The sequence below is a fragment of the Strix aluco genome, chromosome 2 (genome assembly GCF_031877795.1).
Source record: "Strix aluco isolate bStrAlu1 chromosome 2, bStrAlu1.hap1, whole genome shotgun sequence".
NCBI classification, from domain to species: domain Eukaryota; kingdom Metazoa; phylum Chordata; class Aves; order Strigiformes; family Strigidae; genus Strix; species Strix aluco.
Genome location: NC_133932.1, coordinates 118,135,280 through 118,207,368, shown reverse-complemented (window position 1 = coordinate 118,207,368; position 72,089 = coordinate 118,135,280). Strand labels below are relative to the sequence as shown.

The 72,089-nt window shown below is 41.8% G+C and overlaps 1 protein-coding gene across 1 annotated transcript; it reads right to left on the bottom strand.

Annotated features, from left to right (window-relative positions):
- Positions 1 to 19,795: 19,795 nt before the first annotated feature.
- LATS2 (large tumor suppressor kinase 2) lies at positions 19,796 to 71,583 on the bottom strand. Its single transcript, XM_074816039.1, has 8 exons — positions 71,415 to 71,583; positions 66,529 to 67,108; positions 34,159 to 34,291; positions 28,724 to 30,261; positions 25,372 to 25,954; positions 24,558 to 24,740; positions 23,200 to 23,306; positions 19,796 to 22,445 (listed from the first exon to the last, which is right to left on the bottom strand). The coding sequence occupies exons 2-8, from the start codon at positions 66,865 to 66,867 to the stop codon at positions 21,951 to 21,953; spliced, it is 3,378 nt and encodes a 1,125-aa protein (XP_074672140.1). The 5' UTR covers positions 66,868 to 67,108; positions 71,415 to 71,583; the 3' UTR covers positions 19,796 to 21,950.
- Positions 71,584 to 72,089: the final 506 nt, after the last annotated feature.

The window sequence follows — 72,089 nt, the reverse complement described above, 5'->3', positions numbered from 1 at the left end:
GACACGCAGATGACTGAGTCACACTCAGGATTTATTAAACGAATATTCTGCCCAAGAGCTGGGGCACACACCTCTCACTTAACCTGGCTTTTCACAATCAAGGCATTACATTGGGGTAGATACAATTGACATGAGGGAGGCAAAATGTCAGTAGAACAAAAAAATGTAGACTAGGTGGACAATATTACTAGATCTAGCCTTCTGGCATCTTGTGACATCAAATTCCTGTATTTGAAGTTGTAATAATAAGAGCTTAAGCACTGTTTAAAACAAGTGAGTGAATTAATTGTTTGACAGGAAACCTGCTGTATTTGGTTTTGTATCTGCTTATGTTCCATTTCTTCCTGACTCTGCTTGTCTAGCAACCACCATGTCGGTTAGCACTCCAGTGTACCAAGAAAGGGAGAGCTGAACAGAACAGTCACTAAGTTTAGCTATTTTGACCTTCAAAGTTATCTTTAGGATTTATGACTGGTTGACCAGAACATGTAGCTTATGATTCACACTTGAAAGTTTATCAGCAATAACTGACACTAAGTATGTGGAAAACATGCGTGCTTTCCTTCACGCAGCCTCTGTGCTGCCTCTGCCATGATCTTCTGGGGTATTTGGGAACACTTTACTGGTACGCTAAATGGTAGGATGATAGCTTAAGCTAGCCTGTTTGATCTTGTCTGTAGCAAACACTTTAAAATCTTCATGCCGCAGATATCTATGTTCAAGCACACAAAATGTCAACTCAGATTGCCAGCTTACTGCCTCTTTCATCTCAAGACTGTTGTGAAGGCAAACTTGCCAACCCAAAAGGGATCAATGCAGCACCAGTGTATTTTAGGCTACTGTCTATAGACACTTGTTTCATATAAGTGTCATTCACTCAAGATTAAGTCATTCTTTTGATTTGCATAGGCTACAGTACTGATGCTTCAGTCTCTTCTCTGAAAGCATTCTGCTCTGACCCTGTCTAAAGATGCCTGCAAAGGGCTTCCCACTCCTAATAGTTTATTCCCAAGGCCATTTGCTTAGGAGGTGGTTTTTCCCTTCTCTCAGTAGCTTACAAGTTGCAGCCAACTAACTGATCCTGCATAAAAAGCAAGCACCTAAGTGGAAGTCCTCAGCAAGACCCTTAGGTAGGAATTGCCATTTTAGTGCTAGGAGGATTCATGGGCCGAATCTGGTTGTCTGACTCTCCCTGTGTGTTATATAGGTACAAAAGAGTGGGGTTTGGAGAAGCTGACAGGTGAAATATTCTGTGCTAGCTCACAGAAGAAGGTGCCAATGAAGGCTTTGCAGCTTAAAACATGCACTCATGCATGTGTGCACTTGTTTTACTTTAGTATTTGGGAACGCTGCTGTACTACTTTGGAGGTTTTCCCTTAAGCAGTTCTGACACAAGGTGAGAACTTTTGCCCAAAAGTTTTGTGCCTCGCTGCAGAAATACCGTGGAGTACTCGCAGGTTGGTTCATCATCTATCTATTTCCTATTTTGGAGGCAGTCGGGAAAGCAAGCTAATAACTCAGCTGACCTGTCCTCTATACAATTGCCACAGGCGTGTGCCATGTAAAGAAATCAATTGCAATAGACAAAGAAAGGTCCAGTAGCTAGTTGGACATAGGCTATCTAAAGGTGGTTAACTTCTGAAGTCACAGCAGAAATATGCAACAGGACTCATCATTTAGTCTCTCTGTATTCCTGTTCCATATACAGAAGAGGCAAGTAGCAGAAAGCAACTACCCTGCCAGTTTATTAGATTCTCTAATAGCTGAGGGTACACAGATAGAATGGTCATTACGTAGAACCAATCTGCTGCTGCAGCTTGGGTCTATAGCCTGCACAAGCTCCCTGAAAGCCAAATGACAGACTGCAGTGCTTGTCCAAGCTTTTCCTAAGGAGGAGGAGATTTTTCAGCTTCAGCAGTTCTGGAATAAACTAGGATTTTCAAAGGATTTCTTTCTCCCCTTCCTTGAGTTTTATGGATGGAGCACAGCAGTGTGCCTTAGAAGGAGGTTCCTGGGTGATGGGTTAGTATGAACTGTGAGCATCACTCTTACCTGCTGTTTTCCAGAGTGGATAACCACTATCACCGTGGTTTTGTACCGGTTAGTCTTGCCTTTGTTTTGCACCTCTCTGCTGTCTTCTGTAACACACTGCAACACTGCACTGTTAGAAATGGACTCTTCTTGTTAGTCTGAGGTGGATTTGGCTGTTTTATTGAAAAAAAAGTTTTAGTTTTCCTGGTGGGTTGAGACAGCAGCTCCAGTTACACCAGATAGTCCAAACATTTGCTAGCCTTATCAGAGATTAGTATTGTCCATCTGAATGGTTGGCATGACCAGATCTATGACAGCCTAATGAAGTCAACCAGGAAAAAAAAAGTTGTATATCATCTATGAGAGGAACATGATAAATCAGAAGCACCTTACAGTTCTAAGTTTAAGCCCCTCACCTTGCAGTCATGTGCAGCCATGCATAAGCTAATAGTGTCTAAGGTAAGTTTCTTGTCCTCACATCTCTTACTGAACTGCTATTCCAGAGTTTAACTTTTCAGAGTTGTAAATCCTTCTGACTTCCAGCTAATTTACTTTCACTTTATTTGCTGCTAGCTTGCTGGCACAGGAATAGATATTGTTCTCTATCCCAATTAGATTTTCTTCCTTCCCATGTTTATTCTAGGTATATTTAGAAAGTTATGTTGCCCTTATTCTTCATTTGTGAGTTCATCTAGAATTAGAAGAGTTTTCTTTCCATAAATTAGTTACTTCTCATAAATAGTGCTTCTCCTGTTCTAACACGAGTTGATCTATCTCAAAAAATGGCCACCAGAATGCTGACACTCCAGACGACGTTTCACAAGGGCATTGCTTTTTCTGTAACTCTGTTGGAAATGCATAGACCAAGGTTGTAAAATTGCCTCCACTAGTTTCACAGTCTGCATCATCTTCATGGCTTAGTCATCCCAAAATCACCTGATACACATACATACATTACAGCAGGAATTTTAGGGTGTTAATCCCTAAAGTCTTACAGTAAAAAACTTCATGCCATTTCTATTATTCCATGCATCAAAGTAATTTAGTTTTTCCTTTTACAGTACTTTTAATAATCTTTTACAGAGTGTGCCTGAATTCTATTTGCAGATTTCATTAACGTGCTCTACTTTTTGTTCTCAAGCCATTTGTAAAAGTATTAAAATTGAGTCTATTTATAGGCTTTCCACCCCTCGACATGCCCCTTCGCAATGTAGTCTATGTGGCAGAAATACCATCTCTATTTTTCATCATCAGCCCCTCAGGGAACCCACTGCAGACTTAGTGCTAGAATCAGCTCTGTGTAGGGCAATTCATATAAACAACTATAGAGAAGTTCCTAATTCTTCTAATAATTTTGGAACAGAAATTCCATTTTTCTCCATCTTGCAGGAGGGCCTTAGAAATCTCAAGAATCAGTATAAAAAATTTTAGATTAACCACTCTTTCCAAATTTATACCCCCATCCATTTACGTTCCCAACTTCCATTTATTTACCCAGCCCTTCCCAGTGGGAGCTCTCTGAGACCCCCCCAGCTGGCCCCTCCATCAGCAGTTGAGAGCTCTGATCTTGCTTTGCTTTCTGTGGTTTGAGGTCTGGCAGGCTAGCAGGTGGGCACCTTCATGGCCAACTCTGTGACTTTAGCTGAAGAAACTGGTCAGCAAATCCTTATACTGCCACTCTACCTTCTATCCTTGCACATAGTTAATCCTTTTGTGTTTCTTAAATTTTTGTCCTCAGAGACTTGCTTAGAATTGTGCTATGTTATACTCTGTGTGCAAATAAGTTTCCTGTTATTAGTGCAGCGTGTAGACTCCCTCAAAAGTGCCCCCTCTCGTTTTGCTCACCTCCATCAAAAATGAAAAACTTGAGAGGATATGGAACTGGATGAAAGGTGCCATGTGGAGATACTCCACAGACTTGCTTAATAGTATTATATATTCCCTGACAATAACATTTTTACATGCTTTCATAGCTGTGCGGCATGTTTACCAGAGGTACTCAATAAGCTGCCTATGTTCATGCACAGGTGCTTTTCTTGAGCTGATGAAATTAATTTAGACTCGTTGAAGGTGTATGGATAGTTTATATTTTTGTCTCCAGTGTTTAATATATTGTATTTGTCACTGTTGAATTTTCATTTGATATGATGTTGTCCATTCATATATTCTTATTAAATCTCCTTTAAGTACCATGGCCTGCACCTGTTTTTTTTAAAAATAATTAATTTACTTGTACAATCTGCAGATTTTTTATCTAATATTTCCCCTTCCAGATGGTAATATCTTAAACAATAATGGAATTAATACACAACCTTGAAGCACCTGTTCTTAATTTTTATCAGTTAGAGCATAAATCTCTTTTAGGTTTTTGTATTTTTAAGCAGTTCCTTTTTATTATATTATTAGAATTCTCATTTCGGGGCCACTTAATTACTTAAACAGTCTCCTGTAAGAGATTGCTGGAATATGATTGTCTGGTACAGAAAGCATGCTAGTTAAACATTAGCATAGCATCTCGTGATTTTCTAGGCATTTTTGCATTCTCTCTTTAAGTATCATTTTAACAAATTTGTCAGATACTTATAAAAATTTTATTGATCTATGCTTTTCAAGATCCAACCTGGAGTTATTTTACAAAGCAGGTACAATCATGGCCAACCACTTAACCCTTTAGTGCTACAGCTGATTTAGGAGATACAGTCACATAAAGGCTGGGGTTAAAGATGAGTACTTCGAGCAGTATGGATGTGAAGATTTTATGAGCCAATGCACCATCAGAATGTGCTCTACCTCCTTGAGGCCATCACAGCTTTCTCGTGTCATGACTTCCCTGTCTTTTTTCCCAGTTAGCAGAGTATTAAAGGAATGCATATTGGAGAGTATTTCAACATGATTTTTGTTATTAGTTGTCCATGTATAATGTTGTCAGTAAAGCTACATTCACAGGATTATTCAGATAAATTCAGATTAAGTAAGTTGCATTCATTTGTTTCTTCAGATAAAGGTTTTGATTTATTTAATCACAGAGTAGTTTTATTTTGTGATTACATTTGTATTGACCAGAAAAGCAAATATGTAATAATTCGGTTAGCCAGTCAGAAATTGAAATACTGTATTATGATATAAGGCATCATATCTCTTAGATAAACAGCCTTGAGTATTTACTTCTGAAAGGACTATTTGTAGTAAACAGCTGAAATTTGCTACTAATATGGCCTCCCAAACCAGGTCTGTTAAAGTTGCGATTTGCTTGCAAACATTTTGTGAATAAAGAAAAGCATAATGCTTAATTTGTGAAACAATCTTTCTTCTTGGTGAGCAGCTGGTCTCATATGTGCAAAACCTCAGGACCTATTCTAGGAGTAATTCCCATGGAAGCCTGTGGACAGGATAGGATCAAAAGTGAAAGCTGATGACCTGAAATCAGTGTGTGATCCTTTCTAAAAGAAAAACAGTAACATGGGGAATGATGACTCATGACATGCCAGACTGTACTCATGAATTTTCCTGCAGTGACAGAGCTAGTCTCATTACGGTTACATGGACATTTTTCAGCAAAGAGGGACACTTCAAGCAGTCCCCACCCTGCCTGTCCTACTCTGGCCTTCCAGCCCCCCCTGTTCCCTGTGCTCCTTCACCATGCCGCCACGACTGGCCATGTCACCATGCGCTGAAGTGGTTCAGAAAATCAACCCAGCTAAAATTAGCGGCCACTGTTTTACTGGGTTATTTTTTGGCCTAAGCTCTCTGCTCTAAGTTTGCTGCCCAGTTGCACAACTACACCAGCACAGCTGAGGGGGTATTGAAGGGGCGGCAGGGAGCAGCAGCACTGTCAACTCAGCTTCAGTGGCCTTGCCATTGGCTGTGCAATCCTCACTTACACAAATCCAACAAGCAATGTTTTGATCCTGTAGTTGCCTCCTCTCCACTGCCTCCTGCGCTGTTCCGACACAAGCATTTGTGAGGCTGTGCAGTGATATGCTGGGCAGCTTTCCTAACTGAAAAAAATAATCTAGCATTTCTCCTGGTTTATTTTTCAGCAAGATTAATTCCCTGATCCAGAAGGTCCCATGGTCACACAAACACCTGTCCTGGGAATAGGCTGACATGGGGCTGAAAAGTCAACGCAGTGAAGAAAGAGAGCGAGCACCTAGCATGTTCTCAGAGAGTACAGTTGCTGAATGTCACATCACAGCTTTGGTAGCCCAGCAGCCTAATTAGTAGCCTAGTCTGCCTCCCCAAATGATACCCATTGAGGAAAGAACAATAACAATCTTATAATGGCAATACATTTTGTATGTTACACATTTTTAAAATTTGCTTCCCAAATACCATGGGATTGACAGAATTGCTCTTACTCTTGGGGGGCATTACCCTTAGAAGCATTCTTGATTATGAATTTACTATATGAATTTAATATATGAAAAAATTACAAGTTTAAAGTGAGCTTAACTCTTAGTAAAAAAAACTTGTGAGCAAACAACCAATGTCAAATTTAAATATTGAGAGTAATTGTCCTATACAATCAAAAATAGGTAAGGGTTCTGCTTTGGGGAAATGAAGGCAGCAATCCTTATTTATAATCAGTCTCTACACATCATTTGTAAATGCTCTGACAGTTTATTTTAAAACTTTTAATTTAAAAGAAAATTGATAATTTATTGATAATTTGCAATCAGGAAAATATTCCCATTTAAGATTTTAACTTAAGAAAACAAGATTATTTGTTGGATTGCTCCTTTTTCATAAGCAGTTTTCCCTGTGCAAATCACCTGACTGCTTCACATTATTCTTAGCTGTAGCATCTGCCAGAACATTTTTCAGTAATTCTACATAATGTGTTATTTGAGAGTGAGCATCAGAGTAAACAGTCTGCCTAAATGACTAGAATTATTGAGATAAACAGTTTTGTTTGCCTCAAAGACAGTATTATTGCTGATTTACTCAGAGGATGGTTTTCCTCAGATTCCATTGCTCGAGGCCAGAGGGGTCAAGTTTTCAGGGTGGCACAGTAAAATACAGTGGAGCCAGACATTTCTAAGGTTTGGAAGTGCCATTTTCTGCACAGAAATACTGGCTAAAAATTGTCCTTTACCTTGTTTTAGAGAGAGAAAATGGTACCATCCAAATGTGACTTTTGGTATGGATAAAGAGGGAGAAATACCACATGTGTAACAAGAAGGTATTATGCTGAGTTAGGTTTGGTTTGTTTCTATTGGGCATTCAAAGGACTTATGCATTGAACAAAATGCTGAAGGAGGTTTTCTGTCGGGACTGTAAGTGTGACAGGAGTCAAGTTGTGATTGTGCTTTGTTCTCTTGCTGCTGTTTTGACTCCCTCAATTCTTCAAAGCTGTTAGTACATAACTTGTTTTATTTGCTACCATAGGTATAACTTATTGTCAGCAGCTGCATTTAGGAATAACTCATCCAGAGTAATCTAAGTAAAATGTGTATTGATGTTAATATGCTGAAAAACAGGAATAAACACAACATGAGAGACAATAGCAGGTCTGGAGGATCCAACACAGGAACATTTCAACAGTTCAAGCAACGCCAGTAGCAGTAGCCCTTTTGCTGAGATCCAGCAATGCAATGTCCTCTGTCCTGTTCCTTTGCTAGCTGTAGTTCTGACATCAGGATGTGTCTGGAAAAAAAAAAAAGAAATGCAGCAGCATTGTTTTGGACTGGATGAACTCTGAAGCGGAAGGCCAAGGTGATTAAGGCAAATAAACTCTGAGACTGTGTTTATTAGCCAGGAAGTGGTTATTACCAAATTGGCAGGAAATGCGCTGGAGTCCGATGTACCAACTCCAACATAGCTATATGCATCAGTCATGTTTTCTCAGTGTTGCTGAAATCTTGGAATAATGATGGCAACTGCATTAACTTTTGTTTGAGAACAGGCAATTTCATTTTTTTTCAGCCACTCCTGCAACTAAATCCACCTTTATTTAGAGGGAGTGCATCTATTTTCCCTGCTCCAAATATGCTGGTGAAGATAGTGCTCATGAAACAGGACTGGCCACCGCTGTCACAGAGGGCGTTTGAAGACATGGCAGCTGCACTGTATGATGCTGTGAAATGGCAAGAGCAAGCAGGGAGAGGCAGGATGGAGCACGAGGAACACTGGAGGGATCCCTTCAACAGCTGTCATTGCTGGAGGCAGCTTCTCATGAAACGCCATGACACTGTTCAGAGAGAGGTGGGATCCCAGGGGCAGAATGGGATCCCACCCTGGGATCCACCTTCTCTCTATTCGTGAAGCAGTTTTGGCACAGTGCTCACTCCCATGCTGGTAGCAGCCATGCAAGCTTCCCAGCTGGTCAATGGCATCCTCAACTGGAGGAATCTCTTCTAGAAACCACAGCACAGTTCAGCCTCCACGACCTGTTTAACTCAGGACTGTATCCAGACACTGCTAGTAAACTTGTCTGTGGACTACCTGAAGCTGCCTAAGAGAACACCGGCTGCCTGTGTTTGAATTCCATTCTTTTCCTCATGTTTTCTTTCCATGTAAGGCCTTACTCCAGGGGTGCTATATATTTGCAATGGTGGAGGGAGGCAGAACAGCCGCTCTAGCACAACTAAAGGCAAAAGGAAGATTGTCTCCTCCTGTCTGAGCGGAGCAATGCTCTTATGCACACTCCTCCTCACCTGATGCAGGTGAGGTGCTCCCCAACACCAGTCTGTGCTGTTACATGACCACAGATGGGAAGGAGTTGGCTGGGGACAATCACCCCTGAACTGGGGTCCAAACTGGGAAAGAGCAGGGTAAGGCTGACCCATCAAGCAACAGCAGTCCCCAGAGTAATGCAGTGATTCATCCAGTTTCTCTGGCATGAAGATAAGATGCCCTTCCCAGGTGTCTTTTTCCTTCTTTTTTTTTGTACCGAAACTATTCTTCAAATATTTTGCTGTCACCAGTTATTTGAAGCAGAGGATTACCTTAGAGTCAACTCTGTCAATGTCTGCTTTTCTGAAAACTGAGTATTGAAAAAACAGGTAAGTAAGTGCCACTTGTTAGATATCGATATTAATTAAGCTGTAAGTAATGATCCAGCCTACAATGAGAACAATATGTGAGTAATACATAATGTAGTTCAATTTGAAGGCTTTATTAGCAAAAATCAAGAAATTAAAGCAAAAAAGAACTCCTCACTGTTTTTTAATATTTGGAAAATTCCAGAAGACAAACATTTTACTGTTGTTTACAACATGGTGTAACTTTGTTTTAAGCACCTATCGAGGTGACAGTTATCTTTGCTCTGCTTCGAAGGAAGACAAGCTGCATGTGTCCTTGCGCTTTGGCCAAAAATACAGCAGCGGAGTATCGCCATCACAGTTTCAAAGGTTATTCAGATCTGACACTACTATTTTCACTTCCTTGACTGGGCATACAACAGCTGCCGTACAACAGCCTGCGATGCTGTTCCAGTGTGAAGATGATGACCCCGATTGCAGTAGCCTGTACTTAGCAGATTTGTTATAGTCTTGTTTTAGCTTTCCATGGAGTTGTCATAACTATGGTGTTTATTTTAAAAAGTATTCTTGGACACCATTTTTAAAGCTGCCAGGCAATTAAATTTAAAACCTGAGAAGTTTCTAAAATCTACCTGAAAAAAATAAAATTCATTTTTCTTTGCAGTCCAGCTTAGCCTGTTTCTGGGGCCCGACTGTTACTTGGCCATGTTTGCAGACCCTTGCCCAGTCTGCGTTTATTGGAAACACAGTCATCTTCATTTCTGGATTCCTAACACAGAAAGGTTGGGGGAGCTGAACTTATTCTTTTTTAACCTAATGGCATCTCCTTATGGACTGTTTTAAAATGACTGTACAATCGTCTTACCACAAGATGGCCCTTACCAACCGCAGCTCACGTGTAGCTGACCACTGCGTGGCAGCCTATGGAAGTGTGGACCATTGGCTTCTCTTCCTACAGGGTCTGGGAATTATTATCATTATGTTTTACTCTACAAAACACTTTCCCAGTGTATCAAGCCTATGGGATGTGATTACCCTTGTCTCCACAGTGACTAAATGCCGAGTCCTCTCTACCCAGTTCCTGAGGTGATAAACATGGCAAACATAAATTCTTCACAGAGTTAACTTGATTGTAGTTATGTGAAGACTGCACAATGTCTAAAGTGATCAGATTTAGGATGAGATTTTAGCACTGTATCAGCAGGTCCCTCAAAGGCAGTGGCTGAGGCATTTTGTGAGGAGACAGTCCAGCGAGAGGGACAAGGCCCACACAGGATGCTCGTCCTGAGAGATTAAATTAGATTTCCAGAGCATTTTTCCTCTCCTTGGCTGCTGGAGTGGGAATGTCTTGATCAGCAGTTACTAAGGTTAGTGCTTAATCTAATGAGGTCACGGGGTGCTCTCAGCTCTCATTAGCATCAGTGGTTGCTGAGGACACCCAGACCTCAACCTTAAAGATCACTGAGAGTACACCAACAAAAGGGACATCAGTGCCTGAACTTGTGGTGTCACTTATTATCTATAGCCTTAAATTACATAGCCATGTCCCATAAATAATTCTTAGAAGCTTATAATAAATACTGTCCTTTGTTGAGGGAGCCACCTGAAACAGCCAAGTCTGATATAGAGAAAAAAAACCAACACTTATGTCACCCATTTGGTACCTCTGTCCAGAGATCTGCATCTGTTCATGGGCAGTAGACACCCAAAGTCCAGCTTTCTTACCTGGAAACAAATAGGAAGCTGCTTTCACTTGAACGTAGTCAGCAGCCTCAGGGGTGGACGTGGGAGAGGGGCTCATGTTGGACCCCTGCCTCTCCTGGAGCCAGAAGTTTCTCTTATCCCCCTTGTGACAGTCCACCTCATCAGACCACTGGCTGTCATATCATGGAAGCTCTCTTGATTTCACATGTTAAAGATGTTTTATTTTGTATAAATAGCAATATTAAGCTAGAGAGGGACCAACTCTATTTCCAGTTAATAAGACACTCCTTTAAAAGATGAATACATGCCCTTACCAAAAAAATCTCTTGCAAAAAACCCGTATGAATTTTAACAGGTTATACAGTAGCATCTGCCTTCAGATATGGAAGAAAGAACTGAAAAATCGTGCTCTGAAGCAGAAACTTCACTTTACACCCCACTCCAGTACACTAATGAGTAACACACAATTAGCCACCCTTTGCCTTAGAGATACCCAGAACATGTCTAACAAAACTGACTCTGACACTCAGGTAAGCAGTCCCTTGTCTAGCTTTTGTGCCAACCTGGCATCAGCTTGAAGAAGGACCCTCGACAGCTTGTAAGGAGTGCAGCAAGGTTTGGCATTTGAACATCTTTGTCCCATGAATTCAGGGACCCCATGAGATTTGGACTTAGGGGGGCCTTTTGTGGCAGATGTGCAGCAACCTGAGAGTTGCCAGAGCTGTCTATATGAGGCAAGAGGCAACTGTAAGCACCTTTTAGGAACTGGGTTTCAGCTCCTTTCAAAGATATGACACGAGTCATCCATCTTTCAATCCACTGCTCAAAAGTCTGTTAGCGAGAGCTGTGATGGGGAAGGGAAAATAATCCTAGAGACAAGCCTTTGGGTCTCCTCTGCTTAACCTCAGTGATAAAAGTGATGCCAAAGGCAAAGGCAGACTGAACGGATCACTTGACAACACACTTTCTGAACCTGCATCTCCTCTCCTTTGACTTTTTGTCCATTGACAGCAAGCACGAAAGAGGAAGGAAAGCGTGCTGCCCAGGAACAGGCATTTTCCAAAAAAATCTCCACTGATTGCATACTGGCCACCTTGTGCTCCTTCTCAAGGGAGCCGATCAGCTACAGTTGCCCTGTGCAGGGACTCAAAGGGAAATGTTTCACCTTTGGCTATATCACAGGATTCAAAAATAAACTAGAAGCTGATTTGCAAAGGCACAGGTGTTCTTTAATGTCTTTTCACTGGGCTTTAAACATCCTTCTCTGCCTTTACATTTCTACTGCTTTTGTCTTGGGACATTTACCAGTATCTGCTCTGACAGATTCTGGTATCCCCCTTGTGAGCACTTAACTGCTGTTATTTGCTTTAAAAATAAATACAGACACTAGAGGAAAGAGTCTTAATAGAAGCACAATATGTTCATGTTAATATAAGTACATATTAACTCTGGGCTTCCCAGAGCAACAGAAAGCCATCTGAAAATCAGGCTACAGAGACTGAATAAACCTATGCTATTCTCCCTGGTGTTCTGTAAGCAATTAAAACTCATGCCGACAATATGACTTTGTGATCCACAGTGTCCTGCAGCATGGAGTGGTTCGGTGCCCACAGGAACTGTAGAAGAAGAACAGTGGGACACAGAAACTATCACTGACTGTGGAAGTCCTTCATAGGCAAGCCACTGTTAATTGTAAAGGAAGGTACAAACAGCATGTGGAATTTGGGGTATTAAAGTATATTTTGCTGTGTACAAAACCATTCCATCACTGTGCTCCCAATGCTGAGATAATTCAGTATCTGTTGGTGGTAGAGTATCTTGCCAGAGCAGAGCAGTAATTATCCTACCCAAAAGAGGGCAGCAGTTAAACTTCTATAGCCTATTCCATGTTATATTAAAAAATGGTTTTTAGCAATGACAAACGTTGTTTCAACTACCTCAATAACTGGGAACTGTGCCAGAGCCTGACAGGAGAAGCTGTTATTTTATTGATATTTCTCAAAAGGAAGTCAAGCCTGATTATGCATGTTGACACTCAGAAAATGCAAAGTAACATTTAAATTCATAATAAAGGGATGAAGAAGCTTTATGTAAGAGTCAGGATGTTAATAATTTAAATTGTCGGTCATTTAGCTGCAAAGTGAATTTGAATGTATTAGAAAAGAGGGGGAAAAACCAGAGATCTGCAATCTGTTTTAGAACATTTCTTCCCTGTCCCTTGAACTCCAGCTGCTGTCGCTGGGGTTGTCCTTTCTGTACTGCACTACAGCTCTTCTTTAGCAGGGAACCACAAAGTTACTTCAAGGCTCACTAAACATCACTGTTTTCTTCTTCTCGCTGGGTACAGCCGTGCTTCATTTTTCCTGCTGGTTCTCAGCTGCTAGAAAAGAGGATTTTTCCTTCCAGATGATAAACCATTTTCCATGTTATTTACTGATCCTTTTTTCTGCTGCTGAGACTTCCACCCTCTGGACAGGGGAGCCTCCAGCAGGTCCTGGCCATCCTTGGCCCAGAGCCACAGACTCCTCCAGGTTGGAAGGGGCCCCGCAGGTCTTTAGTCCACCTCCCATCCTGAATTCAGACCGGGCTGCTTAGGGCAGCTTAAGGTCACCTCAAGGTGTCTTACCGCTGAGGTGAAACAGGAACCAAAGCAGGAATGTGCTGGAAGCAATTTACTCTGCTTTGACAAAACCACTTATTAAATCAGCTGATTCCCAAATCAGCTGTTAAAAATTCCTCCAAGCAATCTCCACACTGAACAATTATAATTTTGCAGCTTGTCACTAAGTTTCTCACCCTATGTAGGAGGTTTTGAAGTAGGCTCAATTTAATAGAGACCAAACACAAGAGTAAAGCACTGTAGACACAGAGGCACTGCAATCACGGCTGCTCAGCAGATTGTCTCTAGTAGGTCTCCTCCAACTTGCTTGATGTTCTTCATTTTACTGTGACTTTGAGTAATTGGGCTTCAAGGTCGTTAACTCTATTAATTACCAGGGCCGAGCGCAAGACTGTTAGGAACATGGAATTGGCTTTGGCTAGGGAGCTACATGTGGCAGGGATTGCTCTTGATTGCTGTGACTATGTGGGCTTTGTTTTCAGTCAAGGAACACCAGGAGGCCCCTCTGTCAAACAGCAACAGTCTGTGGGGGTAGGAAAGATGGTGGTGCCCCAGAAAGCTGCTTCCTGTGGGCATCACATGCTGTGCTCAGCCTGACATCTGCCAGGCACTCCATGTGCCATGCTCATCTGTGAGAGGGGAGATGAATGGCTACATGTCCCCCTTACTGTGTCTTTCTGTAACAGCGAGATGACAGATCTCCTGGGCTGTGACCATCCACTGCTTAGCTACTCACTGGCCCTATGTTAGGCTGTCCCAGCTAGTGGGGACAGAAAAACATCCCTGGAGATGGGAGGCTAGTCCCAGCCCGTGTGGACACAAGCCCATTGGGTACCACTCGGCTTCAGGAGCAGTGATCGGTCCCAGGTTCACTACTGTCAGAACAGGTATAGCCCACACCGAAGTCATGCCCTTGCAACATGCTCACTCCTTCCTCTCTGCTTATGGCCTTAGGTCAGTATGCTTTAAATTTACCAACCCTGAAATGCTTTCACATCACTATGTCTTGTCACCTGTATTACTTTTTACCTTCCATTGGGAAAGCTGCAAAGCAAATCTGGGCAACAGTTCATTTTGAAAACAACAATAATAAAACATTCCTGCATTGCTGCAAACACACAGCCACTCAGGACACTGATTCCAGTGACCACCATTACCCTGAGCTGAATCATAATAGAAAAAAACCACTTACAAATCAGCAGACAACAGCATTTCAGTAAACTAAAGTCAACTGTGTGCACAGTAGTGTCAATCCCTCAGCTATGAGCTTGGGAAAATAAGCTCTTGCCTGTCTCATGTTGGCCCTTTACAAAGCGATGCTTCCCAGCAATTGGCTCGACCACGGGTATCAGCTGCTGTGGTGCAAGTCCGGCTGCTTGGCTTAACCCCCCCATCGGGCAGGGTGCTGTGACTGTGCTGCTGTGTGTGCATGTGGACTGGCCCCCTGGCATGTGACACCCTCTGCTGAAGGATGGTGTGGACACCGGCCCAGCACATCACAACCTCGGTACCGTTTCTGCCGTGACCCCCAATCCTAGCCCTGGCTGGGTTATGGTTTATGTTTAAAAAGAGGGCAAGAAGACTGATGGCATCAGAGTTACATGCGAGATGAGGTTGTCAATTAATTTCATTTTAATTTCAGATATTACTTAGATTTGTTTGACCTCTTTTGTTATTTTTAGAGCTAGTTTAAATTGGCAGGTTCTGTTATGTGGGAAATTGAATGTTAAAAAAAAAGTCCTTTAGGACTAAATTGGAACGCACAGTTGGAAATTTCCAAGAAATTATATTTCCAAAATCTGTTCTGGAAACATCAAAATGACCTAGTCACAGCAGTTCATTTTTATTCTTATAATTTTGAATATAATGTATTATATACAATAGAAGACCTTGGTCTTTTTATTACATTTTTTGCTTTGTTTTTTTTGGAAACAAAATATTTTTATCATTTTTTGGAAGCATGATTGTAAACGCACCAGTAGGTTCCCCCCAAAATATTTCCATTTTGTCAAAACAATATTTTCCTATGAGAAGCGTTTTCTTTGGGAAAAAAACATACTATGGATTTGAAGTTGCCTCTTTCTGCCCAGTGAGTTGGTCTTCAGTGACACAAATAGAGTTCCCTGAGGGAAACGGCCTGTCCCCACCCGATCCCTGGGAACGGAAAGACAACTTTCTTCTGGGAGATACTTTTATTTAGATAATTCCTCCAGTATTAAGCATTTGGGGGGCAGAGCACTGACTTGTGTCAGTGTTACAGTCCTTCTGCGCAGCCCGGACAAGGCATACGTTGAGAAGATGAATATAGAAAAGGCATCACTCTCCCTGGTGACGTGCCACGGGTGTCCCGCAAGGCTTGCAGCAGATCATCGTCATGCCTACCAGTGCTCTGCCATTCCTCTGGCACTTCCATCTGTGAAATGGTGTCCAGTGGCTGGCAGTCACCCCATTTACCTACAGCTATGTGGGTGCACATTTTATGAAAAGGATCCCTTTTAGGTGAGACTGGTGTTCTGGCTGTGCATGGCTCTGCTTAGTGGTGGGCAAAGTCTGGGGACGTAGGCAGGATGATGTGTGCACCAGCATCTCAACAGCTTTGTAATCGTTCATGCACCCCTTTAGCTGTGCTTTCTTTCCAGATCTGTTTGCTGGACGTTGCCTCTCCATACATTCCTCCATCTACAGTACAATGCTCAACGGCGATACGAGGCTTTTGTGCAGTGCCACAATGCCAAGAACACCACGACTGCCAGGCTTCTCTGAAGGGCTTGGAGAGCAACAGATCTGGCTGATGACAGCTATCTCCTCCTCCGCTCAGCCTCAGCCCCTTGTGCTGGGGGAGGATGTGCCATCCCCAATGGCTTTCGCTGGCTAAAGCGCTGGCTGGCCAGACCCAGCACTGGCTGTGGGCCCACAGTGAGTAGGAGGTCGGACTGTGGATCTCCAGAGGTCCCTGCCAACCAGCACTTCTGTGGTCCTATTGTTTATTCACCCCTGGCCCCATGCAAAGCAAATGCAGCTGTGAAGCCCGCCTTGATACCCACTGCTGCTTCTGTCACTCCCTGTTCGGTTTGGGTATCTGCAGTCTCCCCAGTTTCCACCCAAATTAGTTCCTTCTTCATGTTGGAGTTTCATCATAACATCAGGTTAAACTACACTCTATGCAGATGCTTTTGAAGCTGTTATCCTGTAAATCAGTCCTGAATTTTGACCTTTCTTATCTGTTAGATTTCATGTCTAGAAAACCAAACCAAATCAAAAAAACTTACCAATCCCCCAATGTTGAGCTAAACCCTAACACTATAACAGCTGGTGGACATACCTGTAAGGTATTGGACAACTGAGCCTTTCATAAGAATGTGCTGATCAATGTTTGCCCTTGTGATGAGGTCCCAGTAGCAAAGCTAGACACATAGAAAGTAAACGTGTGTTCCTTTCTTTCCTTTTTGATGGCTGTATTATTCAGCACAATCAGGTATCTTTTTAGTGAAATTAACTACTCTGAAATTGTCATCAGACCAACGAAAACCCCAGGCAGTTACTGACCCGAGCTCACTGTTGCTTTTAAGGCCAAGAATGACCAATGCTATGGAAAGCAATTATCAAAAAGACAAGAACTCATCAGACCGTGAGACTACTGCAACGAGAGGCTGAGATATTGCCCTCAGGAGCAGTGATTTAATTTTCAGACTTTGCATTACTAAAGGGATCCTATCAGACTTGTCATGTTACTGAGTGACCTGCAGATCCTTCTCCTCTCTAGCCCAACTTCCCTTCTGGCCACAGAAAGTTATCGCTGCTCCCTTTGGAAAGGAGCAGAGTTGTGCAGCCAACTGTTGTGCTGAAAAAGAAAAAAAACCCCAACACCCATAGCTACCCAACAGCACAGAAGTAGGAAAAAAAGAAAAGCTATTACTTATAACAAGCATATTTATGGGACAGTTGACGCAGCCTTCAGAAGCACAGTCAGGAGTTTAGGGGAAAAACTTACCATCTGTGGTAAGCACTTCATGGCAGATGGCGAGCTCGTTTGGGGCACGCGGCTGGGTGAACCAGCAGCATGGTAGTGAGCTATGGCTCTGCTCTCCTTGCAAGCAGCCCAGGGGTGGAAGCTGTGTGGGAGCTGGGTGGCAATGCAGCCGCTTTCTTCCCCGTACAGCGTGACCCAAAGCTGTGGGTCTGGTTCGCTACGTGACCGTGTGCGCAGGCTCCCTCCTGCCCCGCAGGACGCTCTGAGGAGGGCGGTGTGTGCTGTTGTGTGCTCCCAAAAAGCCTAAGACGAACAGGAGGTGCCGACATAAATGTTCCCCTCAACACACGCGCCCCCGTGGGACAACCGCTGCACGCTGCAGCAAGGCTGGACCATCTTTAAAGTCTTCTTCCTGGCTGCCACTTGTGATCTAACACCATCAGCTGTTTCCCCTCGCCCATGTGTACCCCTCACATGCAATTCCCCCTTTTCTTACAACAGCCAAGGGGGCCAAGTGCCTGGGCTTTCCTGGGTCATGGAGATCCCGGGACCAAGACCAGGAGATGAGATAGCCTTACACCCTGCTATTTTTTGAGACGCACTGAAGTTTAAGAAATACTTAAGATCACAAAGGCCTCCTTCATGAAGCCGCATTTTCTCCACATTTCTAAAAATTAACAGATGCTGGCACAGGTATTTTTCATCTCACAGAACTTCCAGACCACGAGAGCTGACAAGTCAGTGCATCCATCAGTCCATTTAAATGTCAATTGTCCGTGTCACCAGGCTCCAGTTTCTTCTGCAGGGCTTGGAACTACTGTTGCATTTGCAGAAGGTGACCACAGCTTTATGGATCAGATCCTCAGTTTATTTTCATAAGAATGAGCCCAGGACTCCATTTTTACCGAGTGCTGCTCACTGCTCATTCACTGCTCAGAACAGAAACCAGAGGAAGGCACAATTTCCATGTTCGTGCTGCAGCAGATTTCTTTGCCAGGAAAAACATTTTTACACTTTTTTTTGGTGTGTTTTAACGGTTGCTATTTCTACATAATCTATTCCTGAGATTATTTCCTGTGGGAAAGATTTAATATTTTTAATTCCAATAATAATTTTAGTAACAGTTGCCATTTTCTGCCAATGTTTCTGCATTTTGGGATAGAACCAAATTATATGTTCTAAATTCACTTCTCATTACAGTTTCTCTAGGAAAGCTTTTAAGGCAGTTATTTCATACCTCAAAAATTACAGGGAGAACAGATTTTTTTTATGAGACTGAGTTTCCATCAAGTTCCAGGCTATCGCCTGCTTCCTGCATAGTTAACCTCATTCTTCTATTTCCATTTAAAAGTCAAATGCTTCTCTTCCTCACTTAGCTTTCATGTTATTCAAGCGAGGTACCTGGTTATAACTTCTACTGCTAGTTCTTCTGCATCCAACTAGGAATAATTTCCTTATCAAGAATTGTTGCTGCTGCTTGGCAAGTCTGGCCACACTGAGGAGTACAGGTGTGACAGGCTGCAGAGGCCCTTTCTGTTCCTGTGCCACTGGCACCCTTGCATTATAGTTTCCATACTGGAAACAGCAATTACTTACATTTTTTGAGGTGATTATGTACACTTTTGTACACAGAGTAAGTGTGTACGCACATGTGTCTTTGCTGAAACCCAGGAATGAAATTCCTGTCTTTCTGAGATCGGTAGCAGGTTCAACCTTGACTTAGTAAAGTTAGGGTTACATCTCAAAAGCCACCTGTGGCCTTAACCAAGAACATCACTTCAGAATTAATAAACTCCTTACTTTCAGTCTGGAATCTGCGGGGCTTTTTGTTGTTTGTTTTTTTAAAAGGAAAAGACTTTTAAAATACAAACATTGAATCGATATAACTTCTTAAAAGTAGATATTAGATGCTTTTTGCAGAAGTTCAGCAGAACCGAAAATGCTTAGAGCCAGTCCCAATATATGGCATATTGTTTACTTGTCCAAATTTCATAAAATTTACTCCAAGTTTCTGTTTACCCCTGAAATGTCTGCAAAGGATGTGAACCTTCTAGAGACGGTGCCTGATAAGCTTGAAAGATTTGTTTTTCAAATCAGTTCTTCAGGTGAAAAGGGAGTTGGCTTCTGTTCCCTGCAGCATAGATTTTAAATGAGTAATATACTCATTGTGGAAGCACCTGTTTCCTTCTGGGCTAGTTTCCCTTGTTTTGCTTAGTTGCAAAGATTCTGTATTTGCAGGTGAATTATTTACATTTTAAAAATACATCAGAGGCAACAGCCAGAGGGGCAAGCACACGGGTTGTGGTTGCCCTGGCAGAGCCACCACTGCAGAGGAAGTGACTGTGCTGAATTTTATGCTGCAGGAGAGGTGAGATTCGGATCTCATGTTTGTAGCTCAAACCCATCACTAACATTACAAAACCAAACCCATTAAAAATTCTGCCTTAAAATAGGCAGAAAGCATCCTTTCCAAGAACACATAACACATTTTAGATTTCGATTCCGATTTTTAATAAATTGTGCCAGTAGAAGCTTTCAAAGGCAATGATATATCAATAAATAACAGTTAAATTGAGTTCCTGAGAAAGGACCTACCACATGAAAGAATGTCAGATAGATGTAAATAACAAAAAATGGCATTACTATATAAAAAAGCAGTAATACTGAATCTTACATGAACTGTCACAACACAAGCACTGCATACCTCAGAACATTCCTTTCATACAAATGTAAACAAATACACAATCATTTTTGTTTAGTTTAGGCTGATGAATTTATATGTTGTTGCTTAGATATCTAAACAATGGATAGGATATGCTAAAACATTAAGGAATAATATGTGGAATAATATATGGAAAAAATAATGAAGCTCCAGATTTAAAAATAAAATAAAGCAAAAACACATTAAAGGAGTGTTTTCCTCAAATGTTATTACGTCAATCACTTTAAATAGGACTGTTACACTAATCTGAATTAAGGATTTTTGTGTGTGTTTACTTATTTAGTTATATATAATATATATGCAAATATGTATGGCTTAATTATCTTTAGTATTCTGATATCACCTTGAATAATTCTCACTTATACATATAAGAAAAATGCCTATTTTAACATAGTTAAGAATTGATATTTCAAAGTATGCCTATAATTTGACAGAAATGAAGGACTATTGTGCTCCATCACAGCAACATTTTTACCTACAGACAACAGGACAGAATGAGCTATGAACAATGTTAACATTTTCATATGTCAGTGCCTAAAACATTGGGATCCTAAACAGATACAGCCAGTCACACGTAGGGATCTGATGTCTGGAAAAGCCACGTACCTCCAGGTCCCGCAGACGTCCGCGGAGCTGCATGCACTCAACATCCACCTCATCACACTCAGGATCTCGATGTGCTACAGAGGCACAGCATTCCACATTCTGTTTTGAAGATGTTGAGCTACATCTGTTAGTACTGGTGCTCTGCATTACTGCTAGTATTCAACAATGGACACTGTGCTGCATGCTACGTGAATAAGCCCGACCTAGACTGTTGCCACAAATCAGCTTTGTAATAATGGTCTTGCTATTGATCATTTGTGGGGATACGTGTGTGCCGATGATACATGTTACTAAAATGATCTATTACATCAGACCACAAAGTCGCTATTCAGTTATAACCTTTGCAATCTGTTTTACAAAATTAATATTGGATACAATCATAAAGAGGAAACCATCCACACAATACATTATCAACACACGGTTTAAAATGGTCTAATTTTAGACCCTCAGTAAAAATGGATCCACAGGACCTGCCTGTGAATGGCAAGAAAAGGCCATTTCAAATAGAAAAACACTGCTCATGCAACATTCTTCACACACTAGACAATGAAATCACACCCAAATTGTCACTTGCTCACACTTTCTATTACACTCCAATAAGCAGAAGGAAGTAAAGCAGCTTTAAGGTTATGTCACAATTTTGAAATGTGGAAAATACATACAATAAACAAAAATCACGGTGCGAATACAATGGCATCAGTAAATTTAGAAAATTAGAGAGCAGTTTTCTTTTTTTCATTTTTCTTCTTTTTTTTTTTTCTTTCTTTCTTACATTATTGCACAGAAACCTTTCATCACATGTTCTTCAGCTTTATGCATCTTCCTAAATGTGAAATAAGTGCTATGGATAAAATAAAAATGTAGAAAGGAAGAACAGCAGCATGATTTGTCAAAGTTAATCCCTATAATTTAGTAGGAAAAAAACCCCTGCTATAAACAAAATATAAGTGCTCTTTATTTATTTAAAAAATAACGCTGACAGTTGCAGAAGTCTGTAAATGTTAATCTGAGTAGGGGGATGCTGACCTCAAATAAAAATAGGCCTAGAAATGATAGACTGCTGGCCTTGCAGATTTTGGTGAAGACCAGGATTTCAAGTGTAATTATCAACAAAGTATTTACAGTAAAACTGACCTGAACTTTCAAGAGTGCCATTTTCAGGACCTGGCCCTGCAAGCTTCTGACTCCCCAGGATGCCTCCAGCCTCAGCTGAAGTTACACCTAACAAGCGCTGCAGGATCAACTCCTAAAGGATCAGTTAAAGGCCCTACTGGATCTGAGATTAGTCTTATCTGGAGTACTCTATACAATAATTTACACATATACAGGCTGACAAGCTCCAGTCTGATCCACCACACCTTTGTCTTCTACATCAGATTTCTCAGACTGGCCAACTTCCATTCCAGAAGGTTTGGGATACCTGAACGGATACCCATTGTCATCAAAGAACCTTCGGAAAGTAAACTCGTAGAAAGCATGTTCTGTGTGTTTGCTATTGGAAGAGGCTAGTGGATCCCACGTCCTGGTGCTGTCACCGCTAGCATCGTTCCAAGGACTTTCTTCTTCAACTGGATCAAAATTTGAAGTGTCCATTGGATGGCTGATCTTTGGAACATAGGGAGCTGGCTGCCTACGGATATCGGTAGAGAAGTCCATAGAGTGGAAGAAAGAATGGGCCTTAATATCATCTGCTCCATTTCTTCCAAGCCTGTCCTCAGCAGCACAGCAGAGCTTTGTGATGAGATCAGTTGCCTCAGGGCTTAGCTTGATCTGTGAGGGAATGTGCAGTGTGCTTTCCCAATTTATCACCTGGATGTAAGAAAGGTATTAAACAACTTCTAATCCTCCAATCAGCATTCTTCCAATTGCCAACATTAACTGTACAGAAGTATACACGTAACTAGTCAACTCACAGTCTGTGTATTTATTTTAGAGGTTCAAGAACCCAATGATTAGATTGCATTAGCTGTTAATAATTAATGAATCAAGAAATACTGACAGATAGCAGATAAAAGGAGCAATTCCATTTTTAAAGAGGCAGATTCCTTCCTGAATGCTCCCAGAGTCAGATTTGAGAACATATTCAGTTTACACATGACTTAATGGAATGACTTCAAGGAATTACTTCATTTTGTCTCCAAAACGTAAACTCGGAAAAGTAGTTGAGATACATCCTTTCTAACAAAAAACTACTCACTACTTGACTTCGAAACACATTACCAACTGCAATTATCACTGGCACATCAGCTTACTTAAATCTGATAGGCACTCTAGGGAATTTAGATGGATGAACTTGTGCTTAAGAAATCAGAATTGTGCTGAGAAGACTCATAAAACTAGTAACTATCTATGCAGTTGGACAAGTCAGTTCTAGTCTGATATTCAGTACCTTCATTGATTGGGAAAGGAGTTGTGCCTGCATAGAGCTATTTAAAATCAGGCTTTTGTAGTCACTACTCCCTTCTCTAGTAAAACAAAAGGAGATAGGTCTGTGCATGGAGGAGAAGGGAAGGGAAAAGGTTAACATTTTGCTAGCACAGATTGGAATTTTGATTCAACTTACCTTCAGTTGGGTTTCAGTGGGTGTAGGAGCCAGAAAAGGAGGCTGTCCCACTAACATCTCAAAGAGGATCACACCAACACTCCACCAGTCGCAGAGCTGAGTGTATCCTGAAAGGCAAGTCAAAAGGTTGTTCTCCACCAGCCAAGGAGAATGTGTATAGAGCTACTTGCAATTAAGTATCAAAACATACAGCACAGATATCCACCTTCATCATAAAGCTGCTTCTGCTTGTTGACCTCAATTCTACTGCTGTAAGTAAAGATCTAATCCTGTTGTCTGGAAATCTGTCTGAATAAATTTAGTTCTCAACAAAAGTGAGTGGTGAAATCGTATAACTAGAAACAATGAAGTTTTTTTTTCATGCCCTGTCCCACAACTACATCACTACACAGCACAAACTGGACCTCAAAGAATAACAAAAAAGGTTTAGTGACTGATGTCCCCCCTAGGTTCAGTGGAAGTGACACCATGAGTTTGAAAACTTGCTGAAAGACACAACCTGGCTCTAGAGACGGAAGAAAGCAACAGATGACATTTTGAGCAGGTTCCAAGCAGAGGAACAATTTCAGTCACTTAATTGCTGTGACAAGAGAAGTAATCTGTATGTTTGAGATCTCTGAAAAGGAATGGAGGATTTAAACACTGATTTCAATGGAGATTTGTGTCATTGGATGATGTAGGGTCCAACATGAAATCTCTCAACTTGAGAAAGATCAGGCTTAGGATCTGGCTTGCAGACAACTGAACATCTAATCTCCTTACTACAGTGACCACGTCTGTTCTGCATGGATAGCCATCAAGTACTGTCTAAATTCCTCAGGATGAGCTTTTCCATGGAGGGTGTCCATTGTAAATTGTGGAAGACTTTTTGTTGGGTTTCCTCAAGATTCTGGCTGGGCATCTGGAGGACATGTTTCCACAAGTTTACATCATCCATATTTAAGTGGCCTGTCTGAATCAGCGATTCAGAACCATCAGCTGGCTACTCACCAGCCTATGTAAACTTGCTAGCAGTCATAGTCATACTCCATGAGTTCAGATAATCTGCTTCACACTTGAAAAATATTACTGCCAATATCATCTGACACATTTACTGGCAGTCTCTTCCAAAGGCCTCAGAGTGTAGATATACACAGACACAGAGTATGACCACCATCAGTGTCAGTGATGTGATGTTAAACAGTGGAGCGTGTAGAAAAATCTCTTCTCCTTAATCTGACCTAAGTGTTTGTGGCCTTTAGAACGACAATCTTCCACAGCAACAAGCTTATTTAAGGGGAAAAAAAAAAAAAAAAAAAGTAGTAGTATTTCAAAGCAACGACGTTCATGTAAACAGGAGAAAAATACAGGTGATCTACCTTTACGAAGCAGGACTTCGGGAGCAATATAATTAGGGGTTCCAACTAATGAGTGGGCTAGACATCTCTGATGTTGCTTCTTAGCTCTTTGTTCCAATGTCTTCAGCCTATCTCCACATCTACAATTGGACACATCATCCCATAGATCACTGGGCTCCATGCTGTCTTGTCTGATATGGCTCCCTTTCAAATGGGAGAGAAAGTTTACATTAACAGTCATAAAACACAACACACGAAGAGAAAAATATTTATCTAGGTCTAGCTGTGCCATCTTCTACTCTCACTGAAGAACATAATTTAAACTTTAAACCCAAGGCATTTCCTTTTGACCTTGCCTTCACAATTGGTTTCCCATAACCAGCAAAATGTCTCTGTCTCAGCTCAAGGAAGCATGCTCCCATATGGGAGGTACAGAACAATGGAGTATATTTGAGTTAGCTATACCAATTGTTTATGACCTTTTTGCCAATAGACGCCAATACTCCTCAATGGCACAAACAGGACTACTTTAAATCTGTGATTAAATTATTTCACCATCAAAAGAGACCCTCCAAACAAGTATAAACTGAAAAATTGCTGCTACTGCAGTGGTCAACCACATTACTGATAGGGATTTGAACAGTATTGGAAACAAAGGGCTGGAAACAAACTGACTGAATGAGTCAGAGAGAGACAGACATAGCATGTTGTCATTGACTGTTTGTCAATGTACACACCACCTCTGCTTTTTGAGCTGGCATTTCTGCCAAGAGATTCACGTTTGTTTCAAAATAAGTAACACAATGCCATCACAAATAAAGTCTAACAACACTACCTTTCTGATAGTATTTTGAATTGTGAGTCCACCTGAATCCAGTACACAGTCCAAAGTCAGTCAGTTTGATGTGCCCATCGAGGTCTATCAGAATGTTGTCAGGCTTTATGTCTCGATGAATAAACCCCATTTTGTGCACACTCTCTATAGCCAAAGTGAGCTCTGCAATATAAAATCTAGCCAGACGCTCTGGAAAGACCTCCATCCGAATCAGTAGACTCATCATATCCCCACCAGGGATGTAGTCCATCACAAAGTACAAGTTCTCTTTATCTTGGAAGGAATAATAGAGTTTAACCACCCATTCATTGTCTGCCTCAGCAAGTATGTCCCTCTCCGCTTTGACATGAGCCACCTGGTTCCGGTTTAGCACATCTTTCTTTCGCAGAGTCTTCATGGCATACAGGGCATGGGTATCCACTTTGCAGGCCAGGCATACTTCTCCAAATGCACCGATACCCAGAGTCTTGATTTTCACAAACATAGATTTGTCCATTTTGGCCCTTTTAAGTCTGTTGTAGTTGGACTCCTTCTGGTAGAGAATTTTCCTCATTTGCTCCTGTTCTGCTTCACAAAGGCCAGCCTTTACAAAGGAAAGCAAACCACAAGAGCTAGTACTGTTACATTCATAGCAACAGAACAATAAACAAGCGTTCCCAAAACACATTTCTCAGCAAAATTAACCAAGAACCTTCTAGACAAATTCATGAGAGACATATTCTCTTGTCTGTCTGTTGAGGTATTTCTGAAATACTGGCAAATTCACTGTGCCCTAACTCACCTGCATTTGCTGTATCTGAGATTGGTCTGCATTTCTCTTTTGACGGAACGAAGAGGCATGGGGCAATACTGTCAGAGAGGACAATATAACATACCAAACCTGATCACAGGATTTGGTTTACAACTTTCAAATGTGTACTTTGTCACTGCACTCCACTATATGTAGACACACAGGGGTACAGCTTAACTTAAACTGAAACTTAAACCTAGACGCAGCAGTCCACTTTGTTCATAAATGGTTCTCCAGGGCAACTCACATGAATAGTTCCTACCTCAAGTGCTGTTTAACTGTTGGTTTCTGTGTTGTAATTAAGAAGCTGGTTTTGACCTACATGTTCCCAAGTTCCTTGGGAACCTTATTCTTTAGAAACTTTTTTTTCCTCTGCCGTAATACAGCCTCCACTCTCAAGGTTTGCAGATCTCCTGACCATCTGTTCTATAAACTTCTCCCTTTTCCCTCCCAAAATACGTGTGTATAACCCTCAGGTCTGGCCTCTCCCCAGACACTGCAGTCCAGACCCTGATGCTATTTCCCCCCTAAATGTATTATTTCCCCTCTGCATCTAAGATGTAAAAAAGCTGCTTATTTACCTCCTGTCCCCAGAGAACCTCCAAATAACTGCAAGTAACATTTCACATGGCTGTGGGAAGAGACCTCCTGAAAAGGGGAGAAGCAGCAGTATCCAACCAGACCTTCCCCACCCTTCAAGACAGAGCCTGCATACTGCTAACTCTGCCAACTTCGGTGCCTGTCCCTCTCCTGAGAACCACTGGTGGTCTCCACCAGCAGAAGCCCCTGGGCTGATCCCCAGTATCCTCTGACAACTCATCCTCTGTAGCATGCCCTTTTCTTTCTGCATACCCCATTTCCAAAATCCTGAATTAAATGTCACCAATTCAACCACTCTGAGAGGAAGATTAGTGCCTGGTGAGAAGGGGCAATGGGGAGGAGGGCAGAGGGAGTTGAAGTTGACTGATTAGCGGGCTAGAAACCCACGCATAGGCCCACAGGGCTGCTGCTGAGATTGATTTAATTTCACATCTGTAGTCTAGCTCTTTAAAGGTGAATGTGGGCAGTTAGACTATGCACTGAGATCCCCATGGTATAAAAATGAAATCTCTATAAGGATGGAGGAGGTTTGCAGAAACTTGCAGAACAGGTAGTATGAATTTTCATACTCAACAGAACAGCCATATCAAAGCAAGTAATAACTGTTTTTAAAATGCAAGGCAAGTACATCAATCCATAATAAATGAAGTGTTTATTATTTTAAGGCAAAATAATTAGTGTGTTGTGTTCTTGGTTAATTCTACAATAATGTGATATTCAGATAGCCAGAATCTCCAGAGTTTATTATTCCAGCCAGTGATGAGGTTGCTAGGGGAAGGAGTTGTTTTTGTTTATAGCTGAATTATCTCTGAGTTACGGAGTGAGGGAAAGCTGAAGAGTCAGAAGAGAAACTAATGCAATTAGCTGCTGCTTTACTTCTCTAGAGATCATTCCCTATCTCAATCTCAGGAAAATATTCACTAAATCCAAGCAATGCAACACACTCTGTACTTGCAGTGAGGACAAACTGTTAACTGTCACTAAAATGCCGACCTTTCAAGAGATTTTAGAAGCGTATTTGTTTAATTTTAACCTCAACAAACAAATGGCTGAGTTTTCTGGAGCAATGTGAGCATCAAATTAATTGACTCTGGAAATTGACTGTGCTAGGGAAGATTGGGTAGTTAATTATTATCCATTATGCATTAATAATAGCTTTCTTTATAGAGTTTATCCTTAAATACAAAAGTAGACTAGTCATATTCTAGTCATGCCTGGGAAAAAAACCTCTTCCACATTTAAAAATTAAAAACAAAACTGCCAGAGCAACCATCAGAACTTGTCAGGTTTGTTTTAAGCAGTCCTGTCAGTGAATCAGCTTAGGTCTGAGAGCTACAATTAGGCATGAAAGAAGCTCTCTCACTGAAGTACACCTCCCTGAGATCTGCTTCTGCAACAAGTTCCAGCAAGGGTCCCCAGACCAGTTCAAGCTGGCCAAGATATGATTACTTGCATGATCTTATTACTTACATGAGTTCAACAGACAACCTCCAGTCAAGTATTACATATTCATCTAAAAATATGGCACAGTGAATATACTGCCAAGTTGAACCATGGCTTTGGTGAATGAGTGGCTATCATGGAACAGGGAGGAAGAATTGGAGGCAAAAGGAAAACATTTTTCAGTGTTTTGAAAGAGCTGCCAAAGTATTGCCAGAGTTACCTCAGTCTCAAACCTGGCTGCTGAGTTCTTGCCTAAGCAAACCTAATGCTTTCCTACTATGGGGGATTTTGCTTCATTTTACTTTTCTGGTATGAAGATACATTATTTCCCATTTCAGGTTTTTCAAACAGCCTCCCAGACCTGCATCCATGCTTCTAAGTGAGTATAGTCTGGCATAGGGAGGTGTTGGATACCTACTGCTTCTGGAGTCTACCTTTATACATTTCTTGACTGATTAAAAATAGTAATAATCAATTTGACCCCATTATCTTTTATTATAACAAAACAAGGATAATTACTTTAGCCATTTCTTGCTCCAATTGTAGTCTTCTGTTAATTTTCTGCTGGTAGGTCTTTATGACATTTTCTACATGTTGCTCCATGTAGAACTTGAAGGCAAAAGGTGAGTAGCTCTTTATTCGGGATTCTCGCTTTTCCTCATCTTTGCCATTTTTTCGTACAGGCACTGGAGACGTCTGAATCTGCTTTTTATCCTTGCTTGGTTTTTCAGCTTTAGTGTTCTTGCTGCTTTTATCATTTCGCTCACTGTTCTCCTCAGCCTTATTGCACGTTGAACTGGGGACTACACGGAGGGTCTGCTCTACACCCATGCACAAGCAGTTGATATCAAACTGCTCAGAGCTACCGGGAAGTAACAAATGCTTGGGATATGGCGGTGGTGGACACCGCAGTTCCTGGTTACCGTAATCCACATCTAGTTGATAGGCATTAGTGGCTCCAACAGGTGGCACATGCTGCTCAATGATCTCCAAGCCATCCACAGCCGGTGCCTGTGCAGGTAACCAACCAGGATGGGAAGGTCCCACCGCAGTCTGAGGCTCAGGTCTCATCACTCGCATGCTCTTCACTGGCTGGAGAATATGAGCAGATGTGACTGCTGTGATTGTATTTGGAGATGTAATTGAAGGATCAGGTTTTCCTGGAGGAACCTGTCTTATAGACACTGTCACTTGTGGCTGTTGCTGGTGGTTGTTAAAGGAGTTTGTTCGGCTCGGCACTGTGGCATCAGGTCTGAAGGATACATGTTGCCGTGGAGATGTTTCTATTCCTGGATTTTGTAAAGAATCTCGGCGCGATGGCGTTGCTGCCTGCCACTGCTGAACTTGAGGATTATTCATGTCATAGAGGTCCATGTTTAGGCTATTTCTAGACGGAGTTAATAGATTTTGTGGTGGACTGTCTGAAAAATCATTAGCAAAGGCTGAACCTCTGGATATCACATGCATCTGATGAGAAGAAGGACTTGTCTGTTTGTGATGAGAATGTGATATATACAGACTTGACGTTGCCTGCTGAAATGCATGACCAGAATTATTCTGAACAACTGCCCCTTTATTTGGGAGATTGGTGTATCCTCCCTCCTGCTGCATCTTGTTTTGGAAGGACGGGCTCCGTTGAACACCATACCCCATAGGTTCCCCCTGCACCATCATGTGCTGCCTACTGTAATGCTGGCTGTTGGAACCATGGGATGCCTGCAGCTGCAAGGCTTGACTGCTGTGATTAGCCACTGGATAATTAATCACAGAAGACTCAATATTTGCAGGGTATGTTTTCTGCTGATGGCTTGTTGGTGTGCTGTGAGTGACTACTCCAGAGGGTCGCTGTACCGGAGCATTCATAGCTGTAGACTGTGAAGTAGAGATTAAATAGTCCATGTATGGCCTTGGAACTTCTGTAAGCATATTTGCACCTTCTGCTCCAAAGCCTGTCCCTTCATAGGCTGCATTACTGATTTGGTGGTAGGACGGAAAAGATTCGTTTGATCCTTCAAAGCTTGGCCTGCGGGTTACATTATTTGGCACAATACCCTTTCCTTCATAAAAAGAACACAGAAGAATGTTAGGAAACAATACAGGTGAATCAATTACTTTGCATTACTCATCCATCTATACGTACAGACATACACACACACATGCACACACGCTGTGTAGGGAGTATGTGTTATAAAAACACCTTCCAAAATCTAAATTAAGCACTCTGAACATTTAAAGTTATAGGTGCCAAGTATTACTACTGATAACGAGCTACTGGCTCACAACACTGCGCGTGCCAGGAATCATCAGGGAGTCCTATCAAATAATGAAAATAGAAGCACAAAGTCCTTAACTGTTAAATCATCAGATTACACTACAGCCTGGTTTTTAAAGCTGGACCAGTATTACCAATCATTACTCACAGACAGGAGGAAGCTACAGACCAGGGGGTTAAGTACAGCACCAACGGGAGGAAAAAAGCTCCTGGAAGGACTGTCACTACAACTTAAAGTCAACATTACTATAAGCTACTAGGTCATCACATAGTCCACATCTGTACACTGAGCTCACTGCTCACACTGGGGATCTGTTTACATCTCTCTGTTCCATCGTTCTCCTCAAAAATCCTTGTTTCCCTCTCCTTCATTTACAACAAAGGCATCATCCAGTTTGTCCTGTATTCTTTCTAATGTGTTGGACACAACAGTATCCCCTCATATTACTTATCTTCCATCTGTTTGGAAGGCAAATCTTTCAGGGTGTCAACATGTTAACCTTAGCTTGAAGAATGTGGAGAGACAAGATAGCATTCCTACAGTGGAAGTGTTAACAGCACTTTTCATCAATTCTTTGATCTGAGGACAAATTGCAGGTGTATAAAGCACTGGCTGTGCTAAAAAGACAAGGGGAAACTCTGTGCTGTCACTGTTTTTTTGTTCCCCTTCTGGTTCTTTAGTTTTCACAAATCACAGGACTATGCCTAAACAATTTCCTTTTAAAATCTTGACTTCACAAGATCTGCAACAACAGTCGTAATGAGCTAAGAGGCTTGAACAGTGGATTGAAAGCTTTTCCAATTATCTGCTTTACAGCACGTTCCAGTCAGGCCAGATACAGCACACCTGAGCATAGCTGTGGACTCCTCACCTTGACACACAAGCCCTGTTATATACAGACACACAAAGATGTACATGTTATTAAGGCAGGTCTATGCACCATCTCTGCACACTGAAGAGGCTGCCCCCACACTAAACGACACTTTCATAAACAACGTTTTGAAATGTAATTGAGTTGGACAAATAATCAGTGTTCTTTAAAGTGAAATCTATAATCAGCAGCTCTTTTTCCCATGATAGCACAAGGCCATTCTTAGTGAGATTGTACTTATAACAGCACTCCCTTGATAGCTCATCTATTGGGACACAGTGAGATGCAGTGATGAGGCTGTGGCAATCCAGAGCATCCTAAGAAGTGGCTACTCTGGTCTGGAGGTGGGAGGCAGCCATAAGTTCCATTTGTCATCTGCCAGTAGGATTCATGTTGAGCCTCTGGGGCAAACCAACTTTGTTTTTCCCTATCTGAGGCCATGAAGAAAAGTAGCAGCAATATTTGTCCTCCTTTGGGACACATACTTAAACTGTGTAAGGAAACTTGCTGATGTAAGGAGATACAATGTCCACTTCCTAGATCTGTATAGCAGTAAGTCTGTTCTGGTCTGATGGAGGAGTATTTGGATTTGTGAAGATACCAAATGTGGCAGTTGCAGATGATTCTTTTTTCCACACATTCCTATCCAACACGGTAACTGTTATGACTATCTCTTGCCTGTGAAGATTTTAGATCAGAGTGTATTCTCAAGATTAATCAACTATACTCATGGGATCATCTATTTTTATACGTAACTCTCTGTGGCACAGTAATATCTGGTAAGTTTTCAGTCTTGTCAGTATGCTGAAACTCCTGTTAGCTTTACTAGTTAAGTTAAAGCAGGACAAAAATTTGAAAAATCTACTTCCATACACCAATATATGGAATTCAAAAACAGAAGATTTAAATTCTCAAACTGCAAATGAAAAGTTCCCAAGTAGCATTACATGCTTCCTAATGAACTAGAGGAGACCTATGCTATCCTAGCACAAACAATACCAGACCAAACAAATCAGTATGATTTCGTGGCACCTCAGGCAGGCAAACATCAATCACATGATATTTAAGTTTTGCATCCTGCGTACCCTAAAAGCAAAGGTGGATCTTCGACTCAAAAGGTTAAGTATTCAAAACAGCTGCATACATTGGAACATTAAGAAAGCAAAACCAAATGCAAATGAAAGACAACTGAGTAATAGAAATGTTAGCCTAGAAAGATTTTACAACCCTTTCAGAGGAAATGTATGCTCTTTAGAACTGAGTGTGTTTTTTCACTTTCAGGAATAAAGCCTTTATAATATAAAGCAAAATACAGTTCAGTAATTTTGTCAGTTATTTTAAATTCTCCTTAAGGCCCAGTTGAGGCCACGTTTGTGCATGTATTGGGACTGAGCGTACCCTGTGGGGTAACACACTCGGAAATGTTTTCTTACGGTTTTCCAGAATTTCCCCAAATAATAGAACAGGGAGTCTCAAGACTGATAGAAGGGGCAGCTGAGCTGCTCCTTACACAGAACCACCACCCTTTCCCACCACATCTGAAGCTCCATTCCTGAGAGTGACCACCTGGAAAATAAGTTTCTTCCCCGTTCCTGTCTTCCCTAAATGTGGATAACCTCAGAGTCTACCAGGAAAAGAAGTGGCTTTACTGAAGACCTCCTTTCTGTCCAGGGATTTCTCTTTGTAGACTGAATGGGCTTTCTCTTCCTCAGCTTTCCTCATCTCTGGACATGCCTCTCTATCAACTACACCAAATTTAACACCCTTCCCAACAAAGATCTTCGGTTTGATCAAGAGGCAAGAAGGCAGGTGCTGCTGAGGTGGCCAAGAAGAGAACTCTGTCATGGGGAAATCACTTGCACTCAGTAAACTCAATTTATGACCACTCTTAGAGATACATTCAAACAATCTGATTACAGTAGTATGGATTTGTTAGTTTCAACAAGCCCAACACAGACAAGACCTTTAAGTCTAGATGTTGCCACTGATACAAGAGGAGTTCCTTGTCCAATGAAACAGGCCCCTGACAACAGCTCTCCAATTCGTTCAACCCTTTGTCCACTAACCCCTTGAGCAGCATGTAACATGTGATTACATTACCATGTGATTACACAGGTTCAGCCCATCAGAGGACAGCTATTTGTCTGCTTGGCCCATTTTTGAAACTGAAAGAAGATAAAGGTAACAAACTGTATGCAAACCAGAGTGTATCCTGATCGCAGATCAAAAGCATTCTGCAGTGCTGTAAGTGCTAATATCTGAATGGAAACAACTCATGAAAGGCCTTTTTTCAGCTGTGGTCTGATGTTTGCTGATGAGGCATACACAGGGCCCAAATCCTCCAATTTGCTAATTTACATGAAACAGAGCTGAAGCAGACTAGCAGGGATGAGTGGAAAAGCTTCTGCTATCTTGGCCCAAGCTATTTTTGCAGTGTACTTACAAGGCTGTTAACATGAATGAATTCCTACGAAGTGAGCTATCTCACAAATCCACAGCAATTACCTATGCACAACCTTTTACTTCATGGTAAACTTGAGATGATTGAGCTGACTTGCACCAAATGATAAAAAGCTTTCTCTTTAAGAAGATGGACTAAGAACGTGCACATGGACAACTCCTGTGAAGCAGGTGAGTTGTATTCAGCTCCCAGCCCAGCCCACCTTGCCAGGCCATGTTCACTTCACTGTCTTCTGCAAGGCTACTACTGAATACTGCCAATCCACTACTCACCAGCAATGATTCTACTTTAAAAACTATCTTATTGCAAGAAAGAACACAATTTTTTTTTAAAAGAAGTTCATGCTTACCTGGTGAGGTCTGCTTAATTACACGTACTATCTGTTCATTCCTAGGATCCAAGTAGCTCATCTTACTGATATACTCCAAAGCTGCCTCAATACTTCTGCTACCCGTCTGCTTCAGTGCTCGGACAGCCATCTCCTGTATAAAGCAAACAAGAACTGCATCACATTGAGACAAAACCCAAGCACTGTACTGCAGGCTAGAAAGCAGTAAGTGTTCTTACATTTATAGAAACATTTTATAATTCACACCAGATCACAGCTGCCTCAAGCCAAATAGACTCATATTTTGAAAACATTTGCACGCGTTATACAACACAAAAATTAAAATAAGAAAATAACAGAAAACACAAGCTACCCAAACTCCAGCAGTTAAATAAGCATCAATGAAACGTGTTCTTTAAGATTCCTTAAAATAAACTTTGAATCAGGTCTGGAAAAGGCAGCATAGTTTGACATAGGATGAAATAGAATGAAATATTTAGCTTTTGGTATTTGAAAGCATGTCTCTCAGCCACACCCAAACACAATAAAGCTTTACCCTTTCACAGATGCCACAAGAAGCTAATTAGGCAGGGGTTGATTTCTGCTGACTAGAATCAATGCGGAAGAAAGACTGCTGTTTTCAGTACAGCTGGGACATCATTCACTATCTCTTTGCAAAATGACAAGGCACACCAAACTGCATGTGGCATTGTTAGTCTTTTTAGTTGTATTTTACTGGGCACACATCCATCACTGAGAAGTTAATATGGGTCCCAGACATACAATCTGAAAACTAAAACTGGGGCAAATATGGATGTTCTAGTTAAACTAACACAACCATAGTTAGCATCCCCTGCTCTACAGCCCGCAAGTCACACTCTCCTGCAGTTTGTTTATACTTTTAACTATAGCTCAGGTATACAGAATACCTTTCAACAATGACTCTAGCCTCTGGTCACAAAGCAAAATTCACAAACCCTCACAAGGCTGCATGGTCTTTTCTGAAATGATGGAGAAACTGAAATCCAGAGCTTTAATGTTGAATTCAACTCACTGAACTTCACCCATTAAGAAGTTAGATACCTTGTCAAAAGTAGTTGCTGAGAACCTTTCTATAATCACCTCCAAAAGGCAATTCATAAAATAGGTATAACAGGAGATACACTGACCTTTGGTGACAGAAGATTAGTGATTTGAACCAAACTCCTAGCTCTTAGAAGACTAAAGTTGGATGAAATGAACATCACCATCAAGGACTTGCCTGAAAATATCAGTATCCTATTATCTTGCCACTTCACAGCCATTTTTGGGGGAATTCTGTCATTGCAACCTGTCCACTGAGCACTGAATCAGATGGAGTTTGTGCCTTCCTGGCTTGGCTTACCAGCTGCAGATGTGACAGCCAGGTTGGCACAAGTGCGCTGCTCTCCCACGGGTCAGTTCTGCACACTAGCTAACAGTCATGTAGCCCCAACATATATGTCCCTTTCAGTATCATCTGCAGAAAAGAGCAACTTTGCTTGACTGAACTGCAAGTACATGTAACATACTCTAATTGTTTACTTAGCAAGGGAGGATCATCTCAGATGACACTAATTCACACTTAGCACAGAGCCACATGCTGGCACTTGGCATTTTGATTTGCTTAGCTCAGTCCCCTCCTACTCCCCCCCAAATGGCAGCATTTTCTCCATTACTCAGAGGTTCTGCTTAGGGAATAGCTATAGCAAGTTTGAATATTTTTCATACAATTTATGACTCATAATTCATAGAAAGGCAGTAGTTGGTTTCACATTTCCTATAGCTGAAATATTTCACTGGCATCAACACATTACTAAGGGCAATTTTAAATCAACAGAAAACTATTATGTATGAAGGAAGGAATTTCCCACAATGGTTTTTTCCTCTCTTTCTTTCTTTTTTCTTCTTCTGGATGCATTTCTAAAGTATTAGCAAATTTGCATCCTCGCACTCAGCATTCTCATCATCCAGGGACTCTGGGCTTTACAGCCCAGTTCCACAGGGCTGCTAACATACTCTGCCCATTTACACCAGCCTCAGATCACAAGTCCTAAAATTTCCTAAACCAAATGTGCTCCATACACACATTTGGGCTGGCTTGGATATTTTTTTGGGTTTTGTCAGCAATGGAGTACCAAGAGAATAAATGCTCATACAATCCATTTCTCTCTCTTAGCTGTGTTGGCTATATACAATTTGAAGGGGCTAAAATAGGTTAGTTTTTTTTATCACCAACATAGTGGTATAATCTCTGAAAACAATCCTTTCCCCCCTGCTATACTGTGGCACTCCTTTCTCCTCTTTTGCCATTGCCTGTCAGAAAAGCAGAGTAAAAATGACACTGGTCTATTTGAAGCCACATGTTCTACCTTCAGCAGATATGTTAGGGGTTTCATATTTAAACTTCAGTTGGAATAATGGGAGGAGAAAAGCCCAACACATTTCACTGTGGACTGTATAATAACCTAAGAGGGCCAGCAAGAACTTGGGACCAGCAGATGTGTCACTGGCAATCTCACCCCCGCAAGCCCTGTGCTCCAGTTCACTGCCTCTCATCTTTCATTAGGTCAGCTCCCACTCTCCAAAGTTTCCTCATTACATACCCTGTTTCCTTAGTATTTACATTACTGCTGGAAAAAATGAAGTAATTTTTTTTGTGGTTCAAAAGAACACCTGTGATTCTCCTGTACACCATCCCATAGCTTTGGCACTTTCCCCCGTAGCTATCATGAGACACAAATAGCCCTAGTTTCTGATGCTGGTTCACAAAAGCCTCGCATCATCTCCAAGCAAATGGAGAGTGACCAACAAAAAATACACATTCCGCATAAAAAAGGAAAGGGATCTTCTCAGAGGCAGATCACATAATCATAATTCTCCACCCAGGAGACAAATCCCTCTGGGGGTATGAGATACTCCAGGAGAATGGAGGGCAACAAGAAGCTCCAGCACGGTTACAGCTGGCCTTTTGCCTCCTCTGCACTGTTTTTCCCACTGCCATCCTCCATGCCCACAGCTCTCTCCTCTCTGGCAGCCACCTGAAAAGCACTCCACTCATTCCAGCAGCTTTTCATGAGGGAGCGGGGACAAGCTGAGGCATGGCTGAGGCTTGTGGAGGGTGTGCTCTGTGCCCAAGGTGGCTGCTGGCTAATGGGGCATGGTGACCCTCTCCTTCCTACATGCAATGTAGCGATGAGCTCTGCTGAGTGAGGGAGCGTGGCTGGGACAGGCAGTGACGGGCTGGACTCCAGGAGCCTGGTGAAGGGAAGCTGGCTCCCTGCTGTGGCAGGGGCCAGAGCCTGGGCTGCATTTGCTGGAAATCGATACAAGGACTGTTTTGAATGATGGGAAGAAGGGCAGAAGATCAATTAGGCAGTATCAGTAATTATAATTGATGGAGAGAAGAGGCTTAAGTGAAATGGAGGGTGTTTGTGAGAAGCAGTAGAATGGCTCCAGAAGGAGGAGAGAAATCAATGCCAAAATCTTGCAAACTAATATTGTAGACAGTAGACAGCTGAGGAAATAAGAGGGCAAGGACAAAAGTGCACAGCTACACTGACACAGAGAGAGCTGTCTTGATTTTACACCACTCTAAGGTAAGTACATTTTAGAAAGAGAAGGGTAAAAAGACCAGAAATGAGACATGGAAAAAAAAAAAATTCTGCTCGGAGCCATATCCACGCCAAAACATTCAAGTAGGCACAGGATCAAATCCAGCTCCCACTGAGGTCAACAAAGATTTCCATTAACTGCAAGGTACACTGCATCAGGCCCTCCGCTTCAGATTGTTTCCTTTTCACCAGGCCAAATGCTGTCAGCCGCAGTATGGTTTGAGAAACCTGGCCGCTAGCTGCATTCTGCTAACCCCACAGCCAGCTGTCAGGCTGCAAGGAGAAACACAAGCCACTGGCAGCGCGTACATAAACCACAAGGGAACAGACCGGTCCCGGCCCCAACTCATTCTTTGCATTCTGTCTACTCCCTTCCGAGGATTCAAACAACTCCCCATGCAGGCTTTTATGCACCTTTTAGCTTTCAGACATCACTAGCTATTGGTGAAAAAAGAAACCAGAAAAAGGTGAAAAGCTACAAGGGAAAAATATCTTTTTACAATTAACTCTAATAATTTTGTAATTAATGTTACAGCTGCAATATTAAAATGAGGTTTCAGTGGTCAGCTGCGGTTCTGGACAGATGTAATGGAAAACCAGTCAGGCCATGAACCATGAAACAGACTGAGGCAACTCTGCAAATTTGTGTGTTCATAGAGAAAAATGGGGAGCGGGTGTTTCCCAGCTAGTTCCTACAGTGTGCTACCCAAACCAGACAGCTGCAGGGTCAACATGCTCTCCGTTACTTCCCCAGTCTCGGACTAGTAGAAGGCAGCTTTCCAACAGATTTCAAGACTTTGCTAGAAGGAAGGCCACCTTTGAGCTCAGATGCTCAACAGGGAAAATCCTTGTTTGATGGTAAACAGATATTTGGATGTGTACATATACAGACTTCATCTCACTCTGCTCTGTAGGCAATGTGAAAGGCTTTCCCCATTTTACCCTCCCGCCTGGCTGTACTCCACCAGCATTGGCAGCGGCTTGCGTTCTTGCTGTACTACAGGGTTGTCCAGCAACATTTTTCATTCAGAAAGCTCCTCGTTGCCAAGATGTATTTATCATCCAAGTGAAGATTGCACAAGAGGTTACAATAAGTAAGACTTTTTCCCAAGAACATTGTGTCTGAAGGAGACAATAGATCCTCCAAGATTTGGCAAGGGTAATTAATTGTTAACAACAATAAAAATTAATTACTTGCTTTCCATTCACAAAGAAGGATGGGTGACAGATGCAGGAAACAGATACAGGTTCCCTGCGGAAGGAAAGAAACTAAAGCCCATGCCAGAAGAGATGATCCAGAATTGATTACAAACCTTTCTGTGATAGCCCACCATTGTAGGAATTTTCATTCATTATTTTAAACATACAAAATGTAAGAAATTCAGGAAACAGTGCATACAATATGCTCTGTCAGGGTTGCTGCAGCCCCACTGAACAGAGAAATTTATTTGTAATATTCTCTATCTGTAATTATTCTCTAGTTGGATGCTTCATCCACTTTTGTACTCTACTTTTGTTTTGCCTATTTTCAGGTTGCTAACACCAGGGGCTAAATTTTGCCCACAAATTCCCATGCCTAACTATAATCCTGATTAAAATATTCTAGCCACATAATGAAGAAGCTATCCTGAGAATCATTAGCACTCTTCAGTTTTAGTGTATCAAAAAGGCAGGAGGAAATCAGCACTCAGAAACCTACTGAGTGCCCATTTGTTTGCCACAAGGTCACTTAGACCATTCATAAACCATGTAACCCATTCAGAAACTAACGGAGATCTACCCCACCGCTAGTTAAGTTTTCTGCTCCCGCTGCTCCTGTTACAAAGTTCCTCCAAAGCCCTCCTGCTTTGGAGGTGATAAACCTCCCTCTTACTTTCAGCCCAAATTATGCAGGGTGTTTATTCCCTCTGCCTTTAGTTTCAATTGTCTTTTAACTTCAGCAGCTCTGCTGTTATCTACAGAGACCAAGACCTCTTCATCCTAATGGATGCTTGCATCTTGGCCTCCTGGGCTAAACAAACAACATTCTTTTCATTTTCTCTTGTAAAACAGGCTCTTCACTCTATCACTGTAGTAGCCCATCTCTCTATCAAAAAAGATCAGACTGGGACATGGTTTTGTTAAGAGCTGCGCACACCATTGATGATGTGCAAACAGTGGTGGAAAAATTATCCTCGTGGTAAAGTCATTCCTTTTCTTTGTTGATTTCAGCAGAGGAAGTTTGAGTTTGGGGTTTTAATCCTGGCTTTTAGTCCTTGCTTTTAGTCCTTGCTTGCAGGATTTCTACCCTTTGTGCTCCTGAATTTATTTTCAGTTCTGGTAGCACTCCAGCCCTTAAGGTCATCCATTATTTTGATAGGATGCTCCAGCCCTGCTTTGCACTGACTGTCCGTTCCCACTTCACATTGTCAGAGTGCTTCCTTTTTCTTTAAAATACCAGATTACTAATGGAAAAAGTATGCAGAAGAGTACATAAGTTGGTACATATTAGTACATAAAGTTGCGGCAGACAGAAAAAGAATATGGGTAGGTGGTGAAATGTAAGTGTCACCAAGTCACATCAACATACCAAAAAAATAACGGACAGTAAATTAGGAATGGGAAATTACAGGTAAGGAACAACTTTAACAGGAAGGTTTTTATATAATGTTTTCAAGGGACATTTGAAGAACTAACAAAGGGAGTATGCCCAAAAGATAGAGGAAGGATTCTGGACATGATACAATGCTCTGGTAAACATCCTATCAGAAGAAAAACATAAATAAAAATAAAACTAACATGACACTCCCTGCTATGCCACTGCTCATTCTCCTTACCATCAAACTCTTTATTTTATTTAGATAGTCACCTACAGAAGGTAGATGTATTTACTATTCTGTGTTTGTGCAGCATCCAGTAAAACAGGGTCCTGCTATTGTTCTGCTTATGGCAGTATGACAACTTACTATTAATGTAATTAAGTCCAGCCCAAAATATTCAACTTGTAGTAGTAGGCAAAAAGATGGTGGAGAGCTAAAGCGTCAATTCTCCTGGGTCCCAGGTTAGAAACCCTCATATCGCTACCACCAAAAACCAACCCTGAAATAAGATTACCTTAATCCTCTAAGCCCCAGGACATGGCACATTTCCTAGAGCTATGGAAGGAATGAGGCAAAATAAAACAAAAGTAACTAGAGATTGAGAAGCATCTTTTGATGATCAAGATTACAGCTGTTCAAAATGTTTCCAGTACCTTTCCAGATTTAAAACAGCTCTGGATTACTAAAAAACAAATGAACCAGAGAAATGAAATCAACATTTGAAATTCATCACATTAGTTTTTGTATTCTACCAGCCCTAGAGCTAATACAAAGTTCCTTCACAAGTATCACAAAAAAAAATCAAAGGGCCATCATGACACTTCTCTACTGTTTTTTCCCAGCTGCTTTTCCTTAAGTTCATGACTAATCAAAGCTATTTAAATTCTTTCAAGAGAAGAAAAAATACTCTAAAGACTTAGCAGCAGGGTACTTATGAAGAACAACCACCGTAAAACTTTCACCAACTTGGAAAGGGCAAGAGAGAAAAAAAACAAGAGCTGAGAACAGTAACTGGAAATATGACACAGCTCCTTAGCAGGTGTCTCAAAAGGCACCAGTTACATCAAAATACTTTTTAACACTATGTAATTTATATCAAGTAGCAGCACATAACTTCCTTTGGTGTTGGGGTTTTTTTTTGTTCTTTTAACTGAACAAAAAACCCCACCCACTGCAGCTCCTTGTAAGACACACTGCGTTTGGCCATGTGTGTTTCATGGAGGACGCCTGCCATTTTACACTACAGTCCTTGTGTTTCACGAGTTGATCAATTACAGCTCTTAGCATGAAAAGGAGAGATACAAACTTCAGGCTATAAGCCAATCCAGGGTCCCAAAGTTAAGACATTTGGAAATAAACCAAGCATGGCTGTTCAACATATTTCCAAACAAATGCTTGTAAAATGATGGGAGTATTTATAACAAGGTATCTCCAGACAAAGAGCATGTATGTAAACACTTCAAGAAGCTCTGATGAACTATTCAAGAGATCCAACCTTTAAAGAAAAAACACACACACACTGCCATGTCAATTTTCAAATCCAATCAGAACATTTAATCAGACAACTCTTGTTGATGTCCCAGAGAGTACATGTGTGTACATACAGACATACATGTAGATATTATATGTGTGCATGTCTGTGTATGTGATTTGGTTGAAATTAATCTAATTTCAAGTAGGCCTGTGAGCCCTTTGAAAGCAATATATTAAAAAAAAGACATGACACCTTTCATGAAGAAATAAGGCTCTTATTTGTCTCACCAGTCAGACAAGTAATTTAATCATATATATTTATATATACATTTATTATAGCATTTCTGGAAGCATGTCAGGCACTCTGGAAAGGATTTGGAAAGGGGAAGGCCTGCAGGAGACTGGAAGAGGTCCTGCCCCAGGCAACAATCCTGTACTCTGCATGAAGCTTAAGTGCCATAAAAGAACAGTTACAAACAGGCAAGGAAAGAGCAGCCACAACGGTAACAACAATAATGGAAAAATGGTGAAAATAATCAAAAGCCATCACAAATACTACTTTTTTTTTTTTTGCTTTCTTCCAAGTAGGGTGGGAAGCAAGAACAGAGCTGAGCTGCTCCTTCCCAACCAGGACACGGGCATGAGAAGAAGGGAAGCAGAGTGCAAAGAGCCCCATCACAGAGGCAGCTTAATGGACAGACCTGAGGAACAGTGACAAAGAGCCTGTTCTCCCTGTCCCCCGGCCTTGGAAAAAGCACCATCTGTGGCTGAAGAGCTGGTGGTAGAAGCCTTGTTTCCCTAGATATTTGGTGGAGAGGGTGACACTGTTAGCACCCAAGATACACAGTGAGTTGCTGCCTGCCTCAAAGGCTCGAATGACCCTTTCTGAAGGCACCCACTCTTTCCCCCAACTTTGTGAAAGAGGCACAGGCTCCTGATTTAGCAGTCAAACCTGGCCAACAGTAATAGGCAGCAGCAGTATCTCCCTGAGTACAGAATGTCCGCATTCTGGAAAACACACACCTTGCTTCAGATCCAACATCAGAACAGAGGTGTAAGGAGTGAGCACACAACATTCAGTTCAACATTTGCAGTACACCAGGACTGTCTATATACCAAAATTCACAGGTCAGGTTTGCATTAATGGTAAAATAAAGAGGGGAAGGTTTGTATTTTTACGTCTTCACTGCTCAAGTTATCTCCTAGCTGCACAAAATCCCTTCTACTGTGATGGTACCCGAAGCCTTCTGCACTGTGCTGAGCCCTACACAAACACAAGGGAAGAATCCTATTCTAAAAAGGATTTCTAATTTAAAACAGAACAATTGTATATACAGCCATAACTGTACATCATTACTCTTTAAGTCTGCTCATTGGAGAGCTATTTAAACTATTTAGAGTTCAGTCTAACCAAATGACCCATGGCGGGTGCATCAACAGACAGAAAGTTGTATAAACCTCTCCTAATCTTTCCTCAGCACTGGAGCAGAGGGAACTCAAACCAGGAGCACTATTATATGCTAATTCAGGAATCTTATACTGAGGCTAAATCATGTTATATAAACAGCATTTATAAATTACTGCATTGTCAGGTTTATGTTACAGAGCAGCATGGAATAGCCTTGCTTACTTCATGCATGTGTGAATGCACATGCACACACACGCGAGTGTGTACATAGCTTCTTTCCAAAGGTGCTACTTTACTGCCCTGAAATCCCCTCACTTTGGTTACAGGAACAGGAAACTTCCCACCCTCTGGACATGGTCTGTAGCAGGTTCAGCCTCAGCTCCAGTTCACTCCTGTTCCTCCTGACCGGCAGCCACTGCGGTGACCTGTACTCTGTCACACGGTGCCTGAGCCATATGCCTTGCATTGCCATCCAGAGGGATCCTGACAGGCTTGAGAAATGGGCCCATGCAAACCTCATGAAGTTCAACAAGGCCAAGTGCAAGGTCGTGTGCATGGGTCAAGGCAATCCCATGCACAAATACAGGCTGGGCGATGAGTGGATTGAGAGCAGCCCTGCGGAGAAGAACTTGTGGGTAGTAGTGGATGGAAAACTGAGTATCAGTCAGCGGTATGCGCTTGAGGCCAGCTGGGCTGCATCAAGAGAAGCGTGGCCAGCAGGTCGAGGGAGGTGATTCTGCCCCTCTGCTCTGGTGAGACCCCACCTGGAGTACTGTGTTCAGCTCTGGGGCCCCCAACATGAAAAAGGCATGTCGCTGTTGGAGCGGGTCCAGAGGAGGACCATGGAGATGATCAGAGGGATGGAACAGCTCTCCTATGAAGACATACTGAGAGAGTTGAGGTTGTTCAGCCTGGAGAAGAGAAGGCTCCAGGGAGACCTTGTAGCAGGCTTCCAGTATCTAAAGGGGGCCTACAGGAAAGATGGAGAGGGACTCTTTATCAGAGAGTGTAATGATAGGACAAGGGGTAATGGTTTTAAACTGGAAGAGGATAGACTTAGATTTGATATAAGGAAGAAGTTCTTCACTGTGAGGGTGGTGAGACACTGGAACAGGTTGCCCAGAGAAGCTGTGGCTGCCCCCTCCCTGGAAGGCTCAAGGCAGGTTGGACGGGGCTTTGGGCAACCTGGGCTAGCGGAAGGTGTCCCTGCCTGTGGCAGGGGGGTGGGACTGGACGATCTTTCAGGCCCCTTCCAACCCAAACCATTCTATGATTCTGTGATTAACCCGTGAGGCTTAAGAGTTTCTCCTGTCAACTAGGGCAAGCCACAGCACTATTCATCAATACTTTTAATACTATAAAGGTAATATAACATCCTTTTGAACTCTGAAGAAAAGGAAATAGAGGGCAATTAGAAAACAAATTCAAGTACAAGCAAATGAGTTGTCCCAAACCAAAAAGCATCATCATCTTCCTGTGATGTTCACTGAAAACCACTTATAGGTTCCTGTTCATATTTTTTAATAACTAGAGGTGTTACCAAACATGCCATCCCCTTTTCATACCAAGCCCAACAATGGGAAAGCTCTGAGGCTTACGACTGTAACTAATGAACAGGAGTTGCCTACCTGGTACTCCAAATCAAATCCTATGCACACAGCAGAGAAGTCCAAGCCAGTGGAGAGCTTGTTACCAAGCCTCTGTATTTTGATTCAAGTTGCTATTCTTGAATGCAACACCTCCTATCTCCCTGTCTTCTACCTTCTTTATCATAACAGTAAAGCAGTCGAGTTGATGCAAAGAGCAGCAAATCCTTCCAGCAGCAGCACTGAGTAGCAGGGTTTGCCAAAAGCTATTAGCAGACAATGGTGTTATATAGCCTTTATAACTAGGAGAAAGATACACACGGGGTAAGAATCTTCAAATACTCAGTCACTATTTGGTTTGAAACCTTCCTCTGGATTGGTATGATTTACACCCAGAAAGCAATAATGGATCCAGAAACTCAATTTAAAGACAGAAATCAGCTTGAAAAGACAAGAACAGGAAGCATTTTCCTATCACTTCTTCCTAAGGTGTACTGAAATCATTAGGAGGGCAGGACAGGTGCTGTGCATTTCACCCATGCAATCATAAAGTTTTCCCACCCAAGAGAACAGGCAGACTTCAGCCAGATTAATTCCTCCTTACTCCACACTTCTGCCCTTGTCTGATTCAGCCTAACGAAGCATGCAAATGTGTCCAACAGTGCTGACATTAATACCAATATAAGTATTAAAGGCCAATTTGAGAACATTAATAAACACTGCACCACCCAGCAAAGAACCAATACAAGTTCCTGGAAAAAAAATCTTAGCAAGTTGCCTTCAGGAATTTATTGACTCCACTGAAATCTCACAAAGTCTCAACAGATGTAGAACACACAGAGTGAAGAGCCTTGCACAGAAGGCATCTTCAAAGTTGAGGTAGAACTGGACCCAACCTTGAGGGAAAAGTGCACCACACGGTTGAACAGCACTGTTTCTTAAGAAAGGCACTCCAGTATAGCTTCATTTGCACTTGTGTACCAGGATCCTCACACATGAAATCCAGCCATGAATAAAAAATGGCACCTGCTACTCTACTCCAGGGGTCCAAGTGAGTGTCCCTACCCTCAAGGTGTGCAATCTTAAAAAACAAAACCAAAAATCAACCTACTCCTGACATAATGCACCTTAAATTACTAAATATATTAAGATGGCAGTTCCAGCAAAAGCGACACCTTGCTGTGCAAAGGCCAGCTGCCATCTAAATAAAGCACTCTAAAAACTCTTTTAAGTATTCTCTTGGAATCAGGTTCTTTCTCTCAGGTGGGATGTTTAGTGGTCTTAGTATTTTACACATATTAGTACACAGGGCACATTTGCTACAAGAGCAGCAGGCCATCCCTGTTCTACCCCAGACACACTTTTCACATACTGAGCTGTCCGAATGATAGCATAACTCCTTCCTACCAGAACCCACATCCCCCCCTCCTTTTTTTTTCTGAGACAGCAGTTTCTTACTCTATCAGGGCAAGTAAACCAAGCTGGATAGAATAGCAGTTCAGTGAAAGTCTCATGATGAGCTTATTCCTCTTCATTAGCAGCAAGTGATGTGTTTGCTAATTTTATTGCTCATGCGTTAGCCAAAAATGCGTTTGGCTGACATTACATTTACAATAATGCTATTTGTGTATCAAAGCATTTCTTTCCAGTGGCCACAGACACTAAGATGAGTGCTTCCCATTGCTTTTCCTTCTACTATAAAGATGCATACGTATTGAGTTACATATAAAAGAGGATTTTTACAAATATTCACAGAGCTTGCAAATGATTTCTCAACCAAACTGGATACAAGGGACTTGTAAACTGGGCATTTAGATTCAGCAAGATGAGTTATGAGGTTTGTTGTTCAGGAATAAAGCCCCAAAGCACAGAAAAGAATTCTGTCAAAGACTGGAAGAGCTTTTTGGTCTGTGAAAGTCAGCTGTTCCCCAGAAAGTCACATGGTGCTGCTAATTTGCTATGCTTTAGTACTGTTTATTGCCATTTTTCCATATCCAACTCTACAAACTGAATTTTGCATTTAGTCCTGTTAAAGTTGCCTCCGTCCTTTATACTGAGTGCTGCCTACTTAAGGCATTACAAGTCTTCTTATATTTCATAAGATTTTAACATTTAAAGAGTGATACTCCTCTCCCCTCTTCTTTTAACTTATTATATGGGTTTTTTTCAAGTTTTAAACCACCGGAACTTTCAACTGTTATTTTAAAACCTCTTCTCCAAGGCAAGAAAAATTCAGGTAAAAACAGTAAAACTAAGTTGGCCATTCATATTCAAGGTCAAATACTAACATAATTTTCCAAAAAAGGTTCAAGCATATTCCTGATATGGCCTTTAGAAGTTTAGGAGAGTTTTGTTCCCCCTAATTTTTCTTTGGGGCGTACTTTAATAGAGCTATGAAACCTCCAAGATATCTGGTTGGAATGCATCACCACTGACCTGTTCTCTCCTTTGAGGATTTATGCCACAATGGGACACCAACTGACATCAAGCAGTAATGCACAGTCAAAAAGAAAAAAAATATATCTGAGAAATATAGCTCCATTGTGAGACAAGTGAAGGCTACTTCTCTCTCAGCCTCACAGTCCAATGCAGCATGTCTCACGTGACTGAAGAAACATCTGGGGTTTATCTTGAGATTCCTAATATTTTTCAGTACAGACACATACATACACGCAGAATGCAAGCGTGCTGGGCAAGACAACTTGGTATATTTATTGTTCAAGGAGTAGGAAGATGTAGAACTTTTACATACAGTATTACTTTTTAAAAAATTGTTGGCATTTTTTAGTTTTATGTATTAACTGCAATGCTAGCTTTCATTTTTTCAAATTCTCATTCAGAAATACAAAAAAGACATTTCGCCTCTAACATTTTAAAATCAATATGCTCAACCTTGTAATATAATATACTCAAACTCTGCAGCACTAGGGATTTCATTAGACATTTTCCAGAAGTCTCCATGCAGCGCTTACTTTTATTAACTCTATCAAATACACATGTATAACCACACGTCCAAAAGTAAGAATTGCTAAACACCACCAACTGCCACTTAATGGATTTTTAAGACTACAAAAATACCCCTTTATACTAAACACTTTATATGACTGCTAGTCACTGCAGCTTTCTGCAGTTGCAAGATAAAACTCTCAACTCCACCAGTGCTAGAGGCAAAAAATAAAAAGAGAAAGAAAAAAACCCAGCTGGATAAAATATCTTAAGGTCAGGCTTTTTACATGTAAAGCAGCCGCAGCAAAATTATTCACATTCTTAACACATAGCTGACCGGGACAAGATTCCACAGAGAGGTAAACAATTCCCCCAAGAGAGCAGCTGAGTCTTCCTCAGCTGGGGAGCTACTGCTGGGAGGGAGAAATGCCTGCTGGAATCCCCAAAACTGACCAGAAGTGGGAAGAAAATGAAGGACTGTTTCTGCACCATGGTAATGCTTCACACAACTGCTCCTTTTCTGTGCTCAGTGAGAATACAAAAGTGTAAAAATAAGTAGATAAATACATAAATAAAAATTAAAGCCAGTTGGTAACACACACTTTAATCAATGTCCTAGAGGAACCTTGTAAGCAGACACCCAAGTCCAGTTCAACACAGAAGAATAGGGGAAGAAATATTAGATAATATTTAACAGAATAACTGAAAGGAATATAGGCTTTGCTTTTATTAAGTAATTATTTTCAAAACCATCTTTTGAAAGTAAAAAACCATTTCTTTCTAGGTTTCCACAATATCTCTCTTGAATTGTCCTTTCCTATCTGGTATTTCCTTAGCAGTATCTTTACTCACTTCAATGCTATTTCTGTTGGCTACCAGCCAAGTGGCACACTTTAATAGGCAAGACACACAGTACTGAAAAGGCATCTTTCTCGCTCCGCTCCATTTATGTGCAAAGGCTGTGATATGTATTAGGTTGTTGTAAGAAAAGAAATCCTCTTGCAAGATCCTCCTCAATGCCATCCCCTTAACATTAGTATCTCCTCACAAACCTGCCATTAGCCATCAATGAAATCACTCCTTTCAGCATTCATAACTTAGTATTCACATACTATCTTCCAGCTGCAAGTGTGTCAGCAGAAAACTACTTCTTCCACCTTGTCCCTGTTCCTTGTGCTGGAGGTATCACCTGCCTCTCTCTTGCCTGACCACACTGCGGTCCGGTCGCCGCCAGAGAGCTGGGTTAGCACAGACCTATGATTTAGCTGTTGAAGCTACCTCAGCTCATTTTGACCCAAGTGAGCTAGGGTTAACTCCAGCAGCAGCTCAGCTGGGACAGTAAGACCTGGGTGAGAGGAGGAGTCAGAAGAGACAGCACTGAGCAGATGGCCATCTCTGGAGCACAGCTGGAAGGAGGAGAGCACGTGAGCACAGGCTGAGCTTTCTCTCGGCATTTCCTCTGATGGTGGTTTGACAGCCAAGGCAGCTGCCACTGTCTCAACTTCTCTGCTCCTTTCTGTGCACTCCTGCCATAGCCCCCAATTGTGCTCATGTCCCTCCCACCATCCCCGAAAAGTTATTTTTAACCTGGATCGGTTTCCCTGATCAGTCACTGCTCAGCTCCACAAACACTGCTGGCACAGCCTGCAGGAATGAACCGGGGAGGAACAAGCAGGAAGACAGGCAGCTCCGGCAGCATCACCAAAAGCTGCTCTCCTGGAGCCCCAGCCCAGGAGTCTCCTCCCCTCAGATCACACCAACCTACAAACTTCCCGGGTGAATGGAATATACTTGTGATACCTCAGACCATAAGGTTTGGGGGTTTTTTTCCTCTATGCTGCCTTAAGAAAGTTTTTAATTGCAGTCTGCTGGTGTCATATTAGGTTTAACAAGCTAATCCCTCTCTTGTGCAGTTATCACCTAATATTTCAAGGCAACAACAGGACATTTTTCAGAAATATATTTGATCATCTTAAAAAGATATAGCCAAGGGGAAACAGTCTTACATGACAGGCTATAAATCAACATGTTAGACAAGTAATTTTAAACCACAGGAGGAAGAAAAAAAACCTCACTGTATCAAGCCAATAAAATCCCTGTAACAATGACTCTAGAAGATATTGGACCTATTCCATAACAACTGTATTTCTTAGGAAAATACAGTATTCTGAAGTCTGAACTTGATTAGACTGAAACAAAGGAGAGGGAGGAAAGCGGAGCAGAAGACATGATTCCACTCATCCTTGCTCCACAGTTGAAGTCTGAGGAGGAAGCTTGAGAAGGCAGAGAAAGAAGCTGTTCCCTTGACCAAGTCACTCAGTGTAGCTCCCAGTAATCCTGACAGTGGATCAATGTTCCTCACCTCCCTCTTTCAAGCCTTTACTTGAACTTTTAGGAGACTGTTGTTTTCCAATGCTCTCAACCCGTTTCACTTGATAGGAGAACAACTGGCAATTGTTTTTCAGGCTTCATTATTATTATTACAGCACATGCTCAGTTGCATGAATACTATTTCAAGACAGCAATGTTTCTTCTGAGATCTTTAAGGGTGCAAAATATTAAGAAACCAGTAAGAGACAGGTAATCACTTTTCTTTCTTAAGAAAAAATATTCTTTGAAGTGAGGTCTACAGCAAAATCACATTGGTCAAAATTCTTCCTGAATATTTCAAATATGAAATGGAACCTGGCCAGTGCTTTGACGGGATAACACTAGCAGTAACAAGCATGACGCTACATAGCATGGAAGGGAGGCTTCATAATACAGAGTCCCAGAAACTAAGACTCAGCAACGTGCAGTAGTACACTGGTGAACGTCTCAGTTTCTGGAGGAAGTAAAAAAAACACAGTTTCTATGCACCTCTTTGACAAAACTGCCAAAGGTAAGGATATATGTCTGGTTAGGCAATAAAGTTCCAAGTTCTTAAATTTCCCCTACGAGAATTAGGTGGAGACAGTACTCCTACTGGTTTCTAACCTGTTTGCAGGTTGTCAAGTACTGTTAAACAGATGTCATTGCATCACACCACACTGCAGGTTCATGAGAAGATCTGTGTTCATACTCCTTGAGCATGCCAAGCCCAAAACAAAGCTAAACCTCCATGGTAATGATACATGGTGATGGTCGCTGTATTTTGATGATTGAGTTCATACTATACCAGTAAACTACGAGAGGTCATCTTGGAGTAATTTCTGTAGCTCCAGAGAAATACTCCTTCCTCACTTCTACTGTGTGTGCATTGTACTTGGGCTCCTGTCTGTATGCACAATGCCTTGGATAATGCCGTGAGACACAATTACAGATGCAATGATTCCTGAACAGCAGTGTTCAGAAGACACGGATTCCAAGGTCAGCACTCACTTCCTGTATCAAGCATTGCAACTGTCTAGTCCTTTTCTCCAAGGCACCCATCAGCTCTTAAAATCATTGACATCATGATTAATTATTTTTAATCAAGCTTTCCAGTATCTGGCACCACATTCAGAGACTAACCACAGAGGCCAATGATAAGCAAGCTTAGAAGTATATGTGTGTGTGTATATATATATATAGTACATATATACAATTATGTGTGAAAACATGAATTTAGGCAATTTTTTTCCACAACTGAAATTTGTAGGATTTATGTTCCAGAACATGCAATATCTGAGATGCTGGAACTATGAAGTATTGCCATGCAAAGAAAACAGTAATACAGTCAAAGTAGTTCCATATGCAGCCCATTACTTGAATGACTATAATGATTCTTGCATATCAATTCTAATACTTTTCAACTTCCAGATTGCCTCTGCAAAAGGGTAGAGCTAAGAATCCAGAGTAAAAGTACCCTAATCTATAATAATCTGACAACCTACATCTTAAATAGGATCTATGTCTACATATGTCTTAAATAGGATCTATGTATTACAATGATCCCATCTAAGCAATCTATCTGCCAAGCAACTTCTGCGCTTTCTAACCTGAAGCATACAGGCTGGGACATCCCACCAGCTGACTACTCATTTACTCCTGCTCGAAACATTTATACACTTTTTCAATACAACCTCAAGCTCTCCTCTTGAAGAACATTAAGTAAGCAGACAGTAAGAATGACAGAGATATCCATGCGAACAATGAAAGCACTAAATAGCATTATCCTTTTATCTTCTCTGTGTCGCAACCTTCCTACATCCCTACCCTAGAAACATCAATTCTGGCTGTAATGTCTTCTGGGTAGAGACCTCATTTTTCACAATGATGTTGCACCACACAGCTTTACCACAATGCTGGTATAACAGTAGCTTTGCATTTGATTACTGCTGTAATGGAGCAATGCAAATGTGAAACCCAAGGTGAACAGTAAAACTCTTGTTAGCAATTTACACTGGTAACACAATCCATACCACACCAAACTTTTCCTAGTTTCTAAGACGCAGTTCATAGACCAAAGATCCTGTTCTGCCAGAAAAGGTACCATCATGTTTTCTTGTAATGTCATTACAAATGCTTGGAAAACTCTGTGGACACCAACATCGTAATTTAGAGAAGAAAGAAGGAAAATACCAGGTACTCTTCAAATTACAGGAATATCTTAACTGGTTATTCATTATCACATATAGCTGGGTTTAACCATCCATGTAATCTGAAATCCAAGCTACCAATATTAAATGGATTTGAACTGATTTCCATTTAAGGCCAAAATCTGTGCCAAAACCTAAGTCTAAGTAAATGGACTTAGCATGTGTGTGTACTGGTGGAACAGAAAGACTCTTTTACTGCTCTGGCAGTAAAAATCTCTGGCCTGATGAAATCAATAGGAATTTTATTTCAATGAGGACCGAATTTCAGCCCAAGAATCTTCACCTTCCAACATGGTGGGGCTGGGGATACAGTCCCAGCCTACATATGCACAGTTGATCTGCAATCCCAAACACACTACTCTTCCCAACTTTCTCACCTCACTGCACTCTGCACAGCAGTGCTCAGAGAACAGAGTCAAGTACTACCAGAAACTCAGATTGCACAGGCTCTTCACACTTTGTCTGCTGACCCAAGCATCCAAGTGACCCTCTGTTGTTGCAGGTGGGGTCTGAGGAAGGAGAACACTGTTACTCAGTAGCTGATGAAATGAAAAGGCCTCCCCACTCCCCTCCCCAGCACTTCCTGCAATGCTCCATACACTAAAGTCATATAACACTACAAGCTGGATTGCAGCTCAGTGCATTCCACTGCACTTTGTCACGCTTCCCTGACCGATACTATGCCAAAAATGACTAGCTTTAACAGTTCTCTGGTGAATAAAAGAGCTTTTGCAACTCTGAAACAGAGCTGAGTTTTTAATTCATGTTAAATCTGCTTTCTGTTCTGAAGGAACATTTTTAATGCTGCCTGTAATTCCTCTTCTGTGCTTTTTTCTTACTTCTGTAGTGACTTTTGTGAAGATAAAGGGAAAATTCAAGCTGACTTGTTTTTAAAAGCCTTAAAGAGACCTCTAAAATATGCCTGAAGGAAGTAAAAATATGAACTAGCAAAATACAAAGATGAAAAAGATCCCATCATGTTCATATAAATCTAGAAATACATGGCAATGAGCCAGAAGATTCACAAGACAGCTACCATAGAGGACAAAATCCAAAGTACAGCTGGACTATATAAACAAGCATGGAGCAACATTATCCAAGATTTGCACATTTACTGTTTATTTACTCAGTACCCAACTGAGCAGAGTCTTGTGGAATAATACAGACTGCTCCTGCAAACATCCCTTCTACTGAGATACTCTAAGCACTTGTAGTTACTGACCATGCCCTAAGAAACTTACTTCTGTAATCTGTTATTCAAAACTCATGCCTACAATTACCAAAAGAACGTGATTATGAGAAAACTGTAAAACTAACATAAGTACCGAACAGAGTAAAGTGCTCATTATGTCAATGCTTGGCTCCTGTCCATAGCAGAATACCAGCATGTTGCATGTGCACCCAAAAAAGGGATCCCACTTCTCTCCAAGCCAGTTAGCTTTGCTCAGCACATCAAGAACTGTTGCTGGTTCCAGCCCATTTTTGGAACAGAGGGTTTCACTATCCAACCCCATCTCCAGGCTGACCTGGAAATATGCCTACCCTGATTGCTACTCACGTATGGAAATAATAAAGCTATTTTTACATGAAAAGAAAATCCTTTATTTTCCCAAAAGCAAGAACAGCCATTGCAACAAGCATAGAAACCAGGCGTTTAGAACAGAGGAGGGTGTTACCTAAAAGTACAAAAAGCAATTAAGCCTTGTGAACTGAGCATGTAGGCAGGATAAGGGGTTAAGCATGACTTTAGACAGCAAGCACACAAAAAACACCGAAAAGAGGGAAGTAGGGAGGAGAAAAGCAAGGCAATCTGGAGCTTGAAAATTCAATAGGCTGGGGAGGTGGGGAAGACGCCTCTCCTCCTCTGCAGTGCCTGCCAGCTAAAGCAAGCAGCACTCACTCACTGTGGGGGCACTGCTGGGAACCCTGCGCTGCTTTCACTGATGTGCAGGGAGCAGCTCTGGCTCAGGCTGCTGTTTCTTCCACACTGCAGAGCTGAAAAAAGGACTTTCCTAATGCCTGAGCACGAGCCCTCGCTGAACACACGCTGGTGTCAGTCGTGCAGGCGGCTTGGGGGCTGAGAGACCAAAACAGCACTTCAGTGTGCATACTTAAAATTTTCATCCTCAAAACTACATCCAACCTGCAAGGCAGATACTTCATTAGCACTAACATTCCTCCAGTTAAAACAACCAGTTTGCTATTAATGGCTGAACTCAGCACTACCAGCTCTGTGACCCAATTGCCCTCCTCCCCAAGTAAATGCCAGACATCATCCTCTCTGCTCATACATCCAGTTCCTGCTTTTTAGCAGGGGCTTCATCCTTCTTACGCTTTCCATTTGCCCTCATGATTGTCAGTTACCACTTTCCTGTCAAGAGTTTAAACCTCAGCAGTAATACCTCCTCTATCCATTAGCTGCCACGATCTGAGAGTCAAGGGGAAAAAAAAAAGGGGGTGGGGGGGTAGGGGGGAAGTAAAAATTAGTTCCATTGAGCCTCTTCCCTGACTGGGAAACCACAAAGCTACTATGTGATCATGGCAAACCAAACCAAATCTGTGGTCTAGTGGCAGGGTTTTCCCAAAATTCACGGGCTCAAAAGTTTGTGTGCAAGGAGGGTTGATAGTGCCCTGCTAGTTTGACTCAGGGTTTTGTCTAGTGCTGGGCAATAGTCCTATTTCAAGGTAATGGGAGAAATAAAGAGAAGGAGGTTTTATGCATAGTTGAAAGTAAGATAATGGGCCTCCCCTAGATGCTGTTGTTTGCCTCATGTAGGGCAGGATGATGACTGAGTTCAAACCCCAGCAGACAGTGGTGAGCTTGGGAGCCCAAACCCTCCTCCATGAGGCAAGAGGAAGAAAATAATGGCTCTCTGCAAAAAAACAAGGAATCCTGTTACAACACATAGCACTGCTATTTGCCCAATATAGCATTCCTGGAGATGCTGAACACATAGCAGGACATTCTGACCTTCCCAGGAATCTGGGAGAAGGTAGCTCTGCCACAGACTGTGCTGCAGCTCAGACTCTCCTCTGCCTCCTGAGCAGAGGTGTTGCAGGCTCAGGAGGCAACAGCTTCTCCCTGGCAGTAAAACTGAGCACCCATTTCTGCGTAAGTGTAGAGCAGGGCCTGCAACAGCAAGTTCTCAACCTCCAGCAGTTTCTAACGCTTATGAACCACAGCGAAGTTCCTGGAAAAGTGGAACTGATTTGTTACAGAAGGTTTTATAGCACCAAAGTAGTACTGAAAAATACTTTTTCTAGTTTACTTTCATGTGGTTAAAAATCCTGAAGGTTCACTTCTCAGTAAACAGAGAGATGGGGGCGGGGGGAGGCACACCAACGCAAATGAAAATTCTTGTGGCTTGCTTTTGAATTTGCTGGCATTTCCCAGTGAGGTCCTGCTTTTGTAGTATGGGGAGCTGGCTTGCCACGTGCCCTGGCAGAAACTGATGATTTCTGCACGCTTGTAAACTAGGCTCTAAGTCTTCAATTTGTTGAGCACTGCACCAACAACATCTGTCCACCATTTGTATGACTGCAACACCACACGTTTCACAAATTCTTCATAAAAACACATTCAAGAAAGCACTCAATGAACTTACTGCTTGCATTAGAGAACATAATAAAAAGATTTTCAGAATGGGAGGGATGGCCAAGGTGCAAGAAATGATCACACAAAGGAGATGGAGGTGAGTCCCAGCACAGCAACTGAAAGAAAAAGAGGAATTCCACCCTGCTCCAGCACACAGCCAGCTGGTCACTACCATGTCTGGGCAGCATACATTACACAGGCAATCAAGGGATTATCTATAAGCACGATCAAGAAACTGTGCTGGACAATCAGAAAAAACAGTCTCCAGCAAGGTGGAATGCATGTCTCCTGAGAAAATTATTCAGCACTCATTTGGAGCCAGGACACAAATAGCCCAATATGGAATGGATTTGTCTTGATTCAAAGATCTCTGTCATACTGCCGCAACTTTTTATATTTTTAATTGGAACAGCCAGATTTTTTTTTGGTTTTGTAAACCAGGATACCCTGCACGTAATAGTATTTCCAGGGTTACAGTTACATCGATTAAATTAGATTTTACGCATCTTTATTAGGCTGACATCTGGCAGGAGGGTGGAATGAACAGTGACTGTGGCAAAGCTGGAAGAAAAGCATGAATGGGACAGGCAGCTAGTTTAAGTACAGACGATGGAGTCCTGACACTGAATGGAAGAAAAGATGCAGAAATGAAAATACACGGGGTGTGCTGTCAAAGTCACATTACGGTTGCATCTATAATTCTTTAGGATGTCACATCAAATCTAAAGAATAAAGTTGAAGACTATAAAAAAGTTCTTTCTTAATAGTTTGCAATTATATTAAAAGAAATAATGCATTTAGGGTATTCAGAGGCACACGGAGAAAAGCATGTAGGTGTTGAATATTAGTCATTCAAACCAACAGAGCAGAAAAAAAAATGCAATAGGACAACAGGTAAAGGAAGATATAGACTTGAAAAGCTTTGAAGATATTTAAAGAGTTGATACAGTGGAAGAACAAAACGAACAGGGAGAAAAGGAAGCTGCAGAGCAGCTGAGTCTGTGCTGACATTTTCTTCTGTTTTGAAGTAACACACATCCAACGGATTCATAAATGGTGGATAAAACCTGAACCGAACCATATAAAGACTTAAACAGGAGTAATTTTACACTGCTATTTGTCCTACAGAAGTCATCTCTTTGAAGGGCAAGAACTTAACTATATTATCACCTAGTATCAGCAGTCTTCTTTCTAGCATTTTATGTGTGAGGAGTAATACACTGCACCTTTGCATGCTCCGGATTAAATGAGTAATTTACAAATCACGCATTAGAGTGACAAAGGATACAGAAAGAGTTGCAAAATGCTTGGTCATTCAAGCAATCTAAATGGAAAAATGTGGAGATTTAAATGTAGATTGTGTTTATATTTCTCTAAATGCGAAGACAATATGTGTTGAAGTAACAGTTTCACATACGCACACATATGCTGATAACAAAGCAGCACAGAACAGGTCTCTACCATAGCCATTACCTGATTCACAAAGTTATGGGTACACAGTGTTCTTTGGCTTCAGCCTTCTGAAAATTAACTGACCCAGAAATAATTTTTTTAAAAAAGTATTTTCATATCCTCTCCTGTTCTATTCATTCTTCACCTCCCTGGGGAAATATTTTTAATTGCTTGGATTCAGTTAAAATGAAGAGCACAAGTTTCTCATCAGGAAAAAATCTATCTCTTACACTGCAGGGAAGCAGAACACAGCCTCAAACATTAGAATGATTACTTAGCCTGAAAAAGAAGACTTCAGTGCAGTACCAAATCCTGTGGATTAAGTTCTTCACAAACAGCTGGTACCATACAAACACTGCAGTTGTCATAATACATATATGCACACATGCATCTCTTGGGTGAAACCAAATTTCTATGTGTCAGTTTGCATACAAGGTTTCTGTATCCCAGTGACAGTCCAGATGGCAGGACAAGACCATTAGGACAAAAACAGTTTTGCTGTGCTGCAACTATAGCTGTGTGATCCCATAAAGATCAGAGCTGACAGAACCACCTCAGCAGAAGCCACATGGTACCAGGGAAGACATATCAGCTGCCAAGTGACATGAAGCTGAAAATATTCCAGGAGCAACAGTATTGCGGGTGACCAGCAGCAGATGTGTAGAGCAAGCAGACAGCAAGAGTCCAACTGGTTGACTTTCACCAGGCTTTTATTTAAGCATCTTCTGAAGATGCGAAATTGGGATCCCTCTCAAGTCTGGACAATACAAGCCTGCTGGTGCTATGGTAGGACAACACCAAAGACCACAATGCCACAGCAACTTCAGCCTCTATTTTGGTAATCAGAGGCATTTTTAATATTTTTTTTTTTTTTTCCAAAAAGCTAAGAAATGATGAAAACCTAGAAATAAGGACCAGCATTTTCCACTCCAAGCCTCAGTTCCAAGCAACATAAAGTTGACAGATTTAAGCTATGCTCACAATCAGATTATGAACATAAGCAGAAAGGGAGAAAAACGTGGAATGTATTTCACATGCTGTACACGTGACTTATGTAAGGGTAAGGCCCAAATTGACACAAACATCTGTAGCTTTAAGCAAACAGACAGGGTGTCTGTCCCTCCTTGATTTTACCAGTGCAAATTGTATTTGTTCCTTGATAGTAAAACATCTACTCTAGAGTAGCTATATCCATGGTGAGGCAGCTCGCAGTCCAGCCAGAATTGTTACCTAAGTCAAATAAAGGAAACCTGAGCCTGCCCAGCTGTTTTTTTTTTTTAATCTCTCTTAACGAAAAGAGGAAATGGTGGGGAATTAATGGACAGACCCAATAAATGAGAAAAACAGCAGCTGCCATCACCAAGAAAACTCGACTTGAAGGTCTCTTTAATGTCTCTCCTCATCTATTTTAGATAGCATTGTGTACATGCATTTGCAAGTCACAGAGACAGCCAGTACCCAAGGAACAAAGACTATATGTACTGGAGCCTGATTTATGGTAGGCTGGGGGGATGCACAGACAACACACATGGGACATGGACATTCTGTAGGAGTCACCACCACCACAAGCAGCTGCTTGAGCAGGATTTGAATACTGTGCCCAAGGAAGCACCAACAAGCTCTGGTTTGCTTGAGAGTGACATGATCAACCTCACAACCAAAAAGTGCTTCTGCTGCGTTTTGTAGCACATCACCAGTCACCTTCAGAGCAACAGCGGTGTGATCCTTAGTCCCTACCTCCTGGGCATGACGATGCTGGTCACTGTTTCTTCTTCCAACAGTGGTCTGGTAAGAATTTAGCCAGCATCTTGAATACTTCCAGAAAACAGACACACAGTAGTAATACTACCATGCTTTCAGAAAATGCAGTCACAGTAACTTCATTCTGTACTGGGGCAAATATGACAGTATCTGGCAATGATATTTTATAAATAAAATGGAAGAAAAAGTAGTTTAGTTCCCTTCAGTTTATCAGATTATATTATGCAACTGAATGCCTGGCTACTCTTTTGCAATTTAAATTACTATAAACTCACATACCTGGTGACAGTATTAGTATTTCTACACAGGGTACAGATTAAATTCCCCATTTTTTTTTCTTCCTGTTAACTTAAGTTTCAGTTCTGATGATCAACTAATTTCAAAATGTCTGCAAAAATAATTTTTCTTATGGATACAGCAAGAAAAAAAAGTGAGGAAAAGGACTGCCATTGTCAGTTACTTTATGTATATTCAGTGATGATTTAGGAAAAAAAAAAAGGTTAAAAAAAACCCAAAACCACTCCACACAAGTATGGCATACACCTGTGTATCACATGAGAAGTAGTCATGGCCTTTTATTTGCATTCTACTGACATTCAATTAGCAGCTTTAACATAAGCTTTTATTTAGCTTGGCAACTATCAGAAAAGCATTCTTAGGTTGACATAAATGAGTTTTAAATGCGTACCTTGGATTAGCTAAAAACTGAGGCATGCAAAAGCCTTGCAACCAGTCCTTCCACTGAAATCTAAGTTTAAAAATCTCATTCCATTTTTTTTAAGAAAAAAAACCCCACAAACACAACTGAAAAAAACCACCCCACCCTCACACCCCCCCCCATGCAGAGAGGCTATTTTTCAGTCTCTGCATAAAATCACATTGGTTCCTCTCAGGTACAAGCTGAAAAGAACAGCAGAGATTTAGGCTGAGAACAACAAAAAAACTGCAAAAGGAACAGTTACACCCTACTACTATTGTGATATCAACTTCCTGTTATAATAATGGCAATCTTCACTTTTGGTCACAAGGGCTTTTTTATTCAGAGACTGAACTTCGTGCTTATACAGAATTTTTAGTGACTGTGATGAACTCATTTTGGTTTTTATTTAAAAAAAAAATCCATAGCTCAACCTTCTTCTGGCAACTAATTTTTAATAAATACAATTTAAGTATCCAATGCAAGCTAATCCTGCACCCTGTTACAGCAATATATAATTCTAGACTGTTAACTCCCAAGCTTCTAGAATGATTATCTGACATGAGGAACAGGGAAGCATTAGTTTAACATAACTCAAGATTCACACTTATCTACAGTTGAAGTCTGACATCTGATTCCTGTTCTGTCATTTCAAACATAATCCTACTACCAAGATGCAATTTATTCTATAGTTTGCCAAAGAAGAAAGGAGACTAACAAGAATAAAGGGCAGAGTTTAAAACATAATGCAGTCTTGTTCACTGCCATATTACTGCCCAGCTGTCAAGAAGCCACATCTTGTCATGTGAAGGAGCACATGCAATCACCTACTAGTGCCAAAGGTTATTTGTACAAGTGTGAAAATGCAAGGGAAAAGACAAAATTATTTTTCTTTCTTCTGCAGGACAAGAGCATACTCTGAGACACGCTCACAGAACAAATCCAAAAGCACCTTCCCAAATATACTGCAGGAACTGCATCACGACATGGAAGATTTAAGTATATTCACAAGACAGCGTCATCAATAAGTGACAGCAACATAGGAAGACTGGAGACAGGAGAAACTGGATATAAGAGAGGTCGGCAGGTATCGGCTCAAGAGCAGTCCTTGCCTCTTGCTTTCAGCCCCTGGAAAGCTATGACTCACTTTTTTCTGAAGCAGCTGAAAACTGAAATGACTTAACAGGCTAACTTCAGATGTATTGGTGGGAAAACACATTGCCTTACATGCCTTGATGGAAGAACCTGGAAGCTTCTCAGCAACGTGAAAGAGGTTGAAACCAAAAAGGGAGGTTAGAGTGAAAAGAAGTATAGGAAAAGGTTATGAAACAAGCTCTCAACACAGCTAGCAAAGAGAAGACAGAGTAACTTACCTTCAAATGAGGCAGGCAAATGAACACACAAGAGACTGTTGGCCTGAATTAGCAAATCTACTTCAGCTGCTAAAATAAAATCCTTCTCCTGCATTCAGCAGTGAGTGCCCTCATTTGAAGGTCCCTTTTTTTCTCCTTGTAACCTGCAACATAGCTTGTAATGACTCTTGCCACCTTTAATGTATGCCCCACAGAATAACCTAGGCAATCTTGTAACAGCCAATTTTCATTAACAAAACTATCTGGACCCAAAACACCCAGATGATGACTAAAATGTTCATCCTGGAGGTTTTGGTACATAGCTGGGCAAGCAGAATTCTTAACACAGGTCAAGTTTACCCAATCAAAAGACAAAATTTTGTTATGAGACAGGCCAGTGTTATGAAATTAATTCCCCCATTTGCGCAGGGCTATTACAAAATTTGCTGCCCTTCACCTTGAAGGCAAGCTGTCTTTTTAGACTTGTCCTCTTAACAAACACATCGCAACAGAGATTTTACTACAAGCAAAACTCCAGCCTTCCATTGTCTGTTCCCAAAACAAAACTTTGCACTGTATCTGCTTCCTCTCATTGCTCCAACAATAGGATGAAAAGTCATACTGCTCAGTAACACACTGCTAGATGGCACATGGATTATATGTGAACAAGCATGACGTAAAACGCTATATAGAAAGGAAAAAACTAGAATACTAAAAAAATTAGAATACTAATTCCACATGCAAAACATAAAACAGACTTCCTGCCCAAGCTCTATTTTGCATAGCAGGATTTCCCTCACTTAAAGAAGTGCAAATACTTGTTCAAATTGAGGTAAGTATTGTATTCCCCATTCTCAAAGTTTCCCAAAAATCAAGTGGGAGTTCCCAAATCAGGGTAGAATCTTTGCCAAATGGGTTAAATAAAAAGGATGTCATCCATGATGAAGAGATCAAAAGAATCCTGGAATGCAAGAAGGAGGAATTAAAAAAAAAACCAACACCCGAACAACCCCAACACCCCCCTTCTACAATGTGAATTCCATGAACTCAGTGTAACACAGATGACAAAATAGTCAGCTTGATACTCTTAGTCACATTACAATACCCACAAATACCATTCCAGTTCCTTGAAAGATGCTATAATTAGTGTCCAAAGGACAGATCTTCCCCTCAGGAATGTCCTGGTATTGGCACAGGTGGGGTGTACGTGTTTTATTACAGAGATATTTATAAAATCCTCTGGAAAAAATGAAGCGTAAGAACTTCCCCGCTTCACATATTCACATAAGTATTCAGTGCAGAGTACATGATGCATGTTACTGGAGGTACATAGCCTGTAAACCCTAACACATCATTTTTTCTTAAAAATAGCTGCCCGAACTATGTCTAGAAATCTTCACCCAGGAAAGGCACCCTTGATCAAAGAAAAGAAATTCGCTTGAGGGAAAGAAAAAAAAAAAAGTGACAAGTGTGTAATGTTCCACAGTTCATCTAGAACTGCTTCAGCCCACTCTAAATTACAATGTCAGTGGCTGTTTATGCTCTAAGGAAGTACAGTAAGTACAGTACAGCCCATTCAGGTTGCTGGAATGTCACTGATCATATGCTCAATTGCATCTATTCATTAGAAAAATTCAATTCACAACAGCAGCTGCATTTACCACCACACCCAAAACGCCATCCAGTTGCCCCAGGTGATTCCAGCGGTTTACCAGCCTGCAGGACAGACACTCCATGCTCCTGTCCCTCTGCAGTGACTGCAAGTTACATTTCCAAGCCCAAGGAGTTGTATTTACTAAAAAACAGTATATTAGCAGTGCTTTTGGCTTCAAGCTTTTGCAACAAAAAAGGTCCAGCCTTTTGCAGTCATGTCCTACAAGTTTCAAAACAATTTATGCTGCACTAATTATTTTTGACTCAAACTTGCTAAATAATTACTGTTGAAAAGATGACTTAAGCAAACAACAGACAAGTTACTCCATTTGTTTAGGAAGAACTGTGACTAATTAGGTGTGTAATTTTGTTTTGTATCTCTTAAAAAAAAAAAGTGTGTAATCATGGCTTCTTTCAGGTCAACAGCAAAAGTCCCCATTAAGTTTTGGGGATCAGATTTCACTACAAAATCATAAGCTACACAACGGCTGAAAAGAAAACCTTGTGAAAGAACATCGGTCATTTAAAAGGAACTGGGAGCTTCCTAATCAATTTAAAAAAAAAAGTTTTCACATATAACACCTGTGATGACTGTAACTGAAAGACACAAAAATTTTGTATTTACTTCATGAATTATACTGCATTTTATATAGTTGTTAAGTTTATCAACCAGCTTATCACCAATTTCCTGCCTGCATGGGTCTTTCATAGAACAAGAATAAAATAATAAAATGTTATGATGTTTTCATTTTATTTAATTAAACCAATTTCATCTTAAAACTTAGGCTGAACAAGGAGCTACAAACCCTACATTTATCTTACCTAATACACAATGTCTCTTGCAGTATGTAAAATGGTTGTTGTTAAAATCTAACCATGCTACAGATATGCTAGATGAGTGAAGCTAATAAAAGTAATAAACAGAAGTAGCCTTTCCCCAGCCTCTAAAATTTATTCTCCTTCCTTCTAATTGTCACTTTTCCAATTCACCCTTTCAGAAATCCTTACTGTGGCCCAATAAACAGACTGAAGAATCCTGGTCTTTGCGTGGTGTCCACCAGAACAGATTACCGACAAGGTCAGGATTACTTTCCAGTGTTCCATCTAGAACACCAAAGAGCATCAGCCCAAATCCAACTTGAAAATGGAGTTCACATAAGATCAAACTGAATAATGTTATAGCCATCTATTCATTCTTCACAACTTCCTACAACACCCATGATTAGTGCTTCTTATGACAAATTGCCAACTTCAGGATACTTGCAGCTGTTGGAACAGCTGATTACTGTACCATGCAACAGGATCAGGAGGTGTAAGATCTTGTACTCCACAGAGTAGCTGTAGGGGAAGGCTCAAGTAGATCATTAGGTATTTACGGACAGAAATCCTTAACATCTAGACACTTGCTCCTGGCATTTGGGGGGGGGTGGGGAGGCAGGACGGACACAACTTCAATGCCCATTTACCAACCTCCACTAGCATTGGGTCCAGAGGTAAAGAAACTGAGGCTGCCTTCACTTCTCTGTTAAATCAGAGGTCTGTTAGCTGCCTGCAGGACTACAGAAGATGTCCATATCATGGGCATTTAAAGGCTTTGATTCACAAGCAGGAACAGGGTAGCTGGGGATGGCTGATTTACTACACATCATGCTCTGAAACAGTTCAGCATTTGATTCAAAACAGCTCAGGCACCAGGAGGAAAGGAAGAATCTAGAGGTAGTAATCAAGTCTGTCACCCTACACCATTCCATCCTCAGGGCCAGGTAGCATTCACACCATCTGAAGAAGCTCCATTCATTCATAACCCTCCAGGACAGCCAACCTTCATATGGCCTGGGCCCGCATTAGGAAACCCAGCATTTTTAGTCACAAGACTCCAGTTTTGGAACCTCTATCTGGACTCTGGCCAATTGTGATCCTGCTTATGCTTAGGTTTGAATGCCAAACACACCTAAGGGATAGGCCCAATAATGCTATCTCCAGGCAACAAGTCATAGCTAGGGAGAAAAGCTAAACGTGAGGATCATGGCCAATGAGGGAAAAAAAACCCACCACACCAAAAATGTGCAGCCAAATTTAAGGAGGTAGCAAAAATCTCCACATAAGAGTAAGAATCAGGCTCATTTTCAGTGCTCTATAAGGAGCAGTCATTGTATGACTGTTTAAGTCAAAATAGCTAAAGATATTAAAAACTTTACATACACAGTGCATTATACTGCCTTTAATACATTTTAACAGGTGCTCAGGTATTTCTGTTTTATACGTTGGCTTAACATTTCTGTGCTGTAGTGTGCTCAGAGTACTTTCCAAGATTTCAGTCCAACAAGCCTGTTCTGTGTGTGAACGATCTGTCCATGTAACCTACCAAATGCAGATTTCCAATCCAGAATCCAGCTGTGCTCATTTAACCTTGGCTCATACACACAGGGAGTGTTCTCATCCTAAATAGCTAGGGAAATTTAGAGGGTAGAGTTCTAAAAAACACTGTGTTTTCATGGCATGCTTGACATCAGAGAAAATCCTTGGTTACTCCAGTTAAATAACTCAGTACAGCATCTCGGTTCACTGGACTAGGAAGCGTTTAGTTGTACTGCAATACTTCTCATTGGATCTGCAATCTACTCTAACTCCCATTATCTCACATAGCATAAACTCTTTGGAATAGAAACAGCACTAATTAATGTCTCTATAGCTCCAGAGAAATGCAGACTGTTTATAGTAATACCTGATGTTAGTTTTGTTACACAGATTCAGCATATGGTCCAGGAGAGTCAAGAGACTCACACTCTGCCATGAGTCAATGGAGGTTAAGTTTTGAAATCGAGGAAATGCCACTGAAAGCACTGCAGTTTTAAATCTCTGCAATTTATATCAAGGACTATAAATGGAAGTGTTGCGGCTGGTCAATAACAATCACATGGGAAAAAAAGTTGTTTCTACAATAATTAGAATCTGAACCCAAAACAGCACTTCATCTCTAAAAAGCAAAACTTTGAACAATTCTGGACAGAGGTGAAAGTCAATACCAACGCTGGAAGCAGCTCAACACAAGACCATGTGAATGGTCTTTGAATTAAGAATATGTTCTAGCATCAATCTCAGAACAACAAAAGCAGGCATCTCTGTGCTAAGCCCCTTATCTAAGACAGGGCTACCACCTCTTGATAGAAGCAGAGGTGATGAAGAAAAGGTGTGCACCCAACCACTGCTGCTTGCTGAACATCCAATCACTTCCACGTGCTTCTGGCAAACAGCAAGTGAGCTTCTTTAAAGACCGTATACTGCCTCTGTTGTTTCTTCTATTTGCTTCTGACAGTGAACTGCACTTAGGTGTACTAGACAAAATTCTACCTTCTTACTCATAGCTAAGGCTTGTTCTGGTATTGAAGGAAAAAAAGAAGGAAAAAAAAAAAAAAGACAAGCTACCCTGTTTAGCCTTATACCTCAACTGTAGAAATCATAAGTGAATCCTAGAGGTCGCCATGACCATCTTTAATGTGAATTAACCCCATACTAGGCACGTCTCTCAACAGCAAGTCCATCTACTCTCCCAGTCATACAGCAACACGACTGTCAGAAGAATCGGTGCATTTTGTCAACTGGCAAGCTTGATAACTTCCATGAAAATCCTTTCTTCAGTCCTGAGTATAAGCCTGTTTTGAAGGCAGTGACAATCCCCCCTCCAAACTCATACGTACCTGATCGCAACCGGCATTCACCAGTTCCTGGAGCATCTGCCTGTTTACTTCAACAGCTGCTGTAGTGCTCGACTCATTAGCAAAAGGCAGCAAAGAGTATCTAATTTCTCGCAGAGCTTTCTGATATGGTCCAAACTTAGGCGTTTGTCTCATCTGCTGCTGCCTTGCAGCATCCTTCCCTATTAAAATCTTAGGCTCCAGAGAAATTTCACTGCCTGGTCCAATAGGTAGTCCCTGACCTGAAGATTTGGATGGTTGCTTTAAACCTTCTCGAATCTCTTGTAATCTCTGTCTGCTGTTTCCAGAATATGTTGTAGCAGGAAAAGTCTTTGGCCTCATTGTTAATCCAGTTTTCTCTGAGCATAAATACAGCTTTATCCTTAGTTTTTTAAAATGACTTTATTTTGCAAAAGTGTCGCTTGATGGTATCAATTTCTTGTAAACGTAATCCTTCAAAGAGAAAAAGAGAAGGCAAAATTCTCAAGAAATTTCTGCCAAGGTTTTACTTCAGCTCACGATCTTCACGTTTCCTACAGAAAATGAAAATCCTTGGAATCATCATTTTGCAGACTGACAGTGTCTGAAACAAAAGAAAATAGAAAGTACATGCAATTAAGTTGGTATTGTAAATGCCTCTGAAGGAACGGCATGACAATTAATTAAGTGAAAGTGAATCAGTTCAACCTATTAAGCTGTCACAGCTGGATTCTCTTTAACGATTTTCACTTTATCTGTTTCCAAGAACAGGATTCCAAAAGGCTTTTTCAATATAACCAATAAATAATTCCTTTTTTCTTTAGTTTCATTTTCAAAGTAAATGTAAATAAAACCCTTAAAAATTACAACACTTAAGAATTTTACAGTACCTAACTGCAGCAAGTTTCCCACCCAATTGCATAACCAAATCCTGGACAAGCCTATCCTATTTCATAATTAGGGAAGAGTATGCTCATGAAATGTTTTTCCCCCACTTAAGATTTTGTTTGTTTTACACTAGCTGAGCTCAGTTTCAGCAGTTTATGAAAAAGATTTATAATGGAAATATTGATGACTCTAACCATAGCAACTTCTAGTATTTCAATAACAAAGTGAATAACAGAAAGACAAGATATTTTGCCTTTCCACATGAATATCTTAGCAAAGCCTGAAGGTAAGAATTCTCCCCAGAACTGGAAGGAGGAGGGTAAAAAAAAAAAAAGGGGGGGGGGGATTTACAGTATTTCATTAGCTGTGCCTTATAGGGAAGAAAGGGAAAAGAGGGGTAGACGGAGCTACTCAGTAATAGCAGAAGAGGCAGAACCAGCTCAGTTAGCATCCCAACACAGAAAAAAGACTTTGAGACAGCTTTATGCTTCTCTTCTGACATGCGGCAAAGAACAACTACGCAGCAGAGCTGAGCTACTGTGCAACTTGCGATCTCTGTGCAGCATGAAGTTACAAGAATCCTACCTTAACTAAGTCTTCTGGCATCACCGTAACAGAAACATTAAATAATGGTGCATTCAGAAGAGGATTAAAAAGATAGCTTAATCAGAAATGTCATCTCGCTATTGATGCTGCTCATTCAAGTTTGCTTCTGCTGCTGCTATTAGCACTTACAAAGTGACTCCTGAATGGTGCTCAAGCCACTTTGGTGGGAAGGTTAGAATTTTGTTCACTTGTTTTCAAACCACAAATACAGAAGATAGTAACACACTGTATGTATGTTCCTCTTGGTCACTCAGAAGTCAACTGGATTTTTTTTTTTTTTTTTTTTCCAAAAAGGCACTTCACTTCTGATCATAGCACATTTATCATTGGAGAGAGTTTCTCCAGAAAGTATTGTTCTTTATTTTCACATGCTTACACTGGAACTCAACTCACTGCAACAACTCTTCCTGTGATAGCTACAGTATTTCCCAACAAAACAACCATTTCCATACATTTACCATCACTTCTCACTGCCAAGCAAACAGCTTACTACTGTGAAGGCCAAGAGAATCTGGACACATTCGCCTCCGAAACTCATCACCACTTCCTCATTAGTAGAGAGTCCAGTTCAAGCTTTCCTCTACAATCAAAGACTGAAATGCAACAGTGAAGTCAGACCCCAGACTCTTTTATGATGGCTCACCACTTTGAAATGCAGGAGCACAGATTAATCACTTGAGATGAATCCACGTCAAGCTCTTTCACTAAGATTGAAATGCTCAGTTAACTAAAAGACACCTATAATGTATTTGCGGTCTTGAGCTCCTCCACTCAGTAGTCTATAAGGATATCCTGCAATCCTAATTCAGAGAGAACTAAGAGTGACATAAATGCCCACATACACATTGGACAGGGTTTGTCACTTGTTTTAAAGGGAAGTGCTAAAACTGTTCATCTAGATTTTGGTATTTCCACAAACAACGTTGTTAGTCAATAACAGATCACGTTTTCATTGTTCTCAACGAAGATGAAAGCAACTGAAGGATCCCAAGAACAGAATATTTTCTACTTAGAATATAGTAAAAGATAATGCATAGCCTTGTTAAAAAAAACCCCACAATAGTATTGCAGCCTTTTTAGGATTACATCATAACTAGCTAGTGCTTAAAAGACACAGAGCAATTAATTGGTGTGTAACTGTCCTTCTTTTTCTGACAGCAGCAGGCACCATATGGCTGGGTTTAGGAATCTGGGTTGTTCTTCCTTTTCAGCCCCTTTGCCAATCCTCAGGCCTGGGATGTGCTGGAAAAGCTTGCAACCCCCCCACCTTTTTGCAGCAAAGGACTGCTTTCCCGCTTACACACATGCTTCACATAAAGAACTTTTGTGACCTTTAGCCTAAGCTCGAGTCTAATAATGCTAGGTCAAGCCAGCTGGCAACTTCCTCAGCTTACATTTACAATACTGCTAAACCAGAAAGAAATGTTGATCGTTTAGACAGAATGAATGAGAACAGTAACAACAGTAAGTACTGGAGCTAACAGCAAATGTGTTTCATATTTTGCAGAAAGGTTTTTTAACTAAATATGTAAAATAAGCCAAGAAATCAGAACATTAAATATTACAGATGATTTACAAAGAAAGACAAGCTGCCTGCTTTTTAAAATCTTCCCGTGACTTGCATTTTTAGCAAAAAAGGGTTGTATGCTTTAAAAGATATTCATTGTGTCTAATTCTCACTTCTGACTGTACATCTGGATTTGGATGACTCCAAATCCTTCTAATCTGCACCTTGCCTACAGCACGAATGTATCAGTAGCCTTCCTGCCACGATGAGAAAGGATTTTTGAGCTTCAAACCATTCTGACTAAACCTAAGGTTTTTTTCCAAAATGTTATATATTCTGCACTAATTAGAAGCTTGTCCATTATTTGAAATATTATATCTTCAGGATAAGCACAGCATTACTTTAACTGCATCAAGTTAGAACAATTTTTGAGTAACTCATTATTCTTCTTCATTTGAGAAATACCAAAAGCTGCTCTGGCAGCAACCAACCAACCACACTGAAATTATATGCTGATGTCTGTTGTCCCAGCAGCACTAGCTATTCACTCTCCTGTTTCTTCATTCACCAACAGGCTGCATGTGCTACTGTGTCTGTGGAGCTGGGACACAGGCAGGAAACTAAAGCTCAGTTTCAGGAGCTTTCAGGAGCTAAGTCCCAAACCCCGAGCTGGTGAGCTGTTTCCCCGTCTATAACCGTGCAGGCACTGTAGTGAGCTGACACAGAGATCACAGCAGAAGGAAGGAGTAAAGTTTTAAGAAACTGCTACAACTGCCTTCCCTCGTTCAATTTACAGTTAATTGCTTTGGGGTTTTTTGGATCACAAATTCATGAAAGCAGGGACGTCCACTTTGTACTGGAGGTCTAAGATTGTCGGCTGGGGGGCAGAGTGTTTCAAGAATTTCATTATTATACAAACCACGCTGCCCTTTATGAGTGGGCACATGGTGAAAGTGCCAAGAACTGAAGTGAGGATCTTCCCCCAAATCATTCCTCCTTCCTCCTGCAAAAGTAACTGTGCCTGCGTCCCACTGCCAACCGTAAGCACTGGCCCAATCCAGCGCGGTGGGAAACAGCTCACCTTCCCCATCCCAGCAGACCAGCAGTAATTGACCGCAGAGACTGGCCACTCCAAACAAGTTTGGAGGTTTTTTTTGCGTCATTTGCGCGAGTGCCTACGCCGGGGAAGGGGGTATTTCAACACGCACACCACTCACGAGGCAGGAGAGAGGGTGTCGAAGTGCAGAATTTTGGCAGTGACCTTCAACTGACTGGGAACAGCAGGGCCCCGCCGCAGCCAGATGGGACTCGGCGGGCTCCGGATGCCCCCACTCGGCTCCCCCCGGCCCTCACCTCCAGAGACAACCCTCGGCGGGGTCTGGCCCAGCTTCGTCGCCTCCAACCCCCGCGCCGGCGGGGAGTACCCCCGGGGAACGCGGGCGCCCCGACTCCTCTCCAGCCCCTGACACACTCCTTTCGCAGGCAGCGAGTTCCCAAAATAAACTCCGGCCATTCACCAGCAGCTCCGGCCTGCCGGGGCAGCCCGCGGAGCTGGTCCCCACGCCGCAGCGGGGGGGAGTCGGGCTGCCCAGCCTGGGGCAGAGGCCTCAAGCGGGCGGAACAGCCCCCCCCCCACTAGGGCTGGGCTGTCACACGGGTGTCCGGAAAATGTCGGAGAGTGCAGGCAGAGCGCCGAGGCTGCCCCCGGCAGTGGGACACACACACGGGACACTCACTCCCGCTTCAAGGACGGACCCGCCTTCGCGCTCCCCCCCTTCTCCACACGACTTTCCCCTCAGGGAAAAGCACTTAGCGGGGGGGGGGGGGGGGGGGGGAGGAGCGCTCACACCCGGAGTTGAGGGGAAACCGCGGCGCCGCGCCCCCCCCCCTCGCCGCCGCCTTCACTCACCTCCTCGGGGCGCCCAGCGCCGCCGCTCGCCTACCGGGGGCCGTCACGGAACGGCTCAACGGCGGCGGCGACCCCGACGGCGCGGGCCGGTCTCCATCTTCCCCCTTGGCCGTCCCGGGCGCCGAGTGCGGGGCGCAGTCGGGACATTCGCTACATTGTTGGCATTCCATTCGCGTCACGTGACCAGCGGCGCCCGCGTCACTCCACTCCCCCCCCGCCCCCTCCCGGCGCATACCAGCGGGGGGAGGGGCTTCTAGGGCGGGAAGGGCCGTTAGGGGTTGTCGCACCCCGAGGGGACCGGAGGGCGGAGGGGAGGCCAGGCCTCCCCTCCGCCCTCCGGTCCCCTCGGGGTGCTCTCCCCCTGATTTACAGGCAGTTTGTGACACTCTTTCCCCTCACAACACCGCCCCCTCGCTGGGTTTTGGGGAGAGGGGTGACTGAGGTGGTGAGGGAACAGCGTTGCCTCTGCTTATTGAGGTAAAAAGGGCTGAAATAGGCGGCTTGGAGGTGCCCGTCAGCTTCCCGGACGACGCCCCGATCTCATTTTAGGTGTGAGTTTTGTGGTGATAATCTTTTATTACTATTCCACGCTGAACTAAAACCACACACGCACAAAGCACCAGGACTATCGATGCCTATTCGGGCTTTTTTTTTTTGGTTTCTGGTTTGCTGCTT

Excerpts from the sequence above, each read along its gene's own strand:
- LATS2 (XM_074816039.1), bottom strand. The coding sequence starts at position 66,867 with ATGAGGCCAAAGACTTTTCCTGCTACAACATATTCTGGAAACAGCAGA. Across the intron at positions 30,262-34,158 it reads AATTAAGCAGACCTCACCAG|GAAAGGGTATTGTGCCAAAT; the intron begins GTAAGCATGAAC and ends CTTTTTATGAAG. Across the intron at positions 24,741-25,371 it reads TTCAAAATACTATCAGAAAG|GGAGCCATATCAGACAAGAC; the intron begins GTAGTGTTGTTA and ends CCCATTTGAAAG.